The sequence below is a fragment of the Mytilus trossulus genome, chromosome 6 (genome assembly GCF_036588685.1).
Source record: "Mytilus trossulus isolate FHL-02 chromosome 6, PNRI_Mtr1.1.1.hap1, whole genome shotgun sequence".
NCBI classification, from domain to species: Eukaryota; Metazoa; Mollusca; class Bivalvia; order Mytilida; family Mytilidae; genus Mytilus; species Mytilus trossulus.
Window position 1 is genome coordinate 76,364,284 of NC_086378.1, and position 63,797 is coordinate 76,428,080.

The 63,797-nt window shown below is 32.2% G+C and overlaps 2 protein-coding genes across 3 annotated transcripts; one reads left to right on the forward strand and one right to left on the reverse strand.

The window, feature by feature from the left end:
- Positions 1-2,309: 2,309 nt before the first annotated feature.
- On the forward strand, positions 2,310-35,976 carry LOC134721868 (regulator of G-protein signaling protein-like). Its single transcript, XM_063585129.1, has 20 exons — positions 2,310-2,401; positions 3,412-3,494; positions 4,062-4,139; positions 6,257-6,389; positions 7,894-8,145; positions 8,898-9,428; positions 11,492-12,036; positions 12,623-12,685; positions 13,362-13,602; positions 14,450-14,560; positions 16,796-16,973; positions 27,278-27,471; positions 29,103-29,220; positions 30,319-30,448; positions 30,720-30,870; positions 32,197-32,326; positions 32,796-32,925; positions 33,742-33,866; positions 34,670-34,839; positions 35,491-35,976. Exons 1-20 carry the CDS (start codon positions 2,383-2,385, stop codon positions 35,961-35,963), a joined length of 3,855 nt encoding a protein of 1,284 aa, XP_063441199.1. The 5' UTR covers positions 2,310-2,382; the 3' UTR covers positions 35,964-35,976.
- Positions 35,977-40,435: 4,459 nt separating this feature from the next.
- LOC134721869 (15-hydroxyprostaglandin dehydrogenase [NAD(+)]-like) lies at positions 40,436-62,007 on the reverse strand. 2 transcript variants are annotated; one of them, XM_063585130.1, is made up of 7 exons: positions 57,452-57,629; positions 55,660-55,783; positions 51,370-51,479; positions 49,877-49,973; positions 45,774-45,850; positions 42,933-43,081; positions 40,436-40,762 (listed from the first exon to the last, which is right to left on the reverse strand). In XM_063585130.1, the coding sequence occupies exons 1-7, from the start codon at positions 57,575-57,577 to the stop codon at positions 40,624-40,626; spliced, it is 822 nt and encodes a 273-aa protein (XP_063441200.1). In that variant the 5' UTR covers positions 57,578-57,629; the 3' UTR covers positions 40,436-40,623. The 2 variants fall into 2 exon arrangements, with proteins under 2 accessions (XP_063441200.1, XP_063441202.1); XM_063585132.1 differs by lacking the exon at positions 57,452-57,629 and adding an exon at positions 61,495-62,007 and having other exon boundaries at positions 40,439-40,762.
- Positions 62,008-63,797: the final 1,790 nt, after the last annotated feature.

The window sequence follows — 63,797 nt, forward strand, 5'->3', positions numbered from 1 at the left end:
TGTGTGTGTGAGGGGGGCTGTTTCTTTGGCAATCATACCACATCTTCTTTTTTATATTAAACTTCATCATACTTTGTTCAACAATGAGCAACATTCAATATAGTATGACAATCCCTTAGATGCAATAATATTAAATGTATCACGAAGTATATATCACCATTCAGAAGATTACAAGCACACATTGGATTTGAAGTACCCCGTTAACTATAACCCAACGGTGACACATTCTACCTAGTAATTATAGTACGAATTTCAATGTTAAATAAAAATATCCCCCCTAAAAACAACAACAACAAACAAAAGAACGACAAGCATGAGGCAATGAAAGTCTACATTTATAAGTAATAAATTACCGCATAAATTGTCCTTCAAAGAATTGTTAAAACTTTCATAATTGAAACTTTTATATTCGGTTTTCATTTTAAAAAAATGTCTTGTTTGGAAGAAAATAAAAATGTAATTGTTTTAATAAGAGAGTGAGAGATGGTAAGTTTGCCAATGAGACATCTATCAACCAGAGGCCAAAAATACAATGATGTAAACAACTGTAAGGAACGATACCCTTCAAGAATGACCAAAACCCGTATGACAAAGCAAGCTCTAGTTGCACTAATCCTTTTTTGGACCCTTTATAGCTTGCTGTTTGATGTGAGCTAAGGCTCCGTGTTAAAGACCGTTCTGTGACCTTTAATGATTTACTTTTACAAATTGCGACTTGAATGGAGAGTTGTCCCATTGGCACAAATACAACATCTTCTTATATCTGAAATGCCCCATGCGACAAAAAGTGAAACAGTTCAAATGAAACTAAAAGCGAATGCATATATACTAGGCTCATAACCTAAATAAAAAGATTCCTGTTAACTGCGTTCATACGTTCACAAATATTTATACACATGTATACATATTTAATGAATGTACAGCAGTGAAAATTAAAAAAAAAAAAACATGTGTGTGCTTCGTTCTGTTAGTTGACTATTTTTGTTTTAGGGATGTACAAGTATATCTAGAGACATTCACTCTCTGTTTTTTTTTCCAGATGTATTTCTATCTTTATCCATCTGATGATTTAAGACTTTTCAACTGATTTTAAAAGTTCTATCACATTAATATTTCAGGTTAGTTGAGGGTTTGACGCCCGCTAATATATGTCCAAAGTTAAGGGAGGGTTGGGATACCACTTATATATTTAACCCTGCCACGTTCTGTTTGTATGCGACTGTCCAAACTCGGGACTCTGTAATTTAGGCGTTGTCGTTTGTTGCTGTGTTACATATTTGTTTGAATAGTTTTACATTTGTGATTACGGGGTCTTTTATAGCTGGCTATTCGGTATGGGTTTTGATTATTGTTGGATGCCGTTCGATGACCTATAGCTGTTAATTTCTGTATCGTGTGGTCTCTTGTGGAGTGTTTTCTCATTGGCAATTATACCACATCTTCTTTTTTATATGTTTAACCCCGCCACATTTTGTATGTGCATGTCAGTCACACGTCAGGATCATGTACATCAGTGGTTGCCATTTGTCACTGCCGTTCATTATTAAGTACATAGATTATGCCGTTAGTTTTCTCATTTAAATTTTTACACAATTGTCCATACGAGCCTGTTATAGCTTACTATGCGAATGGGCAATGCTCATTGTTAAAGACCGTACTATGACCTATAGTAACTGTTGTTAATTTCTGTGTTGTTTGGTAACATTTGGGTAGATGTCTCATTTCACAATCATACCAAATCTTTTTTTTATTGGCGGATTTATTTTTAAAAATTCACGAATACGATCTAGTTAAATAAAAAAGTAAAGAACTGCTCCGTCCGTTTGAAGATGATAATAACGTTCGAACTGTGGACAACCTGTCGTTAATTTAAATGAGAAATTTTCTTATTATGTCTCTTTTGTTCCGTTCACACATTGTTTTCAATAGATAGAGTTAAATGCGACTGTCAAACAAGTCAGAGGTTGAACATTTAGCTATAAAACCAGGTTTAATTCTCTATTTTCTACATAATTATGAAATGCCTGTCTAAGCCAGGAATATGACAGTTGTTTTCCATTTGCCTGATGTACTTGAGCTTTTGGTTTTGCCATTCGATAAGAGATTTGCCATTTGGATTAATGACTATATATATGTGTCGTGATTAATTTTTTATTTTTTCCTGTAGAAGATTTGTAAAAAAAACATACAACGCTTGATGCCATTAATTGCTTCATTTCTATAATTGATATAGATAAAAGCGTCCTTGTTTTAAAAAAAATCATAGCTTACGTTTTATGATGAACTAGTAACGTCAACGTCACAGTTTTATTCAGAACTGCTTGACAACGACGTCGTTAAGAAAGTAGCCATGAAGAAAGTATCAGAGCGGATGTTTTAAACATGGACATGTCCTACAACGGTAAGTGTGTTGTCAAACACAACCCAAAATTATAATAGTTTTTTTTTTATACTTGATCTATATTTGGTACCTTTTTATAATGTCACTGTCTCTAATCTTTGCCCAAACATCAATTTTGCCCTAAATATACTAAACTCAGCTTTCAAGTAGGAATGACCTTAATAAAACCCCTTTCCTTATATAAATCAGAAGGTCACTCGAACTTTTGAAGTAAAAGTAAGTCAAGATTGTAAAAATAGATCTTGCTTCCTATATGGGTCGTTTTTAGATACATTTCGTTATTTTCTTAATTGATTTTTTATCCTGGTATGATCAGTTTTATTTCATTTGGATGCTTTGTGGTTTTTTTTCTTTATTTGATATATTATGTGTGCTATTTTCTAATGCCTGTGTGCGTTTTTCTTAAGTGAATCTTTATTTGTGATGTTTTGTATATTGGTTGTAGTAGGTTGACAACGCTTTCTTAACCTTAAGTGTAGTAGAAATGTGCCGACTCTAGATATAATTTACATACTTGCTTGCTTTCTTGCTGGTGCTAACTGAAGAAGTTAAAGTAGAAAATAGCACTCAATATACATTTTGATTGGTACCTTTTGATTCGCTGTTGAATAATTCCCAATACACACAATATCACTTGAATAAATGGTTCGGCTGAAAAATATATACTGTTAATTCAAAAATTATTGCGTTTATTTATTACTGCCACAATTTAATTGTACTCAAAAGTATGTTTTAAAGTATCAACTTCATTTATGATATAAAAATAAGTAGAAGTGGTTTGGTTGTCGATAAGACAACTATCCACTAAAGTGAAAATGAAGTGGATATGAGCAATAATAAATAGGGCCACTGTACGGCCTTCAACAATAAGAAACCCCCATACCGTAAACTAGTATTAGTCGGTTATAATAGGCCCCGACATGAAAATTTAAATTGAGAACACCAACATGTTGGTTTTTTTATTAACTTTTTATTTATTTATCTTTTTATAATTTTCCAATGTTTTTTAGATACAATATCAGAAGATGATTTTTTACTTTTACTAGAAGACCGTGCATTCGTGGACTACTTCAACTTGTATCAAAGTCTTCCGGTAAGTAAAACCATGTGTATACATCATTGACTCGCCCTATAGTATCTTCCAGTCTTTGTATAATATAAAAAAAAGAAGATGTGGTATGATCGCCAATGAGACAAATGTCCACAAAAGACCAAAAATGACACAGACATTAAAACCTATTGGTCACCGTACGTCTTTCAACAATGAGCAAAGCCCATACAGCATAGTCCGCTATAAAAGGCCCCAATAAGACAATGTAAAACAATGCAAACGAGAAAACTAACGGCCTTATTTATATAAAAAAAAATGAACGAAAAACAAATATGTAACACATAAACAAACGACAATCACTGTACAGGGTCCTGACTAGGGACATTGTTTAATACAGAATTATTTTCCATATTAACAATGATAATTATCACAAAATAAGACAATTTTGACAGTTTGTAAGAGAGTTTTGAATGTTCATAGCATATCTATATAATTTAAGATAATATATATACCCCACATCTTTAATAAACAGCATTTGAATCATTTTATAGATAAACCTAATTGAAAACCGATATTTATATTCAATTGTTTGTTGACCATCTATTTTAGATATTTGGACAGCATGTGATATATAACTTCATCGAGAAAGAATTTTCTTACGAGCCACCAATCAAAAAGGAGAGATATGTAAGTGTTTCCTAAATCAGATTGTCATAACGAAAGGGGGGATATAAGGGGTAATTCATTTCTGTATTCTTACGAGCCACCAATCAAAAAGGAGAGATATGTAAGTGTTTCCTAAATCAGATTGTCATGACGAAAGGGGGGATATAAGGGGTAATTCATTTCTGTATTCTTACGATCCACCAATCAAAAAGGAGAGATATGTAAGTGTTTCCTATATCAGATTGCCATGATGAAGGGGAAGGGGGAGAAGGGGTCATTCAGTTATTTTTCTCTTTTCTTGATATTTTTTTCCTGTTATCCTCTGTTTTTCTCCTTTTACTAATTTTCTATAGCAATGGTCCCATTATTCTCCATTCTGGAAACTCGTTATAACATTCAACTCAAGTCACGGTACTTGAAACTTTGATTTTTCTAAATGATTCGGCTGATTGAAACTCTTTAAAAGACATTAAACACGCCGAAAAATGACAGAAATTAATTTAGTTTTCTCATAAAAGAGTTTTGAATATTCATGAAACACTATCATTTTTTTTTTATACAACCGATTTGACTATCATATAACACCAAATTTAAAATCCATCCATCTTCAATTATAAGGCCCCCATTCATAAAGGGTGGTTTATTATAAACTCAGATTAGGTATAAACTCGGTGAAGCTATAACATTGGAGTGTAAATTTTACTGATCAAGTTATGTAGTAATATACTCTAATTTGTAAGTAACTAACATACAATAAAGTGTGTCATTCTCATTAAATATATAAATATCCACCACTATACATTATTGTGAATGAAGCAAGCCAATTCTGGAATCATTTAAAAGCAAAGTAAAATTAATTCATATGTTCATTTGAGCTTGTAGAACATGTTTTAATTTGTTGCTGGTTGTTAAAGGCTTTGAACTCGCTTTCACGTAACTACAGATACTCTTAAAAAACTAATCTGATTAATAAAGCCATTTTCAACTATTTTAACGTTATGTTCTTCTCTTGTGATTTTTCATCATTGTCTTGAGAAAGGAGAAAGTTGAGCGCTCACAATATATTTAACCAAACCCGTGACATTATTTGTGTACCCGTCACATGCCGCAGTTCTTCTGTTGTAATTTTTCATCATTGTTTTGAGAAAGGAGAGAGTTGAGCGCTAACAAAATATTTAACCAAACCCGTGACATTATATATGTAACCGTCACATCCCGCGGCTTGTAATTGACCGTTTCAGAATCTTAAAAGAACTATGGATAATTTCATTGTTCGTACACCAAAATGAGAAAAAAAAACATCACGTCATTGGTTGTATTTCCATTGTGTATGCAATTTTAAACCAATCGCTTCGTTCTGGTGTACACTTTTAAAAATATTACTCAGGATGCATTAAATTCTGAAACAGCGAACTGGTTGCTATCGGTCAAATTTGATTACGTTATAATTTTGTCACAAATCAGACAGTTGTTTTTATCTAGTTTGAATGTGTTTACTTTTTGTCATGTCAGTTGGTTTTGCTCATTGTTAAAGGGGGGCTATAGTTGCCTAAATCAAAGTTATTTGAACTTCTATGGATAGTTGCTCAGTGGCATTCATGAGAAATTATGCCACATCTTTTTGTTTCATTTTCAAATATTTATTTGACAGTGAAATTCTTTTAGAAAGTATCAAACATGTAGTTTATCTATCTCTTATATCTGGCACCTAATCCGCAGTTCAGGAGAGCATATTTACATTGTAAACACAATCCTGTTAATATGATTGCCTTGTTTAGAAATGCATGTGCTACACATATTGTTTCCTAAATCGGTAAATCATTGCAAATAGACAAAAAAACATTTTTAATAGACTCCGGATTATTTCGAGGGTAAAAATAACATTTACGACTAACTGCTTAAACAGACTTTCTTCTACCATTTTTTGTTTTACATATAAGAGAGGAAAAATATCAGAACCATTGTATGTACATGTGGATCGACAAATGATGATTAATATTTTATGTTGTTTTTTTGTTGTTTTTTTTGTTGTTGTTGTTCTTTTTATATTCTTTGAAAAAAAGCTGTCGTTATCTTCCTAAATATACATGCTCTGCATGATTGTATTTTCAAATATAGATACATGTATCACTTTTCAGTATATCGACCAACGAGAAGTAATATGCTGGTTACGTACACACAGATATCCAGGATTTTTGAAATCATATCTTTTCCGAGAATATGTATTCAGTTGTAGACTCCGAGATAAAGTACAGCATCTTGAACTAAAAGGTACGTTTATACTTTACTTTTCACTTTTATCAAGTGAAGTTTTTCTTATGAACCTGTCTCATGAATGAGACTCTAGTGTGTGCCTTTTTTCAAAGTGAAATAGTAAACATGCGATAAATTAGTCTAAATAAATGTGTTCAGGCGGAAACACATTGCTCGCATGATACGGTGCTTTTTGTCCGCAATTTACTTTTTGTCCGCTTTTTCTTTTCGTCCGTTTTGCTTTAAAATCAGCGGACAAAAAGCAAAACGGACGATAAGGCAACGGACAAAAAGCAAAAGTGTCGGACAAAAAGCAAAAGTATCGGACAAAAAGCATAACGGACCAAAAGCGACGGACAAAAACCAAAAATGTCGGACAAAAAGCAAAAATATCGGACAAAAAGCAACGGACAAAAAGCAAAAGTGTCGGACAAATAGCAAAATTATCGGACAAAAAACAAAAGCGGACAAAAAGAGAATTGCGGACAAAAAGCATCGTATCGCATATAAAGTTCATGGTATCAGAAAAAATCCCAAAATTTATTGATTTTTGGTCTGACGATAAATAAATGATGTCAATGCACAGATACCTTTTTTTAGATATTGTTTTCTACCGTTTCGACAGATTTAACTACCGTACCAAATTTGATGTTATGATGGTCGATATAAAATGTCAGTCACAAAAAAAAACACGTCAAACGTCTGAATAACCACGTGAAGTGAGAATAACAATGGGAATATCAGCCACGCATTTTTTATTTAAATTGATTTTTGAAGGTCACCTGAAAAGCTGATTTAATGTTTTCCTAATTTTTATCTTTTCATAAATACAGGCTTTTTGCTACACGTACTATCCATCGCATTGGCTTCGAAATTGAACTACCTAATGAACTTGGAAACTACGTATAATAGTAAAGCTTTAAAAGTGTAAAAATAACGTCAAAGTCAATACCTAAAATCCTGATGCAACATCATTATATATCAAATGAGTATTATCATACTGGATTCTAATATATACAACTACGTATTAAAAGTATTAATTGGTCGGTGGCGAAATCCGAACGCGCATCTATTTAGAAACTTAATTTGTAAAGACAAGTAAATAACAACGTTGAAAATTCTTTCCTGGTTTTTGAAAATAGTTCCATTTTTACTATTTCATTAGCGTCGTCCCATTGTTCTTTACTTTATCAGAGAGATTGATGCTTTTTTATTTGATGAGTTTTTCACAATTGTAAATGGACTCTTTTTGACACTTCCTGGTGGAATTAATTACTCTGCGAATACTTCTGGTCACTTCAAATTACCAAAATCAGAGAGCGTGTCTTATGTTAATACTGAAGTAATGGATTCTATGGTTTTCTTGTGACGTATTAATTCATTTTCTGTTCTTTTGTAAGTTTCAATATAATTTAAAGATTTTTAACAACTTATTTTGATGTGTAATGCGTGATTGGCATTTCAATGTGTGGCATATTATTAAGGAGAAAATGCTTATTGTTAGGTTTTTTTTTTCATCTAGAATGCGATTCCAAAGACCGAATATTTACAAGAAACCTTCTTGGCAATGCAGTTGGCATGCAGCTTTTTCGTGAATTCCTAATTGGAACTGCCGGCGAAAAATGTTATCGATGTTGGCTCGACCTTGAAAGGATACGACGCATGCCTGATGGAGATGAACGCCGGAAACTGATGCTGTATATACGGAACATGTATCTTGCAGATGGCGCTCCAGATGAACTTGACAGTGCAGGGAAATATGCTGTTTTTGAAGGTAATTTATTTTTGTGTTAATGACAAAAACTATAATATAACGATTTTATTTTCTTGTTATCAATGAGGTACGTACATTGAAGTGTCAAAACCAGATTCAAACCAGTTTAAACATTATAATAAAACCGACCGAAACAAACGTATGATGCTAAATTAGAACGCGCGATTAGCTTTTTCTGAATTAATCCAAATTAGTTGCACTCTAGGTTTAAATTTCGGAAAATTAAAAAAATAAAAAACGTTTTGAGTAGTTAGTAAAAAAGGGATTAAAAGGGTCAGCAAAATCTGTCTTAGCTGCAACCTTACTTTTATTAAAATAACAGTGTATAGTTAGTATCATGCAAGTACAATGTAATGAATCTCATCATCAGAACGTGGCTTTCGGAAATACATGTTTCCCTGTCAATTGACAGGATTGAGATTGTATTGATCTACGTCTGAAATCAAAGGAAAATGGTATGGTTAATGAATTTTCTCTGTACTTATTTTAATTATAAACACCAAAGTATCTTATGTACAATAGTTTGGGACTTCTTATACTTTTTAGCAGTCATTGTAATATGTTTCCTAGTAAATCATCATATACAAAGAAGATGTGTTATACGATAGCCAATGAAACAACTCTTCACAAGAGACCAAATGACACAGCAATTAACAAATACTAGTATAGGTCACCGTACGGCCTTCAACCATGAACAACGTCCATACCACGTTAACTATATTGTAATAACAAACCTATGTTTTCTGTTGCAGGGAAACTGAATTTTGATTTTATACCCGAATCACATATACAAACGGAACTTATTAAAACATTCGGAAGTGGAAATGTAATTTATCGTGTGAATTCAGACGAGGCCTTTCGTGACTTGCAAAATATAATTATCTCTGCAATGAAAGTATATTGGGTACCAAGATATATAATACATCTAATGAAAACAGCCCCTAAAAATTACCTAGACGTTTTGAATCGAGAGACGCCACATGATAGATTAGCCATCGAAAAACAACAGCAGATGAAGTGTAGGTCCTTGTTTCCGACAGATACCACAAAGCTAGAACTGACTCCAACAAAAGTAATTGAGTCCAACGTTGCCGGAGAAATGCCGGAAGTTCAGGAAACACCTAAATCCGAACGATCCGATACAACTCTAACCGAATCCAGTCTATCTGATACATTAGCCTCGGCTTCATCCGTTGACTATTCTTTTATCGAGGAGGAACCTACTGATCATGATGAACAGGAAGAAATCTTAAAACACAGTGATTTTCTGACTATAGCCGGAGGTAAGATGTCTTAAAGCAAAGTAATGTTCTTATTCACAAAAATACTAAAATTCAAAACGGAAAGTCCCTAATCAAATGGTAAAATCAAATGGTAAAACACATCAAACGAATGGACAACAACTGTCATATTCCTGACAGGCATTTATGAATGTAGAAAAATAGATATTAGAAAATGCGGAATGAGTGCCAAAGAGACGACAATTCTCCATCCAAGTCACAATTATTTAGAAAAAGTAAACCATTATAAGTTAAAGTACAAATGTCAAAAGTATAGCAGGAACTAAGAAGTCACAATGTAATGATTTTGATACTATTGCTGAAAGTAAGAAATCATAAATCACAGAACACTGATTGGCTTTGTGTTGGTGTATATTTTATACAGAAATGCATTACTAGTCAAGAAGTGATAACCTTGCAGCCCAAAGTTAAGAAATATTTATACATAAACCTTGCAGTCCAAAGTTAAGAAATATTTATACATAAACCGTGCAGTCCAAAGTTAAGATATATTTATACATAAACCTTGCAGTCCAAAGTTAAGAAATATTTATACATAAACCTTGCAGTCCAAAGTTAAGATATATTTATACATAAACCTTGCAGTCCAAAGTTAAGAAATATTTATACATAAACCTTGCAGCCCAAAGTTAAAAAATATTTATACATAAACCTTGCAGCCCAAAGTTAAGATATATTTATACATAAACCTTGCAGTCCAAAGTTAAGATATATTTATACATAAACCTTGCAGTCCAAAGTTAAGAAATATTTATACATAAACCTTGCAGTCCAAAGTTAAGAAATATCTATACATAAACCGTGCAGTCCAAAGTTAAGAAATATTTATACATAAACCGTGCAGTCCAAAGTTAAGAAATATCTATACATAAACCTTGCAGTCCAAAGTTAAGAAATATTTATACATAAACCGTGCAGTCCAAAGTTAAAAAATATTTATACATAAACCGTGCAGTCCAAAGTTAAGAAATATTTATACATAAACCTTGCAGTCCAAAGTTAAGAAATATTTATACATAAACCGTGCAGTCCAAAGTTAAGAAATATTTATACATAAACCGTGCAGTCCAAAGTTAAGAAATATCTATACATAAACCTTGCAGTCCAAAGTTAAGAAATATTTATACATAAACCGTGCAGTCCAAAGTTAAGAAATATTTATACATAAACCGTGCAGTCCAAAGTTAAGAAATATCTATACATAAACCTTGCAGTCCAAAGTTAAGATATATTTATACATAAACCTTGCAGTCCAAAGTTAAGATATATTTATACATAAACCTTGCAGTCCAAAGTTAAGAAATATTTATACATAAACCGTGCAGTCCAAAGTTAAGAAACATCTATACATAATTTCAATATAGAGAACTAAAGAAAATATATACATGTCTTGCTTCAAGCTACGTATGAAGTTAACAGTTGACGTTCATCGCAATAAAATAACAGACTCAATGACTGAAAAACAGCAGTATAAAATTGAGAATGGAAATGGGGAATGTGTCAAAGAGACAACGTTTTCTCCCGAAACCCCAAAAGACAAAATCAAATAAAATGCAATCCCTTCTAAAAGGTCTTTGGTTTTCCTAAAAGATTATATTACAGTATTATGCAGGTGTGTAAATCACGTTTTATTAAATTCCGGTGTTGGAAACATATTTCCCACATAAGACTTTATAATAGTGATATATGGTAGAATAGTTAAAGTCTTTCAAAAGTTGTGAACAGACCACAGGTCGACATATCACCCTTTCGGACATTTGATTCTGATTCCGAGCTGATTCGTATTTGCTCTTACCGCTAAATGTCGCGTATTTAGGTGAGAGGCAGCAAATGCTCATTTGCAACTTTCTGGTTTGATCCGTCCGGGGAAAGAGCAAGCTTCTAACAGAATATGTTATTTATTGATAAATTAATAATAAAAAAAAAAAGGGTGTTCATCAACTTTTTGCAATAGCATATATGAATGTATTGGGAGAGATAACTGTTTTATAAAACAAAAGCATAAAATACAAAATACTCAGATGTCTTTCCATTGTACGTTGCAGGAGGTCAATTAGAAAAGCGATATGTATCGCCACCAAAAACGAAATCATTAGATTTTGGTAGTAGTGCTGACCCAAGAGATCTCACGTCTTCATTTAAAACAATGTCCGTTCAAACAGTGACACCACCATTTACCTTTATTGGTCGGCTGCCTAAAATACCGCCATCTATGTCAACTTACATCAGTGGAACGAAACGGATCAACACTGGTCGGAAGGCTACAGGCAAAGTTATGATTGCCCTTGCAGCGGAAAAATTGGCGGGAAATCCTTTACAGTCATATTTGTATGAATCAAGAAAAACTAGAGAAATAAGATTGCTGGAGTTTTGGACAGATGTGAGACAGTATTTGGATGCAGACGATTCACATAGAGACGAATTTGGAAATTTGATAAGGCGGAAGCTAGCTCACACGATCTTTAACCAGTATCTGTCTGCTGGTTGTTATAACGTGTTGCCAGAGGCTATGAAAATGACGGTGTATATGAGTATTACTAGAGAGGATGATGCTTCACTGCTCTGTTCTGTTCAAGATTTTGTAACTGAGGTATAAAAAGAAGAAAAACATATAAAGGCAACCTATATATACTACATAGAAAGTTTTAAAATCTTATGAGTATAGAACAAAATTTTCTGAATCAATCTTAGACTTTATGCATTCATTCTGTATTGTTCCAGAAGTTAAATCAGAATATTAGATTTTAACAAGAGTTTTTAAGTTGTAAAAAAATGAGTTAAGAGGGTTACAAATCAGAACTGATTAGTTCTGTTTTAGAATTTTCTATCCAAAAATAAAATATTGTACAAAGCAAGAATCAATGTGTACACTATCGCTATCAGTAGTAAGCAGTTATTACAATAGTGTTCATTAATGTTCTTTTGTTCATTTTTATCCCAATAAAAAATTATTTAGCCAAAAAGCATAAATCAAAGAATGTCAGACATGAAGATAAATATGGAAGTGCTTTTATTTAATTAGGCAATCATTTAAAAAAAGACAAAAAGACGCTTAAGTGCACATCTTTAAGTACAGTCCACCGTATGACTTTCAGTGATAGACAGATACTTTAGGATTTTTTGTGAACCAAATATTAAATCAAATAATTCTCATTAGTTTATTGTTTATTTTTCAGAGATTAAAAGATACAGTTAAACAGTTTATGACAGCGGAACGAAAGGCTTTCAGAAAAGCTGTGGTAAGAAAACAGTTTAATTATTTTGATCTTTAATAAATGTGAAATGGTTGTTTGAATAATGTACAATGTTCCTTTAGTTTTTCGTACTTATACAGTAACTTATTTGAGATCACATCTTGATTGTTGCATGATTTTTTTTTCTATGGAGAAATTTATAATTTATTAAATACACGTAGCATGTGTAGTTGAAAAAAAAAAAAAAAAAAATTTAATTTATAGCTTGACTATAAAAATAAGAAGTGGTGTGATTTTCAATGAAACAACTCACCACAAGAGACCAAATGACACAGTAAATAACAACAATATGTCAACGGACGTTATTCAACAATTAGCAAAGCCCAGACCGCAGAGTCAGCTATAATAGACCCGAAATGAAAAATGTAAAACAATTAGTATTCGAACGAAAAAATTAGCGGCCAAATTTGTGTACAAAATAATGAATGAAAAACAAATGAGTAACACATCAACAAACGACAACCACTGAAATACAGGTTACTGACTTGGGACAGGCACATACAAAATGTGGCGGGGTTAAACGAGTTTGGATGCGATATATCTCATTAACTAATATACCAACTGTTTTATCAATAGCCGAAAATGTTAAGTAATATGTAAATATGATATTCCTGATGAACATATGTTTTGTAGAATTGCTTTCCATTAATTATTGTTTTAGCGCATGGATCGTCGTCTACTAGGAAAAGTATCTGAATGTGCAGAAGATATGGAACAATACGAACACAGTCCATTTCAGGGTATAACTTCAGACATTATAGTGAAAGATAGTCGCGCAAAGATTGCACATGTATCTGATTGTAGATTACCGAGCCGAGCGTCCGAGTCGTCAATCCCTATGACACTTACAGACGAACACATTATGAAAGCGTTTGAATTCACTGTTATACTAACAGAATACGGTAATATTTAATAAAAATTCAGTTTTAAAAAAATCTGTTCCTACTATTTAAGTACAGGACTATAACCATGCAACATTCATTTCTTTTTATGTTGCTTGACAGAACTTGAAAATAAAAGCAGAGTAGGTAAACGATAATGACATGTTCCTCTGACTTAGTCAAAACAATTCATTTGTGCTGAACCTCATCGGTATCCGGATTATATTTACTTTACTGTTAAGACAATGGTGTATTATTCAAAATACAGTTGTTTAAACCCCTAGAAATACTGATAAGGCGTATTAAAATTCAACGTTTTTTTAAAATATACTTCAACTTTATATTCGATTTGACCGTGTAACTGCTTTGATTTGAGTGCCACTGACCAGTCTTTTTGTTAAGAAACGCGCGTCTGGTGTACTAGTTTATCAGTATGATATCTTAGATCAGTTTTTAAAACAACTGGGTCGATGGTACTGTTTAGATGCGTTTGTCCAAGCTCAGTAGTGATCTTTAACATGGAGAAAACCGTATTGTCAACTTGTGCTTAAATAAGACTTGTTTTTTCTAATCTGTGAGACATACTTTATGTGTCTGTCTATGGATGGCTAAATAAACTCAATGTGAAGAACAAATCCAAGACTATGTTTAAAATAAAATCTTTTCGGTATGGTTTTGAGTATTTGTTTTGCAATTCTATTTGATAAAAGTTCAGCTAATCTCGTAATTAAAATAAAGAAGTGAAATAGGGAATGTGTCAAAAAGACAACAACTCAACCATTGAGCATTAAAACAACCGAGGTCTACCAATGGGTCTTCAACACAACGAAATGTCCTACTTTCTGTATATTTATTTTTGTTTTTTTAGGAAGGCTTGGTATTTTCAGTTACCAAACACCTGACATATCTAATGTTATAGATGTGTTGTATAGTGACTATGGCAGTCTTCACATTCACAAAATAGCAACAACTAGAAATAGTAAGTAAATACAAAGTAAACGTATTATCATTATCATCAATATAACACATTTTGCTGCGTAGAGATAGAGATGGAGACAAAGTCTTACACGCCTGACATGCTCCTCATCGTTTAACTCATCAATTTTAGTTTTTAAATAAAGGCAACAGTAGTATACAGCTATTTCAAATTCATAAAGCGATTGAGGAAAAAACAAATCCGGGTTAAAAACTTATACTGAGGGAAACACATGAAATATCAGAGGAGAATAACGACACAACAGAAACACAATACTAAAATGCAACACACACAGAAACGAACTATAATATAAAGTTGGCCATTTTCCTGACTTGGTGCAGAACATTTTAAGAAACAATGGTGGGTTGAACCTGGTTTTGTGGCTAAAACTGACGGTTTACCATTGCTAATCATATATAAATGACATTCCACTGACATGTATTGAATGTTAACATATACAAATTATATGGTATGATTGTCATGAGAAAATTATCCATCAAAGACCAAAGGAAATGGATAAAAACGACTACATTTAACTACTTTAAGCAAATATCATACCGTATAGTAAATAGTAAAATAAAGAAAATACCGAACACACAGGAAAATTCTAAACTGAAAGTACTCGGTACTTTATCAGATGGCAAAACAAAAAACTTAAACACATCAGACTAATGGAAAACAACTGTCATATTCCTGACTTTGAACAGGCATTAATGTTCCTTCTATAGAAAATTGGAGATTAGACTTGGTTTTATAGTTAGTTAAACCTCTCGCGTATATGACAGTTGCATCAAATTCCATTATATTGACAAAAATGTATGAACAAAACAACACACATTATAGTTAAAAAAAAAGTCACAAATACGTGTACAACAGTCCACAGAAGCCTGATCTTATCCATCATTAGCTTAAATGTTACATTTCATTTTAAAGAAGAGATCCACATCTTTAAATTTTTCTTGTCAAATTAAAAGCCCGATGTTGGACATTATGTTATTTTTTGGAATATAATAAACTGACAGACAAGTCTACAAAGAAATATATGATAGTTTCTGTTGACACTCAAATTCCTATTTTTCTAAATACGTTTGTCGATGAGTTAGCAATCGTCCACACGAATACTTGTTGTCAAAATCCTAAGGACGACATTCTATAATAGAATGAAGGCACTGAAGGTTGGATTCAATATTTCCGATCAACACTAATTAGAGCAATAATTGTCACACATTTATAATTATAGTTTATAATGTTTGCATAACATGGTAAATTCTAATTTCCCTTTATTCGCGTCTTCCTTGGTTACATTTCCCCCCAGCTTTGTTCTTTCTCAATATTAAAGTGGTGATGCTGATATGATCTTTAATCCAATCGCCCATTAGGGTTTAGAGAATCAAATTAAGAAACCCAAATGAAGCAAAATTGCTTTTTTTCATATTTCCTGAGTATTATATTATTCTTGTCCTCTTGAACACATTATTTCTATTTTTAACCGTACATAAACTGTTTTAACCGGCCCTTTTAAGACTATTTGGTAAAACACTTTCCTGTTCGAATTTTCTTTGGAGTTTGTTATTTTTGCTATTTTACCCTAAAGCCTTCAGTAACATTTAAGTTGATGATCATAAGTTTCATCTGTTGTTATTCATTTTGCAGTTTATTTTCTATTTTTAAATTTGATTTTTTTTTCTTTCAATAATGTACAATGCAGGCGAAATTATGCGTATCCAAATTTTATGTTTTGTATTTTTTATTGTCATGCACGATGTACAATCTTTTTTTTGCATATTGAACGATTTTATAGAGTTAATATCCTTAGTAATACATGTATCAGGAAACGTAGGGCTTATATATTTATTATACATGTATGAATCACTTGCGTACAACATTTTCTGTTTTCATTATCATGGCTAATAGTATCAACAGAAGAATATCGTTTCACTAAATTAAGAATTTTTAAATACAGATCGTTGATCTCTAGTTGATACTTGTATCAATGGCTATAACACAACCTACCCTTTTTTGTACAGTGTAACCTGTGTTAACCGACAAAATAGGGGACCACAAAAAAGGTCAGATGAAGTAGAGTGTTGATATACAGATTTTGTCTGCAAGGATAGGTATATTTTTGGACCATGAAAATATATAGGTTAAAGTAGGATGTTAAAATACTCAGGTGTCGGATAAGGCAAGTTACACTATCGTTAATAAATTTTTAAAACTGATTCCTTCTTCTTGTAGCAAAACTTAACCAGCTGACAAGTAAACATAAGATAAACATAGGTAATATAAAAGTGTCAAGACAGGTATTTTTGGAGGGAAAAGGTTTTAGAGGAAGGGCTGAATGTGATAAACCGAAGGGTGTCAGACGTATTGTCAGGAGAGAGGGAATGGTAATAGAAAGACCTGCAAAACCACGGTATTTATTATATGTTACGTTTTGCGCTATTTATCTGTGGTAGTCCGGTAGTGTGGCATCAACTTATTGAGAAAAAAATCAGATTTGAAAACAGGAATGTATTGCTGTTTATGAAATTCAAACTTACAGCGAAAATCTGTCCTGATCTTATTTACGAACTCATCATAGATACAAGATCTTATTTACTGTACGTCAGACGTACGTTCTGTCTACAAAGACTCATCAGTGACGCTCGAATCTAAAAGTTAAAACGGCCAATTAACGAACAACAGACCCAGAATTCTGAGAGGTTTTGACAATAGTTCTGATGATCACATTTGGTGCTAAATGAATGCTACTCCATATTTGAATATGTCTATTTTTATAAAAACCCGACCTTCACATCTGTCGAATGCGCTTCAAAGTTTTCCAGTAATTTTTTTTAGTGTAGTCTTATGGTAAATGTAGAATATGTGTTTAAGGTGTAAGTAAGCATAAGCTTATTAATAAATTTACTACACAATGTATTTTCGTTTAGCTGGAACAATATACATATTGATTAAATTTCAAGAAATGGGTAAGATTTTTTTTAATTGAAGCCCTGGTATTTGCCGTGAAGCAAACAAGTCCTCTACATTAAAACTAACTCGCATTCCGTTACAAAATGTTGTGTCGTTCTACAAACAATAATATATAATCACAAAGTATTTGAATGATAGGATAGATCCAGTTATAGCATTATCCTTTTGAATTGTGGTTTATAGACTGAACTGATACTATTAAACGAGTTTTAGACTGACACGGTGATCTTGATTTAAACAAATCTTAAAAGACTGAAAAATAAGGATAATTCGCGATTTTTCACTTTTCATCTTAATATGTTCATAATACCATAAAAAATATATTCATCAAGTTTTATTTTGGTATCAAAAGTAATAAAGAAGAACATTGGTAATTAATAATTTTATTTCTTCAAACTGCCTGACTTATGTGACGTAGTTTGTGTCTTTAAGCATGCCGGGAGTGATATTAATCTCATTTAAGTCTTGATCGTTAACCATCTAATAACGCTATTTAAAGCGCATCGACGACTTTTGGTGTAGCTATTAACCAACGAAAAATAAGTGATAGCCATGCAAATTTTAAAATTAGATTGTAGGATTTATGTGTGAACTTTTTTTTATACGAATTTTAGTATAAATTAAAGTAAATAATACAATAGAAATTTTTAAAGATTTTTCTACAAATACTTTAAACAAACATATGAAACTGACATGATCGATAGTGTATTAAAAAATACATGTTTGTATTCTGACCTTTTTGCGTCATTCCAGCAAACATTTTCATTTGCTTGGAAATATAATGTGTATTGTTTTGTGACACTTAGTTAATGTTGAATGCGTAGTTAGACTCAAGGTAATTAAAAGATTAGCATTATGTAATTATATTCTTTTGATCTTCATTCAGTGAAATCTAGGCGTCACGGTTCACCATTTCAGGTGTGAACAACATTTCGTATGAATGATGAGTTGGAGTCAGTTATAGTTTTAGACACAGAAATATAAGAAAAAGAATTAAAATTAATTTAAGGGAGTAATAAGGTCGCACAATAACTGGATAGCTGTTCTATATTTTTATATATTTTGCATAAGCTCACTTTTAAATGAATTATGACTTCTGATTACTTTTGTAACGATAAAATACTGAATTATTTTAATTGAATAAATTTATAGATAAAAATAGCCTTCTAAACACGAGTGTACGAACTAAACATTGTACTATTTTAAATTAGAATCCGCACCCTTTAATATTTCAGATCATTACCAATTGCAATTATGTAATCTAGACCATCCAAAGCGATCTTTATTATTTACCTATTTAGGAATGGTATTAAGGTTCTCATCAACATATTTTAAATCTTACAACGCATGAATACTTCGGACATTGAAAAACATGTTTTAAAAATATTTATAGGAAATTAAGGGTTCTTCTTGGAATGGAATCGAAAAATTACGAACAGATATTCTTTTATTAAAGTGTGAAAAACATTAACCAAATTTATTCATAATCAGTAATGTCCTTATTAAAATAGTCTTCGTCTCACAACGTATAGTACATAAGTTATTTAACCAATGATGTTTTAAAAAAAAAGACAGAGCGAATTTAATATCATCTTTCCCTATTTTTGAATGAAATTATAAATAATCTTTATTGCAAAATTACACCCATGAGGGTCAATCAATACAATCAAACAATGGGTGCAATCAACAGTTTTTTTCTATGACGTCATATTTTGAGGGACCACCTATAATTGACCCTTAGTGGTGTTAATGTTAATGAAGATATACTTGTATAAAACTATATATCATTAGAATCAGAATTTTCTCTAGTTTATAATGAAATAAAAATAAATTGTACTTTTAATAGTACCAAAAAGTTTTATCCAGAGAAAATGGGAAAAACATTGCCTAATCTATGCATAAAAAACATGAAATCAGGCCATGTGCACACCCATGCAGACATAATACATGCACATTTTTCATATTCAAAACTGTATGAATTTCATAGGTTTTTACCTGGTCTTTCTAAAAATTTGTGCTTCAGGCTACGTTCGCCTGCTCCGAAAAGAGCTACAGTGGGTGCAAATAAGTGTTGCACTTTTCACTGCCAAAAAAACAGGATGATAAAAGTTTGTCTCCCCTTTAAACATGTGTATTTAATCTATTTTTTAAAAATTATTTTAATCATTTAACCTGTTTTAATTGAAGCTATTTAATTATTTTTACAATCAAATATAAAAAACATGATACTTTTTTACCAATTATGTTGATAAAAAGGGACTTCCCTCCAAGTCTATTTTTAGTCGGGGAATAACCCCTAGTTTTTTATACGAAACTGTTTATAACACCCTTAAGCAAAACCTTGTATGCAATATATAAAAATTCTCAGCTTTTATAAATCTGTACACAATACCAATTAAAATGATGTCTTACTTTAAGGATTGTGACCCCGAATGGTGAAACTAAAGCTAATTTTATATGTCGCATAGTTGTGGTATTTTGGCCAGTGGCAAATAGTTTAACTGGCATATTCCAAACATTTCCTGTATCCTATTGTCATCAGTTTATTTTAAAAGAAAAAACATAAAATTGGGTTTCTTTTGAATAAATAGAATATAAACTGTAAAATAAGCATAAATAAAGTTACTTTAAACATATTTTGTCCCTATTATTATATGAACTAAGTTGTAGCTGAGTTGAGAAAAATATTGAAATAGTGTATTTCTTATATATGATACTTGGAGCCTTTTAACTATAAAAAGTACAAAAAATATAAATTAATGAAAAAAAATCCATGTTACACTAATTAGTAGTACAGGCCAAAGAAGAAAAAATCAACACTTTGCATGTGCAACTTTTGGTTCCATATATAGGAGAGAACTAATAAAAGTATCATGACGTCGCAATAAGCTGAAAAACTTCAAAATTTGAACATAGTCTGGTTTTCTTATATCTGGTTGCTATGTACAAATCTGTCATATTTGCATTAAATCTACCAAACTGAGGCTTTAAAATTAATGTTCACATGCCATACAATATTTTTCAGAATTGTTTTAGTCCATTCACTAACACATTTCTATGCGAAAACCTCACTATATTATATGTTTGTCCCTTTAAGGGTGCAATCAACAGTTTTTTTCTATGACGTCATATTTTGAGGGACCACCTATAATTGACCCTTAGTGGTGTTAATGTTAATGAAGATACTTGTATAAAACTAGATATCATTAGAATCAGAATTTTCTCTAGTTTATAATGAAATAAAAATAAATTGTACTTTTAATAGTACCAAAAAGTTTTATCCAGAGAAAATGGGAAAAACATTGCCTAATCTATGCATAAAAAACATGAAATCAGGCCATGTGCACACCCATGCAGACATGATACATGCACATTTTTCATATTCTAAACTGTATGAATTTCATAGGTTTTTACCTGGTCTTTCTAAAAATTTGTGCTTCAGGCTACGTTCGCCTGCTCCGAAAAGAGCTACAGTGGGTGCAAATATGTGTTGCACTTTTCACTGCCAAAAAAACAGGATGTTAAAAGTTTGTCTCCCCTTTAAACATGTGTATTTAATCTATTTTTTAAAAATTATTTTAATCATTCAACCTGTTTTAATTGAAGCTATTTAATTATTTTTACAATCAAATATAAAAAACATGATACTTTTTTACCAATTATGTTGATAAAAAGGGACTTCCCTCCAAGTCTATTTTTAGTCGGGGAATAACCCCTAGTTTTTTATACGAAACTGTTTATAACACCCTTAAGCAAAACCTTGTATGCAATATATAAAAATTCTCAGCTTTTATAAATCTGTACACAATACCAATTAAAATGATGTCTTACTTTAAGGATTGTGACCCCGAATGGTGAAACTAAAGCTAATTTTATATGTCGCATAGTTGTGGTATTTTGGCCAGTGGCAAATAGTTTAACTGGCATATTCCAAACATTTCCTGTATCCTATTGTCATCAGTTTATTTTAAAAGAAAAAACATAAAATTGGGTTTCTTTTGAATAAATAGAATATAAACTGTAAAATAAGCATAAATAAAGTTACTTTAAACATATTTTGTCCCTATTATTATATGAACTAAGTTGTAGCTGAGTTGAGAAAAATATTGAAATAGTGTATTTCTTATATATGATACTTGGAGCCTTTTAACTATAAAAAGTACAAAAAATATAAATTAATGAAAAAAAATCCATGTTACACTAATTAGTAGTACAGGCCAAAGAAGAAAAAATCAACACTTTGCATGTGCAACTTTTGGTTCCATATATAGGAGAGAACTAATAAAAGTATCATGACGTCGCAATAAGCTGAAAAACTTCAAAATTTGAACATAGTCTGGTTTTCTTATATCTGGTTGCTATGTACAAATCTGTCATATTTGCATTAAATCTACCAAACTGAGGCTTTAAAATTAATGTTCACATGCCATACAATATTTTTCAGAATTGTTTTAGTCCATTCACTAACACATTTCTATGCGAAAACCTCACTATATTATATGTTTGTCCCTTTAAGGGTGCAATCAACAGTTTTTTTCTATGACGTCATATTTTGAGGGACCACCTATAATTGACCCTTAGTGGTGTTAATGTTAATGAAGATACTTGTATAAAACTAGATATCATTAGAATCAGAATTTTCTCTAGTTTATAATGAAATAAAAATAAATTGTACTTTTAATAGTACCAAAAAGTTTTATCCAGAGAAAATGGGAAAAACATTGCCTAATCTATGCATAAAAAACATGAAATCAGGCCATGTGCACACCCATGCAGACATGATACATGCACATTTTTCATATTCTAAACTGTATGAATTTCATAGGTTTTTACCTGGTCTTTCTAAAAATTTGTGCTTCAGGCTACGTTCGCCTGCTCCGAAAAGAGCTACAGTGGGTGCAAATATGTGTTGCACTTTTCACTGCCAAAAAAACAGGATGTTAAAAGTTTGTCTCCCCTTTAAACATGTGTATTTAATCTATTTTTTAAAAATTATTTTAATCATTCAACCTGTTTTAATTGAAGCTATTTAATTATTTTTACAATCAAATATAAAAAACATGATACTTTTTTACCAATTATGTTGATAAAAAGGGACTTCCCTCCAAGTCTATTTTTAGTCGGGGAATAACCCCTAGTTTTTTATACGAAACTGTTTATAACACCCTTAAGCAAAACCTTGTATGCAATATATAAAAATTCTCAGCTTTTATAAATCTGTACACAATACCAATTAAAATGATGTCTTACTTTAAGGATTGTGACCCCGAATGGTGAAACTAAAGCTAATTTTATATGTCGCATAGTTGTGGTATTTTGGCCAGTGGCAAATAGTTTAACTGGCATATTCCAAACATTTCCTGTATCCTATTGTCATCAGTTTATTTTAAAAGAAAAAACATAAAATTGGGTTTCTTTTGAATAAATAGAATATAAACTGTAAAATAAGCATAAATAAAGTTACTTTAAACATATTTTGTCCCTATTATTATATGAACTAAGTTGTAGCTGAGTTGAGAAAAATATTGAAATAGTGTATTTCTTATATATGATACTTGGAGCCTTTTAACTATAAAAAGTACAAAAAATATAAATTAATGAAAAAAAATCCATGTTACACTAATTAGTAGTACAGGCCAAAGAAGAAAAAATCAACACTTTGCATGTGCAACTTTTGGTTCCATATATAGGAGAGAACTAATAAAAGTATCATGACGTCGCAATAAGCTGAAAAACTTCAAAATTTGAACATAGTCTGGTTTTCTTATATCTGGTTGCTATGTACAAATCTGTCATATTTGCATTAAATCTACCAAACTGAGGCTTTAAAATTAATGTTCACATGCCATACAATATTTTTCAGAATTGTTTTAGTCCATTCACTAACACATTTCTATGCGAAAACCTCACTATATTATATGTTTGTCCCTTTAAGGGTGCAATCAACAGTTTTTTTCTATGACGTCATATTTTGAGGGACCACCTATAATTGACCCTTAGTGGTGTTAATGTTAATGAAGATACTTGTATAAAACTAGATATCATTAGAATCAGAATTTTCTCTAGTTTATAATGAAATAAAAATAAATTGTACTTTTAATAGTACCAAAAAGTTTTATCCAGAGAAAATGGGAAAAACATTGCCTAATCTATGCATAAAAAACATGAAATCAGGCCATGTGCACACCCATGCAGACATGATACATGCACATTTTTCATATTCTAAACTGTATGAATTTCATAGGTTTTTACCTGGTCTTTCTAAAAATTTGTGCTTCAGGCTACGTTCGCCTGCTCCGAAAAGAGCTACAGTGGGTGCAAATATGTGTTGCACTTTTCACTGCCAAAAAAACAGGATGTTAAAAGTTTGTCTCCCCTTTAAACATGTGTATTTAATCTATTTTTTAAAAATTATTTTAATCATTCAACCTGTTTTAATTGAAGCTATTTAATTATTTTTACAATCAAATATAAAAAACATGATACTTTTTTACCAATTATGTTGATAAAAAGGGACTTCCCTCCAAGTCTATTTTTAGTCGGGGAATAACCCCTAGTTTTTTATACGAAACTGTTTATAGCACCCAATAATTTTATACAATACAAGACAATACAATGAAATACAATGCAATACAATGTAATACAATGCAATACAATGAAATACAATGTAATACAATGTAATACAATGAAATACAATGTAATACAATGCAATACAATATAATACAATTCAATACAATACAATACAATATATAGAATAATAGAACATTAGAGTTTTATTATAAATGTATGTAAAAAAACACCATCATAACCTTGCCTGACACGGGTCTGACTCCCTCAGTTCTAAAGACTGTTTAATGAAGACTCCAATATGACAAACAAGTTCAGGGATGGGGTTTAGAATGTGTTTAAGTTTATTGAATGCATCAAGATGTTGAAATAATGGTACATAGTCTTTTAGATAAGCATTATAAGTCTGTTTTAACTGACAAAAATACCCCTAAAGCGGACAAACAGTTGATTCTTTAAATTGCTGTCATTGAATATCAAGTAACAAAATAAATCGCAAAATTGATTTGAAACTTTAATACTCAATTGTTTTGCTGGAATATATTCGCATCCCTTGGGGATTATTAGTGTACGTCCGGTCGCATATATATTACATGCATATCGGAACAATTGTAGTGATGACGAATTTCTTCCTTTATTCGAGAACAATCTAATTGATATATAAATTTGTGATTTTACTATGTCAACAACTTCGATGACCGAAAGCAAGTTGTACATCGATCTGTATTTAAATCAAATATATTCTCTTCTTCTTCTTCTTCTTCTTCTTCTTCTTCTTCTTCTTCTTCTTCTTCTTTTGGTATACAATAGTCTATCCACATTCGATGATTACATACTGTTGGCATACGTGGACTATTCTATTTACAAAACTTTTACCCCAATTTATAAAAAATGTATGTTTCTTTCTTATGTTCAATGTAAACATGTATATGTTTTAACTTTCTATCCAGGCGTCGACAAGTGCGTACTTTTTTTTAAATCAATATTTCTGGTATGTTCCAATCTGTCCTTCACTATTGACAACGCGTATATATTACATTTTCCCAAATTCTCACTTGGAAATAATATGAAAGTAGATTTCAATTTTATCAAATCTTATTTGTTGGGTATTATTTATGTTTAAATGAATAATATTCTTTACACCAGACATGTTATTTATAAACAAGCGTATGAGTTTAGTAATGACAAGTAAGACAGAGTTGTATATTATACACCTGATAGTTCAAAATGGAAAGTTATAAGTTATCGGCCGTGTACACTGACCAATACCTGCAGAAGTAAAACGATGCATGAACTTACAAGCCCGACAGGAAATCGCTTGAAACCTGGACGTTTCACCTCACAACCTTCGCAATACCTTTGGAAGTAATACCTTTAGCCATGCTGGTGATCAGATGAGGGAATATCAGAATTTATTGGAATTAAGTTTATTACTTTAAAGAATTGAGAACAATTAGACTGTCGAAAACAATTTTCACGGAACACTTATTTATGATTTCAACTTTGACTTTTAACTAATTCCACTATTAACAGTTTAAAAATAATAGACCATGGTAATTTAAAAAAAATAGAATATTTTCAGTATCAAGTTAGTTAGTCGGATAAAACAACCGTACGATTGACAAGATATCGACACGCAATTACGACTACATCGGTTACTGTAGTTTTGTTCATTTGTGGTTTATAGACATATCGGTGTTATTAATCGGGAAAGAAGACGAAATGGCCGAACGCAGAGAATTAATACTCATAATTTAAAATCGAGGGTGATCTCTTATCTAGCGGAATAAAACTTTAATATCTATGAATTTGAGCATTTTTATACAGAATGAACATAATATCATTTTTTGATTTTTTTGCGAAAATTCCCTTCCAGTAATTTTCAGTTTTTCAGACTTATTCACTGCGGTCAATTCTGTCCAGAACTTAAGCTTACAGTCAATCAAGATCTCTTCAGTTCTGTTCAAACTTTTTGCTAGATGTTTGATTATCAGTACACATCAACAATATACGTAATTGCCCATGAAGCTACAGATAGTACCGACTAGACTGCAAGCGAGTAACATTAACAGTTTGAATTTACCCTAACAAATCTAAAATTGAATGAAACCTTGAATATGAATCAATAATTTATTGATCGCTCTTTTCAGATGATGTTTACATCATTCTAGCAATTCTGTTGTTCTGTTGTTTTTCTTATATATTTCATTTGTTTCATTCCGTTTAATTTTGTAATCGGATTTATTTTCGAACGCTCGATTTATGACTATTTAACAGCGGTATACCACTGTTGTGTTTATAAGATCAAAAATTGTCGCCTCAGATTATAATTCTTTTACTTGTATACAAAGTTGCTACTAAACACTACAATGTATCAGCTGCTATGTAATGTAAAAGTAGTAATCAAAGGTACCAGGCTTATTAATTGATACTAGTACGCAAGACGCGCATTTCGTCTACGTAAGACTCATAAAGCCAAATAAGTACACCGTTGAAGAGCATTGAGGACGCAAAATTCCACAAACGTTGTGCCAAATACAGCTCAGGTAATCTATGCCTGGGATAAGAAAAACAGAGGATCGAAAGATTCCAGAGGGACATTCAAACTTTTAAAAAGTATAACAATTACATTGAAATCCAATCAAATTAAAACAATAAACGAACTTTCAATCTAAGTTAACGATTTGGTTTAACATGTTGTGATATGACGACTTATACAAACAGCCTGCTTTTAGGGATAAATCAGTGTTTTTTGTATAAGGTTATTGGTTGTCTGTTTGCCTTTTCCTCTTTTAACCAAGGCGTTGTCAATTTATTTTCGATTTATGAGTTTGAATGTCCCTTTGGTATCTTTCGTCCCTCTTTTTAAACTATTATATAAATTTAAGTAGATATGAGGTGAAGTCTTCAACAACAGACATAAAGGTATGGATAACCCAAATGTGATCTGTATATCATATGGAAATATACCTCTATATATTATCATAAACAATGACGTGTTACATAATCTGTATGCTACGCCTCTGTCAGTGACACCACCAAACGGTGTATTTGAGATTCGCTATATATTTACAAGGATCATAATTACACCTGAACTTTGTCATAATACCAGATCTCAAATTATATCCAACTATTTCATTGCTATTATACTTAAATGTCATTGGTCTTCTGTTTCAGAACATTTTCAGAAGTGTTAAATTCTCAGCTTCATTATGAATTCTTTAAAAGATTTATGATGGGAGAGAAAACGATTCATCCTCTTTCATTCTGGAAAAGTATAGAGGAACTTAGAGATATGCCTCTTGGGCGAAAGCGTCAAGCTAGGACCAGAAATATCATAAGAAGAAACTTTAGCAAGAAAGCAAAACACGGTAATTATATTAAGCTAACTCTAGCAATAATAAGTGTGAGGATAAGCATATAAAGCAGATTCATTGAAAATATTTGCATTTTGATTTTAGAATATGAATTTTATATTTTTTTCTGGTACCGTTTAAAGAACACGTTTTGGTAGTTCTTGAATACATTTATTTATGGGATATTTTTCAGCCCCCTGTTTGTCGGACTTGAAAATTATATGAAGCGTTTACCTACTTTTCGATTGGGAATCATACTATTGTATTAATTCCAAAATACAGCATTTGATAGTTTTGTTTTAAAAAATATCGTAAGTCTGGAATACGTAATAACCGATATCAAGGGGTTCACCAAAAAAAGAAAATAGATTGGTAATTGGGTCTAAATCAAACCAGGAAATTCATTTATATAAATTGAATAAACACGGAATTCGAAAACAATGAAATTTTTTAATTTACCCGTCACCGAATTTCAATTAAGAACACATTCGATTAAAAATGTTCCCTCTGACGTTAGTATTATTCTATAAGTGTGTTTTCTTCTACTGATCAGTAGAGTAAGATAAAGCAGATCTCGATTGGCGATATTTAAAAAATCGTGTTGAAACTACATATTCTAACTCCACCATATGGTCATATATCTGTTTAAAGTCAGGGCATTTACATCTTGATATATTGTAAAAACGACACAGGTCTAGTGTTAAATTCGTCATTTAAGGTTTTCGGTCGTTGAGTTACTGGCTCACTGACAAATCTTTCGAGCTTTTTATAACCAAATATTTATTCTACAATGTTAAACACATTAAAATGTCTCATGTATCATGATGTAAAACTGGGATAAGAGTATTCCACAAATTTAAGTTAGTGATATTACAATGCTAATCAATCCTTATATAGTTATCAAAGGTACCAGGATTATATTTTATACGCCAATAGCGCGTTTCCTCTACATACGACTCATCAGTAACGCTCATATGAACACAGTTAAAAAGCCTAACAGGTACTAAGTTGAAGAGCATTGAGGAACCAAAATTTCAATAAGTTGTTCATGTCAACACTGAAGTGCTGACTACTGGGCTGGTGATTCCCTCAGGGATCATTATTATTAATCTAGTATTAACAATACTTTCCAATCCGTAAGATTGTTATAGGTCGGGGCCATATATAGTACCCTTGCTCGTCATTCCGCCATTCCGTCACCCCAAAACGAACAGATGTACGGACTTTTTCTAATTTCTTATTCATCCCCGCTAATTTTTGTCCAAATTACGATCTTTGTTCGTTGAAAATTCGGTGAAAATGACAATTGTACGACCCTTTCTCTAATCACGTTCGCGTATTGAGCTGATTAATAGTGTTTAATCCTGTTATATTCCGCTTTGCTTATTTTAGCCGACATTAAAGGTTCTAGACGTTTAAAATTGCCACTCCTACCAATGGCTTAAATTGTTTTTTTGCAAGCGGAGCCATTCGTGTCTTTCCGACAAATCTAGTCTTATTTTAAGCTCATTTAAACTCTTTCAAATATCTCTGCTTATATTTTGGTAATAAACATTGTGCAGTTTTTCGACAGTACTTTTTATTTGTAGCTAAGAAAACATAGGACATGAACATTCTTTTATAATTTTTGACGCTTGTTCTTTTAGGTGCTTTTTTAGACTGTAATGACGATATTGTGAAACAGATCCCATTCATGGAAAAGGTTCCTGTGAGTGTTCTAGAATGTGCTCAAGCTAGTGTCTTCAGGTCTATGGAAAAGAAATGGTAAGATAATGTTAACATATAGCACACAATTTTACGTCATCATGATTGTTTGAACTTGTCTTATGGGTTGATTGGGAGATGGATGCTGAAAAAAATCAGTAAACGTATTGTATACCCCTCACGCGCACCAAGAGGATATATAAAATTTCTTCACATTCCTTTCTTCCGTGACACAATTTAATACCTCCCCGCACGCATACCAAAATGATAAATATATACATGTGTGTGTCATTCTTGTCTTCCTTCATATAGGTTTGTACCTCACCTTACGCACTCCAAAAGGATATATCAAATATCCTCTTCATTCTTTTCTTCCGTGACATTGAAATTCTTAAACAGGGTGTATTCAACAGCTTGTATACCTTGATAGAGTTTTTCTCGTCGTATATTTCATACCCTAATATACCGCTATTTTGAATTGACAATTTGTGTAGACTTTTTCCATGTAAGTTCATTTTTGTAGCACACTTATCTTTTGATAAACACACTTCCATATTTGGAAGGAGTGTTTATCGAAATTTGTAGCTGTCAAAACCGTTTTATTACAATTTCGTCGTTCGATGTTTTTTGCTTTTGCATTGTCAGCTTGATGAGTTATGATGAGTTATAATATCCTATTGGAATCTTTCGCCTCTCTTTTACATGGTTCATCTAAAACGATTTAGTTATCGTATTTAGACTATGTTTCAAATGCTGTAAGAAATAGGTTAGCTTCTAGTTTATTTGATATTTAGAAATGTTGTTTGGTGTATGTGTATCAGTCGGGGAACGTTTGATTTTGACCTCATTCACATTGGTCATTAATGGTGTTAGTTAATATATACGACTTGTAGTCAACCTATTATCTTAAAGACTTTTAACATAATAGCACTTATGAGACATGTCAGTTTGTCCACATCAGCACAAATTTTAACTGTTCAAATTGTTATATTTTATGAAGACTAAACGAGCGTCTTACTATTTCAAAGTGTAAAAACTGGTATATTTGTTGAAATTTAATTTTGATGACGAAAATTTCCGAGTCCGTATGATAAGTACCAAGAGGTAGTCGTTCATTTGATATTTTAAAAACCTAATATATACTTATTGTTTTAATAGGTTTCCAAGGTATTTAGCGACATACCCCCCAGATCCTGGCGAGGAGGCACCGCCAGAAATCCAAGCCTTAAGTAAGGAAAACTTAGAAAATATAGAAGAAAAACCGAAAAAGAAAAAGAAACAAAAAACGGTATATTCTATGGTATTATACAAGAGATCCTTATGAAGCTTGAATGTTCTGTTTGAGTTATTGTCACATATTCCATCTTTTATTTACTAGTAAATTTTTGATATATTTTTCAATGTTTCAAATAAAAGAACATATCTGAAATCTCTTACAACATGCTCAATATCAATTAATAAAAAATACTAGTCAACATAATCGATGTCTAAGAAAACGACCATTCATATTGATGTTTATAACAGAAACGCAAACTATATTTTATGAAATATAATTTCAGCTTGTTTTGTGGCAGAAATTTGTGTCAACTATCATGGGTTTCCTGAGGTCAATAAGACAGGATGATGAGATAAAACTGCTGAATTTATTTTTGAAAAAGCAAATTCAGAAGGCATTGATTCGACAAATGAAACAATATCAAGCTCTGTTCAGTGAGTAATAATCTGTTTACATGTATCAAACTAATATTAGAAGAAATCTGTAATATATTAAATTAATGTGGGAGCTCGATTTGCTCCGTCTTATGTTTTCGATGTTGTGTCTGCTTCTCTTTTTGTTTTTAGCTCACCTGGGCCAAAGAGACAAGTGAGCTTTTCTCATCACTTGTCGTTCTTCGTCCGTCGTGTGTTAACGTTTATAAAAAAAAACTTCTCCTCTGAAACTAATGAACCAAATTTAACCAAACTTGGCCACAACCATCACTAGGTTATCTTGTTAAATGTGTTCGATGACCTTGTCCGCCATTGAAGATGGCCGACAGGGCTAAAAATGGAACATAAGGATAGAATGCAGTTTTTGGCTTATATATGTGAATCAAAATCATTTAGAGCCAATCATGTTGTGATGTTTCTGCCCTTAAATTTTCTGAAGAAACGGACAACCTTTTGTTGGGTTGCTACCCCTGAATTGGTTATTTTAAGAAAATTTTGTAGTTTTAGGTTATTATCTTGAACATTATTATAGATAGAGATAAACTGTACATGTAAACAGCAATAATGTTTAGCAAAGTAGTCAACATGACCAAAATTGTTAATTTGTACGAAACATTTTCCTCTGAAACTAATGGGCTAAGTTCATTATAGATAGAGTCTCTATACATGGATTCATGACACCAATTGTGTTTTGGTGATATTGATGTGTTTGTAGATCTTACTTCACTGTCAAAGAGAGAATTTTAGGCAGCAATGTATGTCCTTTGTTTAATATACACATTGACCAAGTTGAGAGATTCAAGCTCTAACGAGCATCAAGTTTAGCCATGGTGTTGTGACCATATTTTTGTCGTGTGAGTTTTAATGTCCCATTGGAATCTGTTGCATCTCTTTAAGTTAACAGTTGTTTACTGCTGTTCAAATCTCAAAAATAGATTAAGAAGACATCTCTTGCTATGCATGCATCATCCACCACACAGGCAACATGTTACTGTCGGAATAGGACAAAATAACAACTTTATACAGATGTAAAGAACTTGAGACTACCAACAAATGTGGCTATTTAGTTGAAATAAAGACATATCGTATCAGTAAAGCGTAAAAGTAATGTAGTTACATTCCAATCGATTATCCTCATAACTCTGTAAATAAGTTTTGTTGTATATCTGTGATGTATTTAAACACCGTTTTTGCAGCTGGATCACAACTTTCGGACTCATGAAATTTAGAACATGTTGTAACAGGCAAGGGAAGGGGATTGACATCGACCAGTTAAATAGTACAACGAAAACATGCACATGCAAGGTAAAATTTCAATCTTTTCAGAAAATGAAGCGGACAAAGAGAAAGTTAATCCATCCAATGCCCAATTTGAAGCTCGAATTCTACTGAAGAACAGACTTGTAATTTTAGACAAGTTACCGGGTGATTTGAGATTTTTTGGTGAAGTTACAAAGTAAGCTGCCTGTTGTTTATTGCCATTTTTTGTACTAATTCAGTCAACTATTTCAAACGGATCATTGACACTCCTTAACAAAAAAAATTGAGGCAATATAAGATGCATTGCCCTCTGTCGTAGCTAACGTATTTGATGTTCTGGAATAATCAACACATTTTTGCGTTTGCTTTTGATGATCTCTTTAGTTATATCTGTTTACGTGATCATAGTATTTTTAAATTGTTTTATGACCCTTTCATTTTAAAGAATAACTAAATCAATCAAACACAATCGTTATAAAACCAAAATAACATGCTCTTGGGTGCTTAACATCCGGTAGCAAATAGTCCATACATAAACTATAATAATTAATGAAAGAACCGACAGTATTATTAACTACTGCCTTATAAAAACTTACTGCTGATAGTAACATAACATGATTGATCTTGTTGTAACCCAAACTAGCTTGATGTTTTTACTGTTACAGGTATGTTGGACAGGTGGATCATATCTATTCACTTGAAAACATATCACAGGAAAGCATGGATTTTTTAAATGACAAAGCAAAGGAAATGGTCAACTGTTTTTTAGTTTCTGACATACTTCCTCGAAACCAGGTATTTGTAGTTTTTATTTTAAAAAACGAATTTGTTTATGCTTCGAAGTGTAATACATAAATGTATGACCAGCAATAATTTCAGAACAATATCAAATAATACAGCCGAAATATAAAGGGCCAATCAACTGTGATACATATAAGGAAAACAGACGACACAAAGGCGAAAACAAACAAGAAGAAAACTGTCCAAAATAAGGATAAACGACATTAGACAAACTTATGGCTACAAAACATTTCATGAAAAAAAAATATATGCTGGGCAAAACAAACCCACCAACAACAGGCTAATTTTTGGTGCTCCGGAAATATAAACAGATATAAACAGATTTCTTTGTTAAAACCAGGTTCAATCCACCATTTTCTACATTAGAAAATGCCTGTACCAAGTCAGGAATATGACAGTTGTTATCCATTCGTTTGATGAGTTTGGACTTTTGATTTTGCCTTTTAATTTTTGATTTTCCTTTTTGAGTTTTCCTCGGAGTTCAGTATTTTTGTGTTTTTACTTTTTGCCATATGACACATTTTGCTCATTATTATAATAATTTCGATATTAAGTCTTATTCGTTGATGTCACAATCGATGACAAAAAAAACAATTGTGTGCGCCTTTTTCTAAGAGAGGGGGGAAATGTACCAGAGGAACAGTCAAACTTATAATCGAAAATAAATTGACAACACCATGGCTCTTTGGTCGGGTTGTTGTCTTTTTGTCATATCCAGATTTCTCAATTTTATCTTATCATCAAACATTCTTACCAATTTTCGTTTGTTCATTTGTGATATTTTGCATCATACGATAATTTCTATTTCAGCTCAACATTCCCGAAGAATTGGCACAAGCTATAATCTTATCATTAGAAAATGAAGGAGCAACCAGAGGATTATTCCATGATGCCTTTATCTTGATTTTTCCTATACTTTATCATTATTGGAGACAGTGAGTACTTTTTGCAAATAAAGGGAGTTTTTTTTTGTTGCAAAAGCAGACCAAATTAAATCGTTTAACAACATTATTGTAATAGTTAAAATTTTACAAACTTTTTCTGGTACCTCTCCTCTGATGGTATCACCAACCCAGTACTCAGCACTTGGGTGTTGACAGGAACATCAATTAAATTGTCATTTTAATAAATTTTCTGTTCGCAAAACTTCATTTTTTCGAAAAACTAAGGATTTTCTTATCCCCGTAGCCATATTTGGCACAACTTTAAGAATTTCGAGTCTTCAATGCTCATCAACTTTGTACCCTTTTGGCTTTATAACTATTTTGATCTGAGAGTCACTGAAGAGTCTTATGTAGACGAAACGCGCGTCTGGCCTATTAAAGTAAAATCCTGGTTCTTTAGATAACTAGTTACCCCTTTTGGTAAACTTATTAAATACTTGTCATTTCTTACAAATATTTGCCATGTATATAATTGTGGTTGCCTTTTTCCATTAAATTTTATACAAGCTTCCCGAGTGTATTTTTAATAATCTTCCTTTACCGGTTAATGCATTTCAGATTAATCACACATACCCTTTCATTTGTCGAATACTTATTTGTCTTTCTGATGTATATCTTTGTCGTTGATGTGCTACTACAGTGAAAGGAAATTATAGATTATTTCTGTTACTGCCTTATATTGTGCCCAACTTTTTATTACTTATAGCAAGAGCTTCTAGTATTTGCCGTTTCCATTAAAATTTTTAAATACTTGTAACTTGACTCACTCTATCGAATTTGTCTGTCAAATCTAGGTGTCAAAGGAAATGGCTGAAACATCATACTGCGTCTGAGCTAATAGGTTTGATAGAAAAGAAAAACAAAATGCGAGAGAAACCTACAACACCAAACAAATGTATTGAAGTTCCGGACTTCTTAAGATTGAGGGAATCACAGATGAAGATTGCAACCCAATTCATGCCAGGTAAAGCGTTTCTTAACGTTCTTAAAACGTGAAATTATTAATTTGTTGAGGAGAGATATCTCGTAAAAAATGCTTTTATCATATGATGATACTCTAAATTATCTAGCTGGGTCATCAAAATGGTCTTTGGATTGTTGGTTCTTATACTTGTAGTTTTGCACTTCGTCAAAGATTTAAGTCAATTGCTGGTTTTACGATACACGCAGGCAATATTAATTAACTTATTACAATATGCAACGATATTGTTCCGAATTAGTGAAAAGGGGGTTTCGCATAATAAATACAATAGACTGTCATAACTGCTATATGTAGTTTTTGTGATTTTCTATTTGCAGCTGTCCCTTTGTCATTGGTATATACTTATTATGAGTACCATTTTGTTGTCAGGGCTATGAGAGTGGTTATCCATTCGTTTGACTTGTTTGAGCTTATGATTTTGACATTTGATCAAGCACTTTCCTGCTTTAATTGTCCTCGTAGTTCAGTATTTTTGTGATTTAATTTTTACTAGAACATTAAATAATGATATTGAAATAAATACTAAAGCATCTAGATTTGTCCTTGACTTCGTGTGTTGTTGTTTGTAGTTGGCATTCCAGTTCTTATCGTCTATACGACAAACAATAAAAACTAGTTTTCCTCTTATTGCAGGTGATGAACAGTTTATCATTAATTTCTCCCTTCTTGATGGCTGTAAGAAGTTTATACCTGTACCTAAAGTGCAACAAATGAGTAGTAAAGACCGTAGAAGCGTAATGGGCAGACGCACTAGTATGATGGGAAGACGAACTAGTCTATTGGGAAGACGTACGAGTCTGTCTATGAAACAGTCTTCTAAAAGTATCCGTGGAAGTGAGACTACAATCAGTGATACATCTCCAACAAAAGAAAGTGAAAAAGAGAAATCAGTATCAAAATCAATATCAACGTTGATGAAGAAAATGCAAGCTTTAGCTGATGAGGGTAGTCCAGGGTCCAAATCTCCAGCCAGTGATAAGGCTAATTCTGTAGATGATCTAATCGAGAAATCGGCACATCCCCCAAGTCGGGTTAAAAAAATGAACGATCTTGTTTCAGCTGCTGTTCAAGATGACATTGATGAAGATCTTTTTGGTGATGATTAAAGCTATATGACAAATTAAATGTGTTTATTTTTATTATATATCTTTTTATCATTTCTCATATAATGATAAGTCATATCGTCTGCTAATTAAGAAAACACGTGAATTTCTAAAAAAAATCATAATTGGTACCAATTTTACTGCACCACATTCGAAAATATATGTCACAGTGTTTATAGTATATTGACTCGTCAAGACTTTTAGCGATTTACGATTATTGAAATCGAAAAATTAGAATACGTATATATAACTTTGTAGTACATAAAACGCTTATAAATGATTGAATTGAAAACAGGAACTTATTATTTTGAACTTGGTTATTGAAATGTAACATATAGCAGCTGTGCTATTTGAGCAGTCAAATTACATTGACCGTATATTCATATGTGTTATACATTCACTGTCCATATATCGCCTTGTTTATTACGTTGATAATGCGTTTCCGTAGTATTGTATTTATGACGTCAATACAACATACAGGTTCGTGGAAATTTTACGTCGTCCGCTCTAAATTAAAAAGCGATGGTGTATGCCCTAAATACTCTATTTAGAACTGTTATGAGAGTTGCAGTTTATAAAGAATAACCATACATTTTCTCGAAACATAAATGTTATCTGTACTCGGCTCGAAACAGGTACAAATACTCGACACAGCCTCGTTTTCTTCCTGTTTCTAAGCCTTGTGCATATAACATTTATATTTCGAGACGATGTATGGTTATTCTATATATATATATCAATATTTTCTCTCTCACATTCTTTGTCTAGATACTAGTAGTTATAATTTCGCACCAACCGTACTTCAATAGTCGAAACATCTTTGTAATGCTCATTCAAATAAAATTATTTCCCTGCGTTTCAAACTGAGACGAGACTTGAATAGAAAATTAGGTCCTAAGGGAAGGTTTCTGAAGAGTAGATCATAGCAGACGCATGCAAGACGTTTCATTTTCAAGTATCACTGCCATTGTTGTATTGTTAATCACGTGACGGAGAGATAGTACAGGAAAGTCACAATATAAACGTTTTACCCACCTATTCCGCTAGTCCTCCGTTTATGTTCTGTAAATAGTTATCAAAAGTACAAGGATTATAATTTAGTACGCCAGACGCGCGTTCGTCTACATAAGACTCATCGATGATGCTCATATCAAAATAGTTGTTAAGCCAAACAAGTACAGAGTTGAAGAGCATTGAGGATCCAAAATTTCAAAAAGTTGTGCCAAATACGGCTACTGTAATCTATGCCTGGGATAAGAAAATCCTTAGTTTTTAAAATTTTGTAAACAGGAAATTTATAAAAATGACCACATTATTGATATTCATGTCAACACCAGAGTGTTGACTACTTGGCTGGTGATACCCTCGGTGACGAAACGTCCAATAGCAGTGGCATCGACTCAGTTGTGTAAAACAGTTTTTTTTTTATTACATTTGTTTTACCTTTTTCATACATGTTACATACTAGTCTTGATTATCCAAATGAAGTTATTGTTCACAGAACGATAACTTTGATTGAATTAGACAAGGTAAACACAAGAATATGGATTGATAAATCGACTGCTCCATCAGTTGATCATGATATGTTAACGATCAATAGACTATTAAAGGTTTTCATCACCTATTGTCTTTCAGTGAATGTATGCGATGATCCAATTGATGTTGCGATCATAAAATATACCGAACTCTGTCAATTGGTGTATTGTTGATAAACTCATTTACTATCAACACATTAAGGTCATTTCTTGTATTCCCTGACAAATTATCACATGTTGTATAACAGTTAAAACAAGATTGGGTATAAATTCAATAACTTCATACCTTGTTCCGAAAATTAAAGGGGTATAAGTTGATAATGCTGTAGCTCACAGTTGATAATCATCACTTCGTGAGTTGAGTAGAAGGAGAAAAAAACATATAAAAAATCATTTAAATATCTCTTACGTCACGGTATCCAAATTTAACCGCGTACCCAAATTGTACCTATTAAACAAAAACACCAGAGGAAAATCGTACAAAATGTCCTGGAGACAGAACAATTTGTATGTTGAAGATTTGATACTATGCACGCCTTTCAACAAAAGTAAAAAATATTTATATTTAAGTATACATCATTTTAAAATTAGCAAATACAATTATATGTTACAAATATCTATTTCTTAAAGTTTGAAGAGTAAAGCATGGACATATACCCAATTGTTCAAAATATTTGAAACCAGATGCTCCGCAGGGCGTAGCTTTATAAAACCGCAGAGGTTAAACCCTGAACGGTTGGGGCAAGTATGGACACAACAATCAAGCTGGATTCAGCTCTAAATTTGGATTGTGATTAAATAGTTGACACAGCATAGGTTTCTGACACAGAATGAATGTGTTCTAATGAACTTAAAATTTTTGTTTTCTCTTAGAGCAATTCACTATGCTGTTGAATATTAATCCTCTCAAAAAAATGTTTGAAGAAATTTTCATTTTATTTATGAAATTTCATTTCAAATGAGAAAATTGAACCCATTTTTTTTTAATCACATCCCCCTTTCCCTTATTCCAAATTAATCTCAATTAAATTTCTAATGGAGTTTGCAACAATAACTACTCATTTAAATACATCATAAAATATTAAGATGTAAAAAAAACTGCTTGTTATCACTGAATGGTAAAGATTATTTTAATTTATCAGTTGGTAGTAAAAAGTGAATATACATTGTATATAACATAGATTTGAGTTGATTCTGGACAAAGAAAGATAACTCCAAATAAAAAAATATATTGCTATTTCACAATTTTGTGCAATTAGATATTTCTTGCAAACTATTCTGGACAAAGAAAGATAACTCTTATTAAAAAAAATATTGCTATTTCACAATATTGTGCAATTAGATATTTCTTGCCATTGTGCAATACTGTGCAATTGAAAAGATTTGCTATTGTACAATACTTAATATAATATTTTAGATCCTGATTTGGACCACCTTGAAAACTGGGCCCATAATCAAAAATCTAAGTACATGTTTGGATTCAGCATATCAAAGAACCCCAAGATTTCAATTTTTGTTAAAATCAAACTAAGTTTAATTTTGGACCCTTTGGACTTTAATGTAGACCAATTTGAAAACAGGACCAAAAATGAGGAATCTACATACACAGTTAGATTTGGCATATCAAAGAACCCCATTTATTCAATTTTTAATGAAATCAAACAAAGTTTAATTTTGGACCCCGATTTGGGCCAACTTGAAAACTGGGCCAATAATCAAGAATCTAAATACATTTTTAGATTCAGCATATCAAAGAACCCAACCGATTAATTTTTTGTCCAAATCAAACTAAGTTTAATTTTGGACCCTTTGGACCTTAATGTAGACCAATTTGAAAATGGACCAAAAATTAAGAATCTACATACACAGTTAGATTCCGCATATCAAAGAATCCCAATTATTAAATTCTTGATGAAATCAAACAAAGTTTAATTTTGGACCCTTTGGGCCCCTTTTTCCTAAACTGTTAGGACCAAAACTCCCAAAATCAATACCAACCTTCCTTTTGTGGTCATAAACCTTGTGTTAAAATTTCATAGATTTCTATTCACTTTTATTAAAGTTAGAGTGCGAAAACTAAAAGTATTCGGACGACGGCGACGACGACGATGACGACGACGACGCAGACGACGACGCCAACGTGATAGCAATATACGACGAAATTTTTTTCAAAATTTGCGGTCGTATAAAAATTAAACAAAAGCTCTGTTATTCGACATTTGACGATTTTGGGGTTTTTTTTATTGTTGTTAAATACTATTTTTTAGTGGTAAGATATTCACCACTGACTGGTCCAGATAACACCACCGATTGCGAATTCAAGCATAGGTTCTCCTCATTACAGAATCATTGCTGGTTTGGAGGTCAGTTCAAACCAATTTTTCTATGACTCAATATGGATTTAAGATCAAATTGGCGTATCCATATAATAAAAAAGGATGCGGCTACAAAAAAAAACCACAGAATGGAAATTTTTGTCTTGATCATAAAAAAAAACGAAGGTGAAAAAAACTGTCAAAATATGGGATATTGGGTACCGTCACATTTTAATGATACCTATTGCAAAATGTTATGCCCCATCTACGATAGTAGTGGGGAATTATATGTTTTGGTCTGCATCCGTTCGTCCGTCTGTGCATCCGTGCGTCTGTCTGTGCGTCCGTTCGTCCGTCTGTGTACCGTTCGCTTCAGGTTAAAGTTTTTGGTCAAGGTAGTTTTTGAAGAAGTTGAAGTCTAATCAACTTGAAACTTTGTACACATGTTTCCTATGATATGATCTTTCTAATTTTAATTCCAAATTCAAGTTTTGACCCCAATTTCACGGTCCACTGAACATGGAAAATGATAGTTCGAGTGGGGCATCCGTTTACTTGGGACACATTCTTGTTTGTGGTTGAATTGGAGTCCATCAAAGATTTCGTTATATATTTTTATTTATTTACAAAAAGTGTTATTATTTTTTTCTAATTTACAATATGCCATTTATTTACAAAAATCCAGTTTTTGTCCTTTAACAATAAAACTATGTAAAGGACCCAACGTCTAAAGTTTGTGCATTTATGAATTACATAAATGTGTATTTATATATAAAACGTATATATGATATATGAATATCAAAGTATTATCAATTACAATATGCTATTTACAACTGTTTTGTATTCCATTGTAACATATTCCTTTCCATAAAGTTTTGACATTTTTAATATAGCGCCATTTTTTCGTTCATCTGTAACTAATTCTAGAAGTCCTTCTGCTACTTCATGTGTCCTGTAACAAGAAATGCAATAAGTTTTTACAAACTTTATTCTCACGTGTTTTACGTACCAATACAAATACTTAACTAGTGACATACGAGAGGAAGGCACTGTGTGGTTTAAAAGTCAAATATTCAGTTGTGGTACAGACGTAGGGTGGTCATATAGCATTATGATACCAGTGATATGTTAATGTCTTTGAGTCCGCGAGAGTTATTTATATTCTAATTTTCACCACATACACTATAGGTATAGGCCATACATTGAAAAATAGTTTTATATTTTTTTTTAAATCAAACCAAACAATAAACATTACAGCCATTTCAATTGTTTTTCATTCAGTCAACAAACATAATAGAGAAATCAACGTTTGAACCTTACTATAGGTGACTTTATTTTCAATTTTAGTAAATTTAGTAAAATAGATTGTATCACATTTTGTGGGGTAAATTCAGATTATTAGATACTATTCCTCTTCCTTTTAATCTCGAGGACTTGACTATCAAACATACATCTACTATAAAAACACTCACGAATTTTTTTCACACATACATACATTGTTAGAAAGACTTTGGTCTAACTTTTGAGTGTATATAAAGGCGGCAAATACAAAGGTTTTTTTCAAAGCTCATACTTCGAAGAGAAACTTAAATTGACGTGGCAAAAAAACGACAGATGGGGAAAAGACAATTGCCTAACAGCCACTGCCTAACAACACGAACCCTATCAAACACTGTGGCTGGTCTCCAGAAAGATAAACAGGTCCTATAGTTATCAAAAGTACCAGGATTATAAGTTTATACGCCAGACGTGCGTTTCGTCTACATAAGACTCATCAGTGAAGCTCAGATAAAAATAGTTGTAAACCCAACAAGTACAAAGTTGAAGAGCATTGAGGACTCAAAATTCCAAATATTTGTGCCACATAAGACTAAGGTATTCTATTCCTGGGATACGAAAATCCTGAGTTTTTTTCGAAAAAATTAAAGTTTTGACATCAGGAAATTTATTAAAATGACCATATAATTGATATTCATGTCAACACTGAAATGCAGACTACTGGGCTGGTGATACCATCGGGGAAGAAACGTCCGCTAGCAGTGACATCGACCCAGTGGTGTAAATATGTAATGTCTAGTGCTATATACTATATATGCTTTTTGAATATCAGATATGATGTCAAGCAAGTAACAGTTAAACAAGTATGTTTTAAATGTGATTGTGATCACGTCTACACCGTTTATTCTAAGAATCTCAGTCAAGTAAACTAATTACTTTTTATCTAACAAAACTAGAATTGAAGGTTGTCGTAATTTAGTACAGTAACAGGAGCATCATTATGTATAGGAAAGAATGCACAAACGTATCGTATATTATCTTTTAGTTAAATCTTCACCAAATCTCCATTATTAATATCTATGAATAATAGATAAAAAGCAATTACGAGAAGAACCTAGATATAAAACCTATTACATAAAATTGAAATGAATAACCAAAATGATATTGTCTGTTGTCAAATGATAAGCATCTCTTAATCGTTTACATAAATTGTAGCTTTGAACTTGAATAACAAGTCGAAAGTCAATGTGTAATTCATATTTTATGTCTATTTGCGTTCGTCAATCTAATTCTTTTCCCCATTCAAGGGATTGAAAACGTAATACTCGATTCTCAAAGTTTATAAAAAGAAAGATTTGAGAACAAAGACTAAAGAACGACTATATGATTAAAAGGGGCCAAAATAATGAAATGTAACATACCGTCTTTACAGCTTAAAATCAGTACATCATCAATTCAAACAAATTCATCAAAGAAAAAGACCTAAATACAGTACGCCAGGCATGCGTTTAAACTACAAAACACTCATCAGTGACGACCGAATAAAGAATATAAAATATATAATCGTGTACATGACCACCTCGCTGTGTCAACACTGTTGTGAATAAACTTGGCATGTACTTTATTAATGTTCTAACTTTGTTGTGAGGAATTTCTCGCCGTTCCTGTTCCAACATTTGCCGAAGCTGCTTGAAGGTCTGTGGTGGAGTTAGACGCTGGTTTATATCAGTGGAGTATAAATCCTCAGTATTTTCAGTAACTTAATTCACTTCATTAATGCATATACCTAGTAAAGAACAGCGAATCCTCCATTTTTATAACTTATGTCATAATGTTAAACTTACGTCATAATACCAATCTTATTGACAAATTCTGTGACTCTGTTGCCATTGACGGTGTTGTCCTTGTACAGGTCTCTGACCAAAGCCGTGTCAGCAAATGCTGGACAGATGGTATTTATCCGCACACCACCATTGATCACATCTTCATTACACTGTAAGAGTAAGGAAATATATATGCATATCAAAATAGTGCATCAAATGATTATTTGTCGGGTTTGATTTGTAGCAGCCGTTATGAAAAAGTTCATACTTTTTTCTACATATATAGGATAATTCAAAAGGAGTGTAACAAATAGATATAAGAAGATGTGGTATGAGTGCTAATGAGACAACTCCATCCAAGTAACAATGTATAAAGTAAAACATTATAGGTCAAGATACGGCCTTCAGACACAAAGCCTTGGCTCTCCCCGAACAGCAAGCTATAAAGGACCCCAAAAATAACTAGTGTAAAATCATTCAAACAGGAAAACCGACGGTCTAACTTATATAAAAATTTAGAAGACATTAATATAACAGACTTACAAATAAGGCCACACTGTAACGTTGATTTGAAGAAGAGCAATACAAGCACTTCATTTGCTTTTTTTTTTTTTTTTGCTTTTTTGAAATAAAAACGTTTATAAATATCTTTAAAAGTGTATGTGCAACTTAAATATTTGTTTGTTTTATAGAGATTAGGATTGTATTATAATAATTATAATAATGACTTATGTACCCCTTTTTGACATATGTACCTAATATGTCTGTTAATTTTGTTCACACATTGTTGCCAATATAATGGAATTGTATGCGACTGTCATTCAAGTGAGAGGGTTAACTATTTATCAAAATAGGTTTAATTCCACCATTTTCTACATCAGGAATATGAGAGAAGTCTTTCATTCGTTTGATGTGTTTTTGGCTTTGAATTTTGCCATTTGATTAGAGACTTTCTGGTTTTAAAGTTTTACTTGGAGTTCGGTATTTTTGTTAATTTACTTTTGACACAACCCTTACTAACTATGGTGATACATTTAATTAACAAAATCAATTGCAATATTTATATCTTATTATGCCATTATGATTTAATCGATCTTACAAGTATTATTTAACTTTTTAGCTCACCTGGCCCGAAGGGCCAAGTGAGCTTTTCTCATCACTTGGCGTCCGGCGTCCGTCGTCGTCGTCCGTCGTCGTCCGTCGTCGTCCGTCGTTAACTTTTACAAAAATCTTCTCCTCTGAAACTACTGGGCCAAATTTAACCAAACTTGGCCACAATCATCATTGGGGTATCTAGTTTAAAAATTGTGTCCGGTGACCCCGCCAACTAACCAAGATGGCCGCCATGGCTATAAATAGAACATAGGGGTAAAATGCAGTTTTTGGCTTATAACTCAAAAACCAAAGCATTTAGGGCAAATCTGATATGGGGTAATATTGTTATTCAGGTTAAGATCTATCTGCCCTGAAATTTTCAGATGAATCTGACATTCCGTTGTTAGGTTGCTGCCCCTGAATTGGTAATTTTAAGGAAATTTTGTTGTTTTTGGTTATTATCTTGAATATTATTTCAGATAGAGATAAACTGTAAAAAGCAATAATGTTCAGCAAAGTAAGATCTACAAATAAGTCAACATGACCAAAATGATCAGTTGACCACTTTAGGAGTTATTGCCCTTTATAGTCAATTTTTAACCATTTTTCGTAAATCTTAGTAATCTTTTAGAAAAATCTTCTCCCCTGAAACTGCTGGGCCAAATTATTTGAAACTTGGCCACAATCATCATTGGGGTATCTAGTTTAAAAATTGTGTCCGGTGACCCCACCAACTAACCAAGATGACCGCCATGGCTATAAATAGAACATAGGGGTAAAATGCAGTTTTTGGCTTATAACTCAAAAACCAAAGCATTTAGAGCAAATCTGACATTGGGTAAAATTGTTAATCAGGTGAAGATCTATCTGCCCTGAAATTTTCAGATGAATTGGACAACCTGTTTTTGGGTTGCGGCCCCTGAATTGGTAATTTTAAGGAAATTTTGCTGTTTTTGGTTATTATATTGAATATTATTATAGATATAGGTAAACTGTAAACAGCAATAATGTTCAGCAAGGTCAGATTTACAAATAAGTCAACATGACCAAAATGGTCAGTTGACCTCTTTAGGAGTTATTGCCCTTTAAAGTCAATTTTTAACCATTTTTTGTAAATTTTATATATCTTTTACTAAAATCTTCTTCTCTGAAACTGCTGTGCCAAATTGATCCAAACTTGGCCACAATCATCTTTGGGGTTTCTTGTTTAAAAAATGTGTCCGGTGACCTGACCATCAAACCAAGATGGCCGCCACGGCTAAAAATAGAACATAGGGGTAAAATGCAGTTTTTGGCTTATAACTCAAAAACCAAATAATTTAGAGAAAATCTGACATGAAGTAAAATTGTTAATCAGGTCAAGATCTATCTGCCCTGAAATTTTCAGATGAATTGGACAACCTGTTTTTGGGTTGCGGCCCCTGAATTGGTAATTTTAAGGAAATTTTGCTGTTTTATATTGAATATTATTATAGATATAGGTAAACTGTAAACAGCAATAATGTTCAGCAAAGTAAGATCTACAAATAAGTCAACATGAACGAAATGGTCAATTGACCCCTGTAGGAGTTATTGACCTTTGTAGTTAATTTTCAACCTGCTTCCTTTGTTTAATATTCACATAGACCAAGGTGAGCGACACAGGCTCTTTAGAGCCTCTAGTTATATCTTGTGTCTAATACTGTATTATGTAATTTCACATGTTTCATCTTGAAAAATAAAATAATTACAAAAAAAAAAACTATGGTGATACAATAACTTACTTACAGCTAAACTCTGACTAAACGCTACGACCCCAGATTTACTGGCACAATAAACAGGACTTAAGGGATTTGCTCTTAAACCTGCAAAGAACGATAAAATAATATTGATATCATAAGTGTCTGTGCTTTGTTTTTCTTTATAAGGAATAAATCAATAACAATTTTAAATAAAAGATTTGGTATATGTTAGCATATTTTTTTGGTTCACAAGTGAGCTTATGTTTGACCATTTGAACTATAAGATATTTCCCGTTAATTCTTAAGTAGTAATTGTTTTCTAAATTTGCGGAAATGAACTATATTGTGTTTGACATGAAAGGTCTCAACCCGTTCCTTCCTGTTCTACATTTAGTAACTACGTTTAAACATATTCTTTTTACCATTTAACTTAAAATTCTAAATTAACTATACTCTGCAAATAGGAAATGCATACTAGTAATTTATATTTAAAGAATTGAATACATATATTTTAGACAACAGAAAAACATTACGAATAAAGATATTCAATCAAAACGTTTTTGATAGAAAAAAAAACCCAGACAATTCCTTCGAGATTGGCGAATAAAATTCAGTTTTTCCCAATAAGGTATACTTCGATCATATAAAAATTAGCATCATGTATGACCAAATACACTGTTCTGCATCTCCTTAGAATGGACTCTGTCAAATTTCTAACGATCATATGTTGCGAGAAATTGCTCACTATTCATGTTTCAACATTTGTCGAAGATGATCAAGGGCGGAGGTGTACGCAAATTTGCATCCAGTTAGCCCTACGATTGTTCAATTGGATTCAAGTCCGTTAATTTGGAAGGCCAAAGTAGCACATTGATGTTGTTCTGCCCAATGTAGTTCATTGTTCAAAGTGCTTAATGAGGCCACGTATTGTCCTGTTGGAATAAATTCCTCTGCCGATCTATAACACACATACGGTGAGGTTGGATAGTTTCGGCTGTGCAGCATTGAGCCGTTAAATTACTTGTAACTTATATCAGTTCTGTTTAATGGTCATTAGAGATAGACGCCCTCACAAATTATCTACACTACCTCCTTCTTAGATACATTTGAACTATATCCTTCGCAATCAATAGCATCGTCGGACTTTTTCTCGTCTAAACGGCGTCCAAACTGCTCCAAAAGACTGAGCTGATTCTTTGCAACCCTGGTATTCCAACTGCAATGGCTGAAGAGTCAATAGTTCAATTATGTAGATTAAATGTCAAAATATACCGAACATGTCCAGGATTCATTACATATGAAAGTTCGTTCATTCTTCGGGCTGTCACTAGTATAACCAGTTTGGCTGGTATCTGTTCCTCAGTAACGTTATTGTGCTCTGACTGGTAAACATGTACCTCTTCTTATTTTCATATGAATCGAAGTTCCTCCAAACACTTGTCAAAAACAAGAGGATCAAAGAAGCCAGAACTAGAGATTAAAGAAACAACAGACACGGCTTCTCCACCTCATTTTTAGACTTAAATCTCGAATTTGACTTACACAGTCATCTCAGTACAAAAATCTATGACAAACGAGACGATTTTAATCTTGAAATTATAATTGTCCCCCACCTTAGTAGCAATTTACCAACTCCACCTGCATATATTTCCCAACTTATTCGATATTCAAGTCATTAGAGCTTGCAGCTCCTACTCAGACTTTGTAAAACGTCATCAGTGTCTGAGTAGAAAGTTGATGAACCAGGGCATGTAAAAGAACGTCTCGTCCTTTTTCTAAAAAAAAGTTTATCAGAAGGTACTAAGGTCTTGATATATAGATTCTGCGTACTGATGTTGCTTATCATCTTAACATCGTGTTTTATAGTTCTTTCATTTGTCTTTGTTCTAGTATCAATATTACTTTTACTGTTGAATGGTTTTATGTGATATCCGTTTGAAGTGGTTCGGTACTTATAAATCTCGTCAATGTGTTTGTATTGGCTGTGTGTTTTATTTATGCGACTTTTTGTATTTCTTTGGTTCTTATAACGTGACTCTGTACTTTAAGGGCATACGATACAGTTTTGATCCTGTATTTACAAGTTGATGAAAATTTTGATGACTATTCTTTACCTGATTAAATCAAATATGTAATAACAAATATGTGCTAAATTTTTAGTTAAATGAGGTCGAATTTTTGTATATTTGCTCAAAATTCGGATTTGTGGCCGTATTTTCCGTTTCGAAAGAAAGCCATAACTTTTTTTATTTTTAAAGATAAAACACAAATTGTTTTTTTGTTAAATAATTTGTAATTTCTTTATTCTATAAGTATCCTAAAATTTTATGCATTTTTTATTCATAAATAACTCATATTTATCAAATGGTCATGAATTGCGAAAAAAACGTAATTATTTGCTGTAAATAAAACAAAATGCACTATTTACAGATTTATAAAATTTGGTTCACATAATCTCCCTGCCAAATGAAACAAAATGTGGTTTTGAATAATAGGGGTCCATGCACTCGTTTTCAAATTAAATCAGTTTGAATGATAAAAATCAGTCGAAAAATGCATCTTTTCCAGATATGTCACAGTTTGACGTCGCAAAAACAACATTTTACGTTAGCAACGTCATTACCTCCCCTGTAACTGTATCGTATGCCCTTTAAAGATCCCGTCAGTATGATATTGTTCTATTATATGTCATTACGATATATTTCTATTATGAATTACAATATACGTTGAACCACAAACGTCAAAATCATTCAATCGCGTACTGGAATTCACTATTTGTGGATTCTTATAAATTCTATATATAAATTTTAAATCTCGGTCTATTTCTGAAATTTATTCTTACATACTTTTGATTTTTAACCTTGTATGCTAACATCGCTTATGTAAATTTAAATAAATTGTGTATGCACATTGAACGACGTCAGACACCAAAACAATGAATGTGTTTGTAGATAGTAGATGTTTTGTGTTCTGTTAAATTGTTCCTTTTAGAATTGTTATACGATGATGACTGATGTACCCATATTTGGCTATTTGATATATTTATTGTGTCTGTTAAGTAAACGCATCAATGTAAATATAACGGAATTTGATGAGACTGTCATCTAAGTGAGAGGGTTAGCGCTATAAAACCAGGTTTAATCCACCATTTTCTACATTTGAAAATGGCTGTACCAAGTCAGGAATATGACAGTTTTTGTCCATTCGTTTGATGCATTTTGTTATTTGATTTTGCAATGTGATTTTGGACTTTCCGAATTGATTTTCCTCTAGGTTCAGTATTTTTGTGATTTTACTTTTGGCTGCATTTAAACTTTATGTTAATTAAAATCTTCGAATTTTGTTCTATCATATGCGACAGTTTAACTATTGGGATGACTACAATTTTCTCATGAAAATTGTTAGCAAAATTGTGCGGCGATAAATGTGATATGCACTTTTATCTAGTCGCCAAGCTCGTGTGACAGAGAGCCAAACCAAACGTACGGACTTTTGAAGTTGAAAACTTACCTGTACAATTTCCAGGGTGCAATTCAGTTTCATGTTTACCTGGTAAAATGCATATTTTACGTATAGTACAGAAGAAGTCTGTGAAGTTTTTTTTGTTTATATAAAATTGCGAATGGAAATGGGGAATGTGTCAAAGAGACAACAACCCGACCAAATAAAAACCAACAGCAGAAGGTCACCAACAGGTCTTCAATGTAGCGAGAAATTCCCGCACCCAGAGGCGTCCTTCAGCCTGTATAAGTATACTCTATCTATACTCTTCTGTATAAGTATACTATATATATACTCTTCTAAAACAGTTGCAAAACAAAATAGGAAATTCCAACAAGAATGTCTGAACTTACCTGTAGCAGACATAACGTTAACGATCACACCAATATTCCAGCCTATATCTGAGCTTACCTGTAGCAGACGATACGTTAAAGATCACACCAACATTATTATTCTAGCCTTTGTCCGAGCTTACCTGTAGCAGACGATACGTTTACAATTCCGCCAACATTCCCGCCTTTGTCTTAACTTAACTGCTGCAGACGATACGTAAACGACCACGCCAGCCTCTTTCCTTTGTCTGAACTTACTTGCTGTAGATGATACGTTTATGATCGCACGAACATCCCCGCCTTCGTCTAAACTAACCTGCTGCAGACGATACGTTAACGATCACACCGCCATTCCCACCTTTGTCGGTTTTCAGATATTCCAGACCAAGAAATGTCCCGCTGATCATTCCTTTCTACAATAAAAGAATATAAATCGAATTAATTAAGTCTTTATACTGCAACTGCGATATGTGTGCAGTCAATTATTCTGACCTTTTTTACATTGAAACAAGGACCATAATTCTGCTCAAAATCATCAGACTGGAACAAAATTCGAACTTGATCTGTAACTTGTCATGATAAAACAATATAGCAGATATCAAATCAATATTTTCTAGCATGAAGAAAAAACGTGTGGACAGATGGACGGAGCGAAAACATATGCATTAAGTCTCCTTCGACTTCGTCGGTAGGGGACTTATACAGGCAACAGTTGTAAACCGGTGTTAAAAAGTCATAAATCGATTGCGAGAAAACAAATCTTGGTTACAAACGAAAACCGAGGAAAGACATCAACTATAAGAGGACAACAAACCCATGTTTTTTTTCTTAAAATGTCCTATGCAAATATGTTCCTGTTGTTCATTTACCTACTTCGTATGGCTAGCTAAGCCTCCTGCTTAAATTTAAGAGACTAGATCACTCAAACTACACATTCGTATTGTTCATGATAAATCAGGCGTTTTGTGAAGTCGATAATATGAATACTAGGGTATATCGTTTTGTGAAGTCCATAATATGAATACTAGGGTATATCATATATTCGTCAAAGAGACCGAACCCCGACAGTATAGAAAACAAACTACCTCTACAATTCGTTTGATTTTCAAGTTGTTTGCAGGATGTAAAAAAAAACAAGTTTACCGATCCTGTTATTTCTGGTTAATATTTAATTTATAAATATTTTTGGAATATAGCAAGGCAGTCATCGTTTATAACAGATGTGTACTGGTAATATCCTTCTTCGTTTTTGTTACCATTCTTACTGCCTTTGCACTTTTATTACAACTGAGAAAGGATATGCTCCATTTGTTTTTGTTACCATTCCTTATCCCTATTTTCGTTTATGACAGCTTGGTAGGGATATGTTCACGTGTCTGATAAAATTGCCCCTGTCATTGTTCTTAACAGATGAGTAAGGAAGAGCTTTATTTGACAATTACTTACCCCTATCATTGATTATAGCAGAAAAGTAGGAATATGTTCCCTGTGTTTGTGTTATTATTCATTACTCTATCACTATACTCGTTTATAACATCACCAAATGCGACTGTGAATGACTTGTTATAAGCAAAAAGTCAGGTACTACTATTTGAACAGGATAACCTGCCCTTCCAGAACAGCATGTGGGTGTACACACAGTTATGGTATTGCCTTATATTTGGTTTTCATTGTAATTTTAAGTACCGTACGATTATTCTACATGTATTTTTTTTTGTCTCAATTTGGTGTTTACACGACCCTAATGTTTCAAGGGTTACAGGCTAATAATTCATAATTTTCATTATCCTATATAAGATAATATCTTACCAAATTGACATCAACTGTTCTTTCCCAAGAAGTTGTTTCTCCGCCAATACCAGCATTATTTATCACAACATCCAAACGACCAAATTTTTCTTTTGTACTTTTGAAGAAGGCTGAAGATGAGAAACAAATTTTAATACAAGTCAATTTTAAACCTAAGATTTATACACATTTCAGTTTAAAGTTTTCTTTTATTGAAGTTCATTGCTAAAAATAAAAAGAAGCTGTGTTTGGTATTTTGTCTTTAAATTGAGTTTCTAGTTCTTATATAAGTTTTAATGGAAGAGCTTCATAAGTGAGATATCGTGTATACATTTGTAGCAGAAAATGCTTTTTTACGACATTTGAGAGGCGTCGTGTTATTTTACCATTCCCCTCTAATTTATGATGTATTTACTGATTATATACAATGATCTTTATTTACAAAACTAGCACTGCAAATTAAATATATGTTCTAAAACTTTTTGTTTTCTAAAGGCCCATTGTTCGAATAGCATGTTTTCTCCGTTTTTCCACGTCTTGATATTTCATATGATTTTCTAACTCATTTACTAATTGGTTAAATTCATGTTTGTTTGTTAAACGGGGTCAAAAGTAGACGTTACAGATAGTGTTGCCTGATATAATGCAACAAACGCTAGTTTATCATTAAAAGTCTTATTTTCCAGATCATGGTGGAATTCTATAGATATTTTAAAATATTATTATCTGATTCAAAGCATTCGTAAATGTCAATCAAGATAGCAGTGATTGACTGATCTATGTGCCAGGTCGAAAGTAAACTTTTAAACAGTTAAGGTCACACGCGCTCTCAGCACGCGCCTATAGCTTGATTACCAGAAAGATTATTTTAATGCCAGATTTTGTCAAGATTACTTCCAGGAGATAATATCTGGAAGAAATGTTTCAAATTTAACAAGATAAATCGAAAGAATTCGTTTCGACAAAAAAATAATGGTTTACGTTGAAGCCATTATTATACAACCAGCCCAGATTGACTGTGGAATATGTCAAGAAGGAGTCGGACATTTTCAACGTTAAGTTTGAGACACTATACGTAAACATAAATATATTCAATGAAACAGAATTATATTTATTTACAACATTTGAAACCCTTGTCGATTTAGAACTAAGCATATTTAATAGAAATCTGTCTATTTCTGAAGACTGCATGTTCACCTCATATTAGATTATCAGATGTTTTTTGGTTAGTTCTGTCGTTGGTTAGCTGTCTGAATGTTGTATACTAAAACGCAGTTTATTCTTTCAAGAAAGATAATTTGCTCAGATCACAGACGTAATTTTTGGTATATCATAAATGTCAATATTATTTGTGTCAATTTAAAAAAAAAACATTGTATCAAATTACTTTGCTCTTCATTTGTCCTTTGATTGAAATAAAACATTTCATCTTATTGTATCTCAATATAATACTCTGAAAAGAATAGTTGAAGCCTGTGATAGAAAGGGTGTCAATAATCTGTCAGTTTATTAACAAAAATATAACTGGGGAAAAATCGTTGAAGTATGCATGGGCAGATAACTAAGAGATAACATCTTTTGACAGTTTAATGAATTCTGTTTATGTCTGAAAGAAGAAAAGTATACCATTTCTACTTTTTTTAAAGCCAGATTATTCATAGACGTTTATATGACATGTATTAGGTAACAAAAATAAGGCGTGTTCTTACATTTCAGAAATTTCGCTTCTTTAATAACAAAGTATTTTCTTCAAGATGTGAAACGCATAAGTGCCGTGTTTTTAAAATAAAATAAAAAGAGTCGTTGTTATTGTAATAAGACCGTTCTGATAGGCTATGTGTGACTGAAAAGTCGCATAAAAGATTTTGATTCTTATTTTTATATTTTAGAAATCGGGACCTAATGGATTGAATTATATATTATATATAATGATTACAGCACATTCATTAGAACCCAATCGACTTGTGTTTGATCGTACATGTACGTGCATGTATGTGTCCAAATAAAATTAATGTGGCGAATATATTCGTACTGAATGATTCTCCCGTTTTATAGTTTGGGTTTCAAGTAAATTCAATGATATCTTTGGGTGGTATATGACTAAATTCTAGGTAACTCGGAGTCCGAAAAAGTGTCAGAATATATATGGTAGTAGTCCACCTGCTGACTACTGCCTTGTTAACAATCCTTATTTTAGAGATTCAGAAATTTGATTACAAATTAGAATAACAGCTACGCCATGAGCGCATGATACGCCCATCATATATTCAAAGAATAAAGTACCATTACTTCTCAATGTTATATAAAAAAAAATATTAACATTTAACGGGAGGTTTACTTGGTAAATATAAATCAGTTACCAAACTTTAATGAAAACTACTCAAAGCACTTTCGGGATATCGTCCGAAAAATTGAATAATCTGATTCAATCACGCCTTTTTTATGAATAAAATCCCGTAACTTGGAAACGTAAAATCCAAAAATTAAAAAAATTAAATGAGAGTTTACAACAATAGATATAAACAATTTACCAAAGTTTTATGAAAACTGCTGAAAGCGTTTTTGAGTTATTAAACTGGAAATTCCACCCTTTTTTTTTATGAACACTACCCATAACTCGAAAATATAAAATATAAAATTAATAATAAAAAAAACGAAAAGAGCTTGTGTCAATATATATAAATAATTCACCAAAGTTTCATGCAAATTGGTTAAAAAGTCAGAAAACTGGAAAATCCTCCTTTTTGTATTGAATAAAGTTAACCCCAAAACATGGAAACGTAAATCTATAATTTATAAAAAACGAAAGGGAGATTACGTCAATAGATATATACAATTCACAGAAGTTTCATTCAAATTAGTTAAAGCGTTTTTTAGTTAAAGTCCGATATGTTGACGACGGACGGACAACGGTATACCAAAATACGTCACGTAAACGGGCATCTAAAAACGAAATTGCTGGATCCAACAAAGTTTTTAGATGTTTGAAATATCTTGGTATCTTGAAATCAATCACAATATTCTGTTAACCTGACAGTTGTGAATATACACCATAAAATATTTTGGTACATTTAAAATTTCAAAGGCTTTATTCAAGGTGTTTTAATCTCAAATTATGAGAAAAGTAATCTTTCTCAGCTAACTTAGACAATTTAATCATGTCAATTAAATTGCATTGCATGTTGTTTTTATACTGTTCATTTTGATTATTACATGCATTTTACATAATGCAGACAGAATTTTAAATTGTTTAGAATGCACTTTTAGAAGAAGATATTAAATTATTTGTTCGTTCTGTTAGAACAACCTTTTCTTATTATACTGTGAGATTACAAATGATTATTTACAACTAACTTTCTTTTCCAGTTTTTGTAAATTACACTACATTTATACAGGGTGGTAATTCCATTCCACGACTGGGCATTCAAAAGCATATTTTATTTTAGTAATATAATAGAAAATGAATATATGGGAACATATTTCACGAATGTAGCCTGGTTTAAAGTAGCTTATAAAGACTCCGGCTGCAGACAGGATATTCAGTTTCGTGGACAAAATATAGTTGTTTTTCTTTTTTTTATGACTGATATATATATTCGTCTTCTTGTGCAGTTGATTGCAACTTGGTCCAGATACACAATTATGAAATAATGAAACTTACTTCCAAGCAATTTATGAAAAATCCCTATGTTCTACTCCAAGAATATATTAGATAGTGACAGTTTGAAATAGATACAGGGCCGTCTATTATAAAGGAGGTCAAAATCGGACACCACAAAAGAAAAGAACGAGACACGCACTAACAAGACGACTGAAGACCAATGAAATCATCGTAGGGAACGACCAGTTAACTGCAAAATGGGGGAGGGGTCTCCCTACTTGAAGAGAAAAAAATAAGGTGGTCAAGCAGATGATATTTTTTTTAATCCTGAATCTAGTTTTCCTCATACCTTCAAATGTTTAATTTTGAAAAAAAATGTCGAAAACTAAAAATATGTGAAATGTGGAACTATGGCAACTACTGCAAATTTAAGTTAAGTCTTATTTCTAAAAGTACCAGAAATATGGATACAGCGAACAAGCAGTCGGTTCCTAATATTGGTTGCCGCAATTTCGAAAAGGCGAAAATTAACTTTTCTCTACATGGACCTTCATATCGGTAGGGAAAACATACCCATTCAAAAACAACGTGCGCTATGTTGATTTGGTGGTTACCGAAAACCAAAACTCGTACTTTCGACATTTTTTTTTTACCGTGAATGGTACCTAATGTTCCCTGTGGTTTTTGACAAGTCATGTGTAAATACGTACCTGCCATTTCATCCTGACTGGTGACATTACATTTCTGAAACATCACTTTACTTTCGCCATATTTATTTTGTAGATTTTGTAGAGTTTCCTTCCCTGCGTCATCGTTGATATCACAGAATGAAACCTTAAAAAAACAGAGAAAATATCTGTTATTATATCATGAAAATGTGGTATAAATGCCAATGAGACAACTCGCCATCCACATCTCAATTTTTAATAGTAAACCATTATAGGTCAAGGCACAATTTATAAAAGTAAACCATTATAGGGTCAATGTCGCATGTTGTTACAAAGCAACGACGCAGGATTGCACGACGAGCCAAAGGTTCGAGGGTTGATATCAACTGAGTGCTGGTAAAACATGATATAGAAATGAAATATAATGTTGATTTTACCTTTTTTTTCCTACGGATGAAAATTTAACTGACAGCTAAACTTCGCTTACAAACTATTGACTGTTAACATCAGCTGTATATCCCAACTCAAGCTAAACAAGAGTTACTTTTTTATTAGACTCTTAATTCTTCAAAGTGTAGATTATATATTAAGGTATGTTGTGGTTGTAACAAAGTGTATATAAAAAAGCTATTTTATTTGCAATCAAGTATCCTGTTTATATCGCAAATATACAGCAAAAATTCGTTTATGTTAACGTAACCTTTGTGTTGAAACTGTACGGTTTTTTTTAATATTATTACGTTTATTTAGCAAAACAGCTACTTATATTATATTATATCTGTATTAAATTAAATCAAAAAACCGTCAACATAAAGGTTGATAGAAGAATTGGTATACGTGTATATTATATTTCATGAAATTTTCACACGCTTACATCCACCTCCATTCGTCCTTCCTGTTCGTATATGAAAGTGTTCTACCTTCCTTATGACAAAATGTAAACAAAACAAACACAAAATAAAACAAATGTTCACATATGAAAGTTTTCTATCTTCCTTGTGACAAAAATGGCTGTTATCTGCTCTATGGTCGGGTGGTTGTCGCTTTGACATATTCACCATTTCCTTTCTCAATTTTAAAACAAATACAAAACATAACAAATATCATTGTGAAAACAAATCAACGAGATCTCAAATAAAGTATGTGTCCTCTATTGTTTTTGCTTGTCTTGTCTTGTTTCTATACGAGACGAAGAAGATTGTACTTTTTGTAAGGAGAGCACTTAAAGGGTCAATTGTACTTTAATCAGAGCACTAAACAAATAATTGCTTTCGATTATTTGAAAAATACACATTGCATTTTACAATTAATAAATTAATAAATTCATATACATGTAGCTTTCTGAACTTACTATTACTAAATTGAACTATTCACACAAACATGATATGGATTTAGTTTAAACAGTATTGCATTCAAATAATTTGAATTGGATTGGGGGAAAGGCATTTGAAGCCTATGTAAGCTTTCCCGTAAATCAAGGTTCAAAATAGTATATTCAAACAATGCAACAAATACACAAAAATAATGGCAACACAGAAATATTTTTTCTAAATTCCTCATAGCTGACTGGAATGACATGATATGAAAGTTTTAAAGTTGGTAGTATATTATTCACATAAGCTTCAAGATTATACTCAGGGATCAATTGGCATCAACGACAAATCCTTCATTTTTCACTCTCGTTTTAGTAATACAATAACTCGGTACATACATTTGTAACTCATTATCAATTGAAAAATTACAATGAATTTCCAAATGTTAACAAGAATATCAACACATTTTTTTTAATACTCAATCTGATATATGGATGCAATATTTTACAATAACACCTTACCTTTGACTTCCTTTGAAGAAAAGTTTTTACAAATGCCATTCCTATTCCCGAGGCCCCTCCAGATATAACAGCAACTTTACCCTCAAGAGAACGCATGTTTACTTTCCATTTATGTAAATAAAACATCTAACAGAGCCACCTCCACAAGTTTTTATTATTATTTAAGTGACCATTTCCTTTTTCTATTTCTCTTAAAGAGAATGGATGTGGAAAAATTGACAGTTCAAGTTTATATCACTTTAATCTAGAAGATTATTTATCGGAAATGTCAAGTGATTGATGGTGATATGGTTTACATTAATTTTACTATTCATAATTTATATATATAGGTTGTCACACATGCGTCTTCCTAGAATCATATATCCTGGTTCTACACATTTGTTACTACACATTCGTCTAAGCGAAAGTCGTCATCAATATGAGACAATTCTTCTATAGAGATTGATTGACACATAAACCAAAAACTAGAGATTACTGTATAGCCTGAAGTCAACAACGAGCAAAGCCAATACCGCTTAGTCAGTTATAAAAGGCCCCGAAATGACAAAAGTTTTAACAATTCAAAAAAGAAAACTTTAACGGCCTAATTTATGTAAAAAGTAATGAACGAGTCGAAATATAAATATAACAAACGACAACCACTGAATTACAGGCTCCTGACTTGGGACAGGCTAAAACATACAGAATGTGGCGGGGGTAAATATATTAGTGATCGCATTACTCTCCACTAATCAATAGACAGTGGTGCAAAAGATCTGTACAAGAACTGTACAAAACAATAAACAAACAACGTATATAATTAAAAGAAACATAAAAAAAAACATTCATTTACAGGCTCCTGCATGGCTTGGTGAATGCACATACAGAATGTGGCAGGGTTGAACATGTTAGCGGCCAGCCAACTCTCCCCTAACCCGAGGGGGTGGTGTAGAAGTAAGTGTACTATGATCCTGGCTCTACCTATTTGTTATTACACATAAATCTATTGAAAAGTCATAAACCCTGGCTTATTGAGTGTGTTTTGTCAAATGTAAACACAGTACTATCCAGAATCAGACTCAGGAGGATAAACGTGCATTGTGGTTTGACCAAAATATCCATTGGCTGATCCAGGGGGGTCCGGGGATTGGAACCCCCCTTTTTTGGCCGATCAATGCATTTCAATTGTGACATATAGTTGGAACACCCCTTTTTTGTCATGGGTTGGGACCCCCCCCCCCCCCCCCCCCTGATATTTATTATAAAATATAAAATATCCATTATATAACTTGAAAAGGGGAACTTTACTTATAATACAGTAGAATAAGGAATACAACTGAACAAATTATAATCAGTGCCATTTGAAATAACTACAACATTTTAAAAGAAAAAGGCTGCTGCGTCCGCTCGCAGCATTATACATGGATAAATCGGAAAAGGGAAAGTTGTTTCCGTACATCTGTGTTTTGCTGGAGACAGTAATATGTTGGAAAAATTAATTTCATAATACTGTTGCTGGACACTAGAATGTTGTTTCCGATTTCGATCGATGTTTTCTGCTGCGGCAGTTTTCAACAAATAAAATAAATGATGCAACTTAATACAACTTCCTGTATAGAAGCCAGCATATTTGGAACCTGCTTTCCCAATCATCTGCTCAAGAAAGTGGTCATCCTGCTAAAAGCTGCACTGTTGGTCTTTTTTTTACGTGACAAAGGGGAGATGTATTCATCACCAGTCCAGTAGTCAGCATTCATGTGCTGATATGAAATGTCAAAGTTATATGCTTGATAAAGATATATGCTAGACATAATAATAATAAGATTGTCAAATCAATATGGGCATTTGTGGACAAAGCAATATGCTGGATACAGATAACTTTTAGACATAGACATATCGTGCGCAGTGTAGACCACAATAATATGCTGGACACAGATATCTGCTAGACATAGACACATGGTGGGCAAGGTTAATAGAGTAAATCAGTAATATGACAGATACAGTAATGCTGTAAACACATATCTGCTAGACATAAAAATAAGTTGAAACAATAGTACCGGGACAAAGTTATATACTAGACATAGGAACATGCTGGACACAGTAATTAGATGGACACAGATAGCTGCTAGACATAGAGCATTACACAAAAAGTAATTTGGTTGACACAGTAATATGCTAGACACATATTTGCTAGACATAGTGGCAGACTAGACACAATGAAATGCTAAAAAAAATAGGGCGATGGAAACAGTGATATTTAGAACATAGTTATAAGCTGGACACAGTAATAGGCTGGACAATTATATGCTAAACAACGAATAAAATCCCATGCACAAATTATAGCCCTTAAACGCCATTGAAAAAAAAAGATTGTCAAAATTTTATTAGCAAGGCTTCAACCATCTTCGCTAACAAAGGCTGAAAGGGTCACCAGGTTGGGGATAAGAATATTCCGTTTGAAAATATATATATTTTTTGTCTTCTTTCTAATCTCTTTCTCTCAAATGCAAGTCATTGATTAAAATGTCGGGTTATTGTAGATCATGGGTTAATTTATCAATATCTTATACCCGTTTTCTGACAGTTAGTAAATAGGTCATATGTTACATTTCAATTGATATATTTTGTCACGTCTTAGTAATCTGATAACAAGGTTTAAAATACTAAAGTATAGATAAGTTAGTATAAGTAAATTGTTTCCCACGAACCCCATAATTATAATGAATTCACTACAATTTTTTTACCTTTGTTAACTTTAAATTGTGCTGTTTAGGCTGATTATATTCAGTTTTGATTATGTCCTTTAGTTGTCAAACTGACAGTAATTGTACATAGTAAAGTTGAAACGATAATATGTGTACTTATTAAGATCTATTAAGCAGTATAAAAAAAATCGAAAATTAAATGAGCTTACATTCCAAGTGAGGGAATTCACCTTCACAGATGACATTTGTACATAAGACCTCCATATTATATAATTATGTAGCTATAGATTTGATATTGTTTCACTCAGAAGATGTTTAAATATGCATGGGTCTTTTTTTTTACAATAATTAGGCTGTTAGTTTTCTCGTTTGAAGTGTTTTACATTTGTGATTTCGTGGCTTTTTATAGCTGACTATGCAGTATGGGCTTTGCTCATTGTTGAAGGTCACATATAGCTGTTAACTTCTGTATCATTGGTCCCTTGTCGAGAGTTGTCGCATTGCCAATCATACCACTTCTTCTATCTAAATCAATTGAAGATATTGGTCAAGGGTATAAAACACGATTACCAATCAATCAATGACGAGCCCCTTCTTCTTCCCTGTTACTGTCAACATATGGGGGAGGGGGTAAATGTGTTATACGGTCAAATCTTATTAACAGTTGCATGTAAATAGTTTGTGCAATACGGTCAGATCTTATTACTATTGTCAGGATAAACAGTTGCATGTAAATAGTTATTAACAGACTGTCTATTGTAGTGACAATAATGTACGTTAATAGGTTTGATTGAGGGGTCGTGTCATCTTTATGTTGCAGTGCAATAATACTCATCCTGTTTAATGGATTTGTTTATCAATATTATTATTTGGTTTGCAGTATCAATAATAAGCTTGTTCATTTCATAAAAATCAATTGTCTGCATCATAACTCTGAAATATAACCTGTACGCTAATACAGTTTTCCGTATGTTGATTGAATTATGTCATGTTAACATGGTTAATGCAGTCAAAACATGAAATATTAAGAGGAGCACTTTGATCATTTCTGCAAAAAAATCCTCTTACAAGATTTAGTGTTTTCAATTTTACGCTCGACAATATAAGCTTTCTTGTTTTTACGATTCATTAGCAGATAAGTTTTTATTTTAAATATCAAATGTAAATGACGTTTTTGGCTTTACAGTGTGCAAGGAAAAATACTATAAATAAGTTCTTGTACAGATGGTTTCGTTGATTTGTTTTAAAGCGATACATATTACAGGTAACATTCTCATGCAGTTTAACATGCATGTTATTGCAATCAAGTAATCATTTACGCGAATGTATACAAATTAATTAACCATTAAATTATATTACCTTCGCATCCTGTTCCAAAAGAATCTCAGAAAATGCTAATCCTAGGCCCTGAGCACCTCCAGTTATAAGAACAACTTTATCCGTAAGCATCTTTCTTCCCTGAGTTGTTGTAAATAAATGCAATTCTTTTTATAGATCTATGTAAACATTCAGTATCAGCTAGGATTCATATTTCGACTGTCATTTGTTAAATGGGGTATATTGAAAATCCCCCGATTTACAACCGGTCTACATGTGGCATTAACAGTTAGGCTCGTAAATAACGATAATTGTCCGAATGAGATCACTAGAACATGTCGGCATATGGCATTAACAGTTAGGCTCGTAAATAACTACGATTGTCCGAATTAGATCACTAGAACATATAAACAATCATAATTTGAATGAATGTAATTATAGAATTATTTATAAATCCAGTTGTTGCAGATTGCTTTATAATTCCCACGGTGAATATTTACTTATATTGATTCTGTGAGAACGAGATTAACGAGAGTCTCATTAGTTATATACTAACATCAACAATTACTATCTATTTGCTTCATTGCAAATATAAATGAAATTCTAATAATATCGCAATTATACTGAACGTCAAGGAGAGCAAAACAAATTTTGAAGTGCTTTGTTTTTAATTCAGTACTAATCTGGATAAATCAGTATGTGTAATACCGGTAACATCGCCCTATTGATATCAAAACAATGGACATTCTCTTCCAGTTGCAATTTTTGTTTCGCCTGGGAAACCTTTGAAATTATTATATGATGCATTATAGATACATTTCTATCCTATAAAATTGAGTATGTAAACTGGAAATGTATTAAAGAGACAACAAGTTCAACCCGACGAAAGAGCAACAAACAACCGAAGGCTATTAATGGGTCTTGTAGCAAGAGAATTCCGCATCGAAGGTGGGATTCAACTGGTCACCTAAAAATTATTATTCTCGAGTGAATACTGCTTAAGGGCATACGATACAGTTTTGATCCTGTATTTACAAGTTCGTGAAAATTTGCATATAGGCTATTTTTTACCTGATCAAATCAAATATGTAATAAAAAATATACCTTCATGTGCTACTTTTTGAGTAAAATGAGGTCGAAATTTTGTTTATTTGCTCAAAATTCATATTTGTGGCCGTATTTTCTTTTTCGAAAGAAAGGCACATCTTTTTTGTTATAAAAGATAAACACAAATTGTTTTTTGTTAAATAATCGGTAATGTCTGTATTGTATAAGTATTTTAAAACATTATACATTTTTTATTCAGAAATAACTCCAATTTATCAAAATGTTCATGAATTGAGGAAAATACGTCATTTTTTGCTGTATGTTTATCAAAATTTTAAAAAATCCTCTATTTACAGTTTTATAAAATTTTGGTCACAAAATCTCCCTGCAAAATGAAACAAATTGCTGTTTTGAAAAATTGGGGTCCATGAACTCGTTTTCAAATTAAATCAGTTTGAATGATAAAAACCAGTCGAAAAATGCATCTTTTCCCGATATGTCAGGAAAGAAGATGTGGTATGATAGCCAATGAAACTACTCTCCACAAGAGACAAAAATGACACAGAAATTAACAACTATAGGTCAACATACGGCCTTCAACAATGAGCAAAGCCCATACCGCATAGTCAGCTATAAAAGGACCCGAAATAACAATGTCTTACGGCTTAATTTACCTTTTTGTGTTTAGATCTCGTCCCTAAAGAGTGGTTAAAATATGTTCCGTGTTTTCCAGCCTTTCCGAGTGGATCTTTTGATTAAAATCACTGTTCCGTATCGTGGATCAAAAGATAAAAGGACAAATGTTAGCTTTCCAAAAAGCTGATATGACTTTAGCTTCTCTAAAATAAATGAACAGTGCGGGGCAAATTCTGGTACATGTGAGTGCAGGACTCAGTTATAGAGGGGATTCCATTGTATCTAACGTGAAGTAAACGAATATACGGAATGGTGTTATGGTATGATGGTAAATATAGTATCACATTACGGCTTTTTATACTGATTTTCATTTTCATTAGCAAACTTATTGCATTCTTTATTTTAGGAAGAAATGTTCTAACATTTTGTACAAACAAAGGCGATTTAGAATCACCCCTTTCTAGTGTTTATAAAACGCATCAGCCCCAAAAAATTAAAACCTTAATAGTTGTATCACATTTTTTTTTTCCTTGATTGTAAACCCCACCACAATTAACTTGTAAAAGCGACAAATCTGAATGAATGATAAAAACAGCAATGCCTAAATGCCCAAAATTTTCTATTTGATCAGATTTGAAACGGTAATCTTTTTAGTAAAGATA

Coding starts and splice junctions, on each gene's coding strand:
- LOC134721869 (XM_063585130.1), bottom strand. CDS start 57,577: ATGTTTTATTTACATAAATGGAAAGTAAACATGCGTTCTCTTGAGGGT. Junction 55,784..57,451: donor TTCTTCAAAGGAAGTCAAAG/GTAAGGTGTTAT, acceptor TGTTTTTTTAAG/GTTTCATTCTGTGATATCAA. Junction 43,082..45,773: donor CGTTTAGTCAGAGTTTAGCT/GTAAGTAAGTTA, acceptor TTACTCTTACAG/TGTAATGAAGATGTGATCAA.
- LOC134721868 (XM_063585129.1), top strand. Junction 14,561..16,795: donor AATAGCAACAACTAGAAATA/GTAAGTAAATAC, acceptor TTCTTCTTGTAG/CAAAACTTAACCAGCTGACA. Junction 33,867..34,669: donor CTTTATCATTATTGGAGACA/GTGAGTACTTTT, acceptor TGTCAAATCTAG/GTGTCAAAGGAAATGGCTGA.